General features: G+C 42.9%; 3 protein-coding genes across 7 annotated transcripts in view; 2 read left to right on the top strand and 1 right to left on the bottom strand.

Annotated features, from left to right (window-relative positions):
- The first annotated feature begins 21102 nt into the window (after positions 1–21102).
- On the top strand, positions 21103–24342 carry LOC114252401 (uncharacterized). The gene has a single exon (XM_089732533.1). It carries the CDS (start codon positions 21103–21105, stop codon positions 24340–24342), a length of 3240 nt encoding a protein of 1079 aa, XP_089588659.1.
- Positions 24343–46771: 22429 nt separating this feature from the next.
- Hsc70-5 (Heat shock protein 70 cognate 5) lies at positions 46772–51001 on the bottom strand. The gene is made up of 2 exons (XM_089732532.1): positions 50873–51001; positions 46772–47713 (listed from the first exon to the last, which is right to left on the bottom strand). Exons 1-2 carry the CDS (start codon positions 50951–50953, stop codon positions 46772–46774), a joined length of 1023 nt encoding a protein of 340 aa, XP_089588658.1. The 5' UTR covers positions 50954–51001.
- A 20225-nt stretch (positions 51002–71226) lies between these two features.
- Positions 71227–72089, top strand: part of kug (FAT atypical cadherin kugelei) — a 73066-nt gene continuing 72203 nt past the window's right edge. For all 5 annotated transcript variants that reach the window (XM_089732638.1, XM_089732640.1, XM_089732636.1 and 2 more), the window contains exon 1: positions 71227–71585. The gene's annotated coding sequence lies outside the window, so the exon portion shown is untranslated. The remainder of the gene's footprint in view (positions 71586–72089) is intronic.

Below are 72089 nucleotides of genomic sequence, written 5' to 3'. Positions count from 1 at the left end.
TTTCTCTCGTTACGTTCCTTTCACTCACGTATCCTAAAAGACACTGATTAATTCAACCAATGTTCAACCATCCTTCCCCAACTACTGAATTTCGTAGTCAATTCGAAAATACTCGAAAACGCACGAATCGAATAACTGCAACAGGTTGCGACTCACAAATGACCCATTAATGTAGCCGGTGACAAGTTCACGACAGGCCAGTAGTTGGGGCCATCCCCATTGTGACAAACGATTTATTGCACGTGTCTGTCACTGATTTTATCACAATTATGTCCTACTTTTATTGGCTATTTTTGATATAAATAAGAACAACCATGGTTCGTTCATTTTGTGTATATTTCCTATCAACTTTGGAGCTACCTCAGACTACATAACAGAACGTGAATTATCTTGGAATATCGGACATCTCCATAATCATCACATTGATACACATATTCAGTCGCGGTACCCACACTTGGTGGGCATTGCAATAACTAACATTATTCCCTGTGTTTTCCACTAGAACTTTATTCCAATATTGCCCAACTTTAATTTCGTGCAAGATGGGGAGAAAATCTTATAAACGGTGAGCGTTTTGAGGCGGAGAGTAAGTTTTATGGGTCAGGTCAGTGTGCCGAAGCACTTCAAAACTGCACAGCACAATCACAATAAGTGAGTCTCGAGTTATTTTCGGTTTGCACTGCTTACAATTTTGGACTTTTTTATTTCTATTCGGCTAAATTTAAGCGAATAAAAGGTACCCATATTTCTGTGATCGAGCTAGTAAAGTTTGTCCGCGCTGTGAGTGCTCCAAGATCCGCAAATCCTACGTACGACTTCCAGCGAACTCGACTGAGAGTTTCTGCTTCACGCTCGATTCGTGGAGCACAGACTTTACGAGTCCGTTCGTTTACGTCTGTATAAACGAGCGCACTCGACTTGAGTGCTGCGAATAATACAGTAAGCCTGAAAATACTGCGCATTGAACCAACATTTTCAGAATTTACTTGTGGTCATTTCGTAAAAATCCAGGTGCGTGCTGGAAGTCGAGGGAGCAGCCGCGCGTGCATCATCAATCCTTCACCGCGGAGAGCGCTGGGAATTTATTAATACTCCGAGGCCGTGCTCTGAATAATTTACCTACTTCCTTATCTTCGCGGATAAAGGGAATGGGCGTTATCTTTACGCAACAACGTAATTGCTTTTTTGCGCTTTTCAAGATTATCTCATTCTATTTTGCATCACATTTGCTGCGATACTTGTAAATGTAAATTTGTAATATTAGCAAGTAGCACAGTCGAGCCTCTGTCCGCGGCGTTGGACTTAGTTCACAGCTCGCTTAAATAAGGCAAGGTCATATCGCTTACGAATATTGATTTGGCATTCTGAACTTTCTGACTGAATACGTATAGTCCAACAAACATCAAAATTTTATTCTTCGGTAAGGATACCGTGATCATGCAGGTGGTTCCCCCAGGATGAGTGATCATGCAGGTGGTTCCCCCAGGATGAGTGATCATGCAGGTGGTTCCCCCAGGATGAGTGATCATGCAGGTGGTTCCCCCAGGATGAGTGATCATGCAGGTGGTTCCCCCAGGATGAGGCTGCTCCATTGCGTTGCGGAGTGGTTGACCCTTGCGATTATTCTTATTTTTTATAAGTTTCACTTCTACCTTGTGTGACTTGCACACACACACTTTTTTTTTCGTGTATGGGGCTGAACCTCCTTCGAGATATCCGTGCCTAGGGAGCACGTGGGCTATGTGGAACTTGACGGTCAGCAGATGTTGAGAGCAGACCGCGGCCCAAGCATATTTTTAGGGCCCTACCGCACCAAACGACCCAACGTCCGATTTCCGCCCGGGGTCAGAACCCGGTTTCAGTAGGGGATTCCCGCAGGCAACACTACAACCACACTCGCGGGGCCACCTCGAGGACGTCCGACCAGTTTGCTATTCCACTATACGTCCGGCGACCGGGGAGTGTTCTAATGTGGGGTTTGCCCCAAGGCCCGTTCCGTGCCCCCGTAAGGAGGTACAATGACCCCTCTTGTCTTGTGTGGAGGAATATCTGTCGAAACGTCTAAAGATACGGGCATAAGTCAAAGACTAAAACATAACAGTACACAATCACCAGGAAATCAAATCCTCATTATTTTCAATCCAAACAACAACATAATGAGGTTAAACATAACGTAGAAAATCTCATTACTTATCAAATTATAAAAGTTTGGCGCCGAAATTGGCTTGAGCATTTCTGAATTCTCAGAAAAGCCTCTAGGCTGAAGTATCTTTGATGCCCTCCCACGTGTCTCCCCATCACTCCACCACATAAAATATGAGGCAACAGAGAAAACAATCCTTCGCAAATTATCTCGAATTTCTGTGAACTCAAATCCATATTATGGTTCTGAAAGATGAAATTTGTTTAATGTTCATCTTGGCTCTGTTTTCTTACAAAACCATCTGCAGCGCCGACTGACAGTGAACCTACATTTCGTTTGTGTAGATATTTCTTCCCTTTATTTCTGTAGGAACAATCAAACGATATTTTAAAATCTTCTGATGTATCGAATAGTGCCGGTTCATTTCGTATTCCACCTTTTGTCTGCGACAGTGTTACTTCGTATTGTGTTTTCGATCTCTCACTGTCATTATATTAAAGCTGAGCTGGTTGTGGCCAGTACACTGAACACAATCGTTCGGTTTAACAATTTTAAAGTCCGTTTCCTCCATGCACTCAAACACTTTTGGGATTCCAATAATTTTGAAATCCTGCCATCACTTAGATATTGGACCGCATGTTTTTTTTTTAATTGCCGTTGATATACCTCATTGGATAGGATCGCTACTTGGTACGTGAGTAATAAATAAGACTACTGGTGGGTTTTAAGATGATGTATTAGTGTATTAGTGTATGTAGACACGATAAAGGACCGTCCCTAGGTTGATGCACAATAGCCTTGTTCGTTATAAATTAGAGTATGGCTCCGTCGCTTGAAATAGCCATTATATTATTTATACAAAGCGACTGGAGAGAGTCTGACGTTTTTAATCATATTTTACATCGCGGTCATCGCTTCAACTTACCGGATTCGTTAACACGTCAAAATGTCAACGTTGACTATTGACCGATCAGATATCTTTAATTAATATATATTGAATCTCTTGTATGTCCTCACCGAGCTCTCGTATAAATGTAGTCGCATCACCGCGCAATCTAATCAAATCTTAAACTATCCACGGCTCAAACGAATTGTGATTACATTTGTTCAGAGGCTGTTTAAGGACCGTGGGCCTATACGAAGCCCTCCCATATACATGGTCAATTTTTTATCACTTAAATAATATAGCAAAACGATTTATAGATTTTCTAAGAATATTTATATTGTGTGTTGTACCTGTAAGCATGGGCTTACTATAGATACTGCACAGGACATTGTACTGTGTGTACCCAGATAAAATACTAATTAGCATAACTAGTTTTCATCCCCTTGGTAAACATTAAGAAAAAACACATTTCTAATGAATTTTTCAACATCTCAAACACTCTAATTTGAATATTGATATAGTCGGTGGAATTGGTTAAGTTTGTTTACTACACTGCATAAATCTAACCAATAACCCAATACCCACACATTCACGACAGTACCATTCAATAACAACACATCACGACGATTGTGTATTGTGTCAGCTAGTGTTTACGATTATATCAATAGTAGTCAATAGTAGTTACGAGATCGGAGCCGACTAATATTTGCACATAAAATTAATGTCCGCCCTACATCAGACAGTTATTGTTCGTGAAGTGAAGTTGGCCGCCATATGATTAGATTCGTAAAGTGACAATGATTTGAAGGTGAAGTGGACTACAACAAAATTGTTATTAGGCGGATTCCAAAGGCACACCACCATGATAAAAGCTGAATAACCAATATGCAGTGTGGACACTGAATATTGGATGGATAGGTGTTCAAGAGGAACCGATTTATCATGATTTATGCGAGATCACCGACGCGTACCTACCTACTACAAGGAGAGAAATATTCAATTGTGCAGAGCTGCACTGGGGTGAGAGTGGGGTGCATTCGAAGAGACCTACATGCATCATTAGGTGGACACGGGTTGAAGAAAAAGTGTTGGGGTGTGTTGGAAGACTTTGGCTCTAAGTACAACTACCCCGCCTGTTTGTGCCCCTAAATAGTTATACATGCGGCGCTGACTTTCTAGCCACCGTCTCACGGTGGGGAGTGGCATCCCATAAAATTCGTGGGCCCATCATTACTAATAAATGAAAACAGTAGTTAAACTATCGGAAGTGGCGCTGTGGGACACTGGAGTAGTGGGATAGGTCAAAGCTAAAACTTCGAATTTACATTGAAGTTCAGGATTTGTAGTAACGCCGAATAGAGAATATCGCTGAAGCTATACTATCAGTGGCTCTTGATGACTCATGGAACTAAGGTAATAAATACACACTCGTAATCGTAGTCCTAGTGGAATAAATTTCACATTATTGTATTGTTTGTAGAATTAAAAATAATTACCTGTTGACAGTTTCGGTAGGAGGCGGCTTGGCTCTGCCCCTGGCATTACTAACATTCATGAGCGCCGGTAACCACTCACCATCAGATGGGCTGCTTACTCGTCTGCCTACAGGGAAAAAAAGACTAAACTTAACTGTAACTGTACTGAGACTTTAGAACTTATATCTCAAGGTGGGTGGCGCATTTACGTTGTAGATGTCTATGGGCTCCAGTAACCGTTTAACACCAGGTGGGCTGTGAGCTGGTCCACCCATCTAAGTAATAAAAAAATAAAAAAACCTAACTCAGCAGTTTAGCTGACCTCGCCGATGGTGGTGCTTGCTGATTGTTTAGGTTCGATGATATTGATTATTTTCGATAAAATTGTGTATAGATGTGATCTAAAATATATATCTTACATGTTTACAAGTTCACAGAGTATTTGTTCACTCTGAAAACGACAGAAACAATATAATAAGATACAATAAAGAATGGGACTTCATCACTGGTCAAGTCACATTGAGTGAATGCCACCTTATTCACTATGTGCTATCGCTACATGATCCCTGGCTACCACCTAATATCGTATGAGCAGAGGATTCGTTTGCTCATCTACAGCAACAAAAACTCTTCTTGGGAATACATTATAGACTGGTTAATTTGAATGTGGATTGTTAAATGTAAAAACTTAAAAATAACCAGGCAACAATTTCCATATAAAATAGACATAGATTAAAGCTCTCGCAGTAAGAGAAGCCCATGGTACCAGCCAAAGTGACCGGCCCCCTCTACTTGGCTCTAAGTAGATCAAACTAAAAATAATTGTAAACTTAAATACAAATCAGATTGGAGAACAACTGCGATCGTTAATGAATTCACAACTCTAATAGCGACGTACAAAGTTCTTAATTCAATAAAATTAAATACAGCAGAGTGTCGTTAGGGACACAGATGTCCGAAACTCAAAATGTTTCCTTTGACGAAAATTTCCCTCTGTGTCGCTCCGGCGCGGCGCGGGAGATTGGCATTTAAAGTAATTTTAAGTTGAGAACGATCAAACATTGTTGTTCGCTGATCGGAAACGAAGGGGCCGCGAAACGTCTTACTTGTGAAAGCTCAACACAATCATATCGCGTGCCCTCGTCCCACTTCATTTATACGTTTGAGCAGTTGACATCGCGATCTTTTTAGATTTTCACATTAGGTATTTAAATATAAGTATTATGCAGCTTTTGAAGTCGACTATTTGTAATCATCCCTTAGTACCGATATCCTCACCTACTTTCGTACCTGAACGCCGAATCAGCGTGGCTTCAAGTACGTCAGAGCTACGTTGATATATGTGGTCCCTGATCATTGCTTAACTCTCGTGGCGTGTGAATAAATCAGTCAATCTTAGTAAAATTAATATTTTTCTTGATCTCTTTTGTAGTTAACATCTGAAATCTTCACTTGTACAGGCAGGAGTAGACTTTTTTAATGGGCAGGGGGCCGAACCGCATACGCGGTGTCCGCATCAAGGGGGCGTGTGGGTTTTGACGGTCTGCAGATTAACGCGGGCGCATAGATATTTTAAGGCTCTAGTCACCAAACGACTCCCCTTGCATTCTCTTACCCGACGTCCAATCTCCTTTCGGCGTCAGAACTAAGGCAGAGTAGGGGGATTCCCATAAACAACACTACGACCATGCTCGTAGTGCCACCGCTAGGATCCCGACTATTGGGTCGTCGAGGCGATAGTCGTCCACTCTACGTCGGTCGTCTCAGTACGGCAGCCGGTGAGGCCGCCCAGGCGGTGCCTCTGATATCCCGAAATACTCCGCTGGAACATGACCAGCCTGCCGAGTAGAACTGTCATGCAGCTCGACAAAGTAGGCAGGAGGAGACCTGCGCTTTGTATGCTTTTGTGCATGTGTGTCGTGTCAGTCGTGTCGCTTCCCAGCGAGATCGGTGGGACACAAACAGCAGGAATATTCTGTAATATACGACTCTATCGCCTTAATTACATTTTAAGTACACGCTTCGGTATTCGCTAAGCCGTCAACACAATGCTTAGGGAGCGCGTCTCCGGGCGCGTGACGCAGACATTACATGTGTAGACCGCACCGTGAGCAGTGACGCAGTTCAGGGATTCATTTAAATTCATGAAGACTTTACCAAAGCAATTAGTACGAAGACAATGGTCGGATGAGGGGAAAGCGTTGTTGTGCTTCGCCGGAAAAATATATGTAAGTCATTAAGTAGAACAACAGTTAAGAGGCAGATAGAAATGGGATAATTTTTAGCAAAAGAAAATCATTTTCAACATTTGCACTCTCCAATGAGTCACTCGTGTCGGGGGTCAGCGCTGGAGGAATAACACGATCCGGGCCACTACCGCACGCTTCATTCTTTTTTTTTTTTTTTATGATTGAAACTTTACTGGTGGCCCGAAGGCCTTTCCAGTTTCACCAGGACAGGTGGGCGAGCAAAGGCTCAGCCAAGAGGGGTGGGATTTGCTAACAACTGCCCGAGCGCCTCCGAAGGAGACCTAACAACTCAAGAGCAATTGTTTCGCGAATGAATCTACTACCGGATCGGAATCGCGACCCGCTGAGAAGATCCGGCGAGAAACTCAGCGGGCTGATGCATGGGTTAGGTTGCACGTCGACCTCTTTGTCGAGTTCGACGAGTACGGTTACCGGGGTCCCTAAGCCTGCCCCTAGTATTAGAGCTGAAGGCATCTAATGCAAAGGTTATTGGATCTGATGGATCCGTAAGGACGTGTCTAGGGCGTCGACGGTGACTGGCTCCTGCATGATCAGGATTCGGGGAGTAGTCAGCGGCGGCAACGATAAGGCGATTATCATGACGCATAGCCTTATCGAAGTATCGTTCCGACGCTGACTTCATGTATTTCCGAATTGATTCGAGGCCCAGGTCGTCGTGTAGGTCAACGTTCCTCACGAACCACGGAGCCCCGACAGCTAACCTGCAAAAGCGGGATTGTAGGGATTGGAGGGTGTCTATGTGTGTGCGGGCCGCGTGAGCGAACACCACACTCGCGTAAGACATGACGGGCCTTATGCAAGTTTTGTAAAGTGTCACCTTGTTCCGAAGGGACATTTTACTCCGCTTACAGATCATGGGGTAGAGTCTACCGAGAATAAACGCGGCACGGTCACGGACTGATTTTATATGCGGTTGGAATGTCATCGATGCATCCAGGGTAACGCCCAGGTACTTGACCTTCCTGGCCCAGGGTATGGGTTGTCTAAAGAGAGTAATCGGGGGTGTGAGATTCCTCCTCCTAATCCGGGAGGAAATCCGTGTGGAGCTTCCCCTCTGAAATAGCACCGCAGTACTTTTCGCTGGGTTGATGTCTATGCGCCATTTTCGGAACCACTGTCCTAGGGCTAGGGCTGCGCTCTGAAGCTTCTTCGCGATTAGGGACTTATTTCTACTAGAATAGTAAACAGTCGTGTCGTCGGCGAATAAAGCTAAATGGGTCGGCGGCGACCGGGGAATATCGTTGACGAATAAGCTAAATAGGAGGGGTGAGAGGACAGAGCCTTGCGGGACTCCAGCTGTGAGAGGTCGTGGGGAGGAGCGGGTTCCCTCGACTCGATATCGAAAAGAGCGGTTCGACAAGAAGTCCCGTATGATGAGCACGAGACTATCCGGCACGCCCATGTTGAATAGTTTGAAAATCAAACCATTGTGCCAGACTTTGTCGAACGCTTTTGCGACGTCGAAGAAGAGAGCTCCCGTGTATAACGGTTTTGGTCGATTAAGCCCCACAAGAATGTGCTCCGTGAGGCGGTGCACCTGTTGAACGCATGAGTGATTTGTACGGAATCCGAATTGTTCATCGATGAGAATGCCCTTGGATGAGACGAAGTCTCTGAGGCGTTTGTAGAGCAGACGCTCATACAGTTTGCCTAGAGACATGAGGAGGCTAATCGGGCGGTAGCTCGTCGGATGATTTTTTGGTTTACCGGGTTTATGTATGCCGATAACGTCCGCTTCTTTCCACACCGCGGGAAAGATACAGTTCGCCATAGCGGCATTGAAAATAGATGCCAACATCACGATGAGTTGGACGGGTAGAAGTTTAATAACGCGGTTAGATATACCGTCGGAACCGGGAGCCTTGCGAGGACGTAGGTCTTTGATCAAGTCTTTAACTTCTATCGGGGTGACGGGTGGTAACGCATCCGATGGTGGCAAGGAGGCTCTGCGTTCTACCTCACTGTCTACTAATTCTACATGAACAGGGTCCACGGATTGAGTGCTGGGCGTGCACTGGGTTTGCAATGTATCGGCCAGCAGCTCTGCTTTTTCGTCATCATCGAACGCCGCGAGTCGGCCTGAGGGGCCTACGAGGGGGGGCATAGTTACTACCGTATCCGATTTGAGAGTACGAGCTAAGCGGTAGTAAGACCTTTGGGAGGGCGCGAGTCCTTCTAAGAAATCAGACCATCTGGCATCTCGGACTTCGGCGATGCGAGACTTTACGTCGCGTTGTAGGGCACGCATTCGAATACGATTTTCCGCGGTAGGATACCTGTCGTAGGCGCGTATCGAGGCGTTCTTAGCTCTAAGGAGTTCCCTAATATCGTCGGACAATTTGAAGCGGTGAAGGAAGTCCTCCGCTACAACTTGTTTCGATGACCTATCTAATGTCGAGGTGATGTGTGACGTTAAGATGTCTATGGCTTCAGCGGTATCCTGAGGAGACGGGATAGAGTCCGGGTTAAACGGGAGCGATGGTGGATCAGATTCAGCCAGGCTGATGCCCAGCGTGTGCCAATCCACCACAGTCCTCGTGACGGGAACGGAATCGGGAGCGCGACCGAGCTTCATAACGACGGGACGGTGGTCTGAATCTAACTCTGAAACTACTTCGATCGAGTGTAAGCGCAGAGTTACGTTTTTTAATAACGCTATGTCGAGTATATCCGGGCGATGCGCGATGTTTAGCGGGTAGTGAGTCGGGATTAGCGGAGCGACGATATCGAAGGCGAGATCATCGACTAACGCGTCAAGCCGCCTGCCATTCGGGGTTGTGGTGTGTGAGTTCCACCTGATGTGTTTACAATTTAGGTCGCCCGCCAGAATGACAGAGCTCCCCATACCGAGCAGCGCCTCGATATCACTGCTTAGAACGATCTTATCCGGTGGAAGATAAACGGACGCGATAACGATCGGCGCGTGTCCCGTCAGTGAGATTCGGCACACTGATGCTTCGATATTAGCGAGCGCGGGAGGATCGAGCGGGACGCAATGCAGGGCTCTTCTATAGTAAATGACGGTACCACCACCACGGGCAGAGAGCCTGTCGTTCCTGACCATGTTGTAGTTCGCGATTTTAGGGTCACGGCGCGCGGGCTTAAGTAGGGTCTCCTGCACTAAAAAGATATCAATTTGATGGTCACGCAAAAAGTCAGAAACCTGATCACGTTGATTTGCGAGACCGTAAGCGTTAAAAAATCCTATCGTTACGGATAGGGGCTTTATTCTACTTATATACGCCATTGATTACCGGCGGAGTGAGGGGAGGACGTACGTATTTAATGACGCGTATACGTCGGCGTATTCTTGCACAACGGCGATAAAGTGTTGTGCAGTGGAGGCAGCGCGAATGGCGTCGCCCAAAGCGTTAACGCGCTCAAAGTTGATCGACTGAAAGAAGTCGATCGCTAAAGCGAGATTTTCGGACGCGGTCGGAGGGCAAGTCGCGGGAGAGGGACGAGTCGCGGGGGCGGGACGAATCGCGGAGGAGGGAGTTGTAGCCGTGTTCGTGTACGGCAGCGGTTTTGCCCAGGCCGAGACACTGGGCACCGCCGCCGGAACGAACGCTGGCTTAGCCTGCGACGCAGAGGGTGCCGAGGCTTTGATGTCTGGGCCCGAAGCTCGGAGGCGGTTTTGGCGGGCGACGCGGCGATTTATTTTAGGGGCTCGGGGGCAACCACGGTAATTCGCGGGGTGACCCTGTGTTCGACACAGGACGCAGCTAGGCGGTTCCGTCGCGGTTTTTTGGTCGCGAGCGCAGAGGGCCGTGGCGTGATCGCCCAAACACTTAACACATCGGGGGCGCGCGTGACAGTTACGGGAAGAGTGCCCGTACAATTGACAGTTATGGCACTGGCTAGGAGTGCCTTTTTTATGGGGGGCTTCGATGGCGATACCGGAGAGCCTACAGACGGTCTGTGTGTTGAAGATTTTCTTACCCTCGGGGGTAGGCTGGAGGGTGACTAGAACCATATTATATGGCTCCCTACCGCGACCGGTGTGCATACGGTGCACAGAATTCACCGGAAAGCCCTGTTCTAACAGATCGGCCTTGACGAGCTCTACATCTAACTCTTTAGGGATTCCGCGTATTACAACGCGGAGTTCGCGCTCCTCCTGGAGCGTATAAGTATGGAAACTTATACGTTCCTTACGGAGGTAAGAAGAGAGGGCCCTATGGTCGTCAGGTGTTTGAACCTTAATTTGAATGCCGTTCGCGAGGTTACGGGCATTCGTGAAATTTATATTTTTGGCCTTAAGGGCCAGGCAAACTCGATCCCAAGCTGCCTTCTCCTGAAGGATAACCGGGGGAGGGGTCTGGGTTTTATTTTGTGCCACCGGACGCGGCGACGGAGTGGCACGGGCTGGGGGCGCAACGGGAGTCTGAGGGCGGGGGCGCGACGCGTTCACGGCTTTGCTAATTTTAGCGGCCGCGGGAGCTCGAGACTCCGCGGCACGCTTCTTACCCTTCTGTACCAGGGTGAATCCATCCGTCGATGAGGCGGGGGCGAGGTTGACCTCCATGTCCGAGTCAGAGTCGGAGCACGAGGAGGCGGGTGCAGGCGACCTACGAGCAAGTGTAGGTGTTTTAGAGGGCGCGACGGAGGCCGCGGATGATCGCTCAGCTGAAACGATGGTCACGGCGGACGACGCAGCAGCTTTTCTCGCCAGTATAGGCGACACGGGAGCGGCAGGCACGACAGAGGCTGCGGTGCTCAATGCAGAAGCTCTGCACGCAGGTACAGGCGACGCAGGAGCAGCGAGCGCGGCGGAGTCCTCGAGAGGGCTCGCAGTGTGGTTGGCCTTGAAGGCCAGAAACTCTGAGGCGAGCTGTGGGTGGCGAAGTCGGAGGAATTCCGCGAATACAGCGTCCATGATCGCTGAGTACCCAGGTGGGGCGGCCCCGGGTCTTGAAACACTCGCCTTGCGGCGAGGCCCCAACTTCTCGGACCTGAGCGGTTCTATTGAACACAGGTGGCAATGCGGCGCGATTACTACAGGACAAAGAAAAAGCACAACAAAACAGAAATTACAAAAAGAAACAAAACAAATAAATACTTGCAGGAAAACACTTTGTCGGTAAATGTTCCACGAACACAAAAATAACTAAAACAAAACAAATAAAAGCTTCCAGGAAACACACTTGGTCGGCAGATGTATCACGAACACAGGCCGCGCGAACAATGGCCGGGCTAACAAAAGCCGGGCGAACAAAGACCGGGCGATCGAGTGGACGATGAGCACGTCCGCACGTGACGGGTGCCTCTATCGGAATGACGCTTCATTCACTGTGCTCTGCGGACGCCCGCCGCGGACCTGCACGCTACTGTACAGTGCTATAGAGCTCACGTGCTTACCACCACGTCCTTACGGATCCATCAGATCCAATAACCTTTGCATTAGACGCCTTCAGCTCTAACACTAGGAGCAGGCTTAGGGACCTCGGTAACCGTACTCGTCGAACTCGACAAAGAGTTCGCCGTGCAACCTAACCCAAGAATCAGATCGCTGAGTTTCTCGCTGGATCTTCTCAGCGGGTCGCGATTCCGATCCGATAGTAGATTCATTCGCGAAGCAGCTACTCTTGAGCTGTTAGGTCTCCTTCGGAGGCGCTCGGGTAGCTGTTAGCAAATCCCACCCCTCCTGGCTGAGCTTTTGCTCGCCCACCTGTCCTGGTGAAACTGGAAAGGCCTCCGGGCCACCAGCAATCATTCAATCATAAAAAAAAAAGCTCACGTGCTACTACGCACATTTGATTTCAAAACGTGACATTATGTAACAGGAATACAATCCACGATATACTGGTGGTAGGACCTCTTGTGAGTCCGCACGGGTACCACCACCCCGCCTATTTCTACCGTGAAGCAGTAATGCGTTTTGGTTTGAAAGGTGGGGCAGCCGTTGTAATTAATATATATTGAGATCTTAGAACTTATATCCAAGGTGGGTGGCGCATATGGGCTCCAGTAACCACTTAGCACCAGGTGGGCTGTGAGCTCGTCCACCCAATGTTGATTAAATGTAGAACTCATGAGAAGGTACAAAATAAGGAGGAAATAGCAAACCAAGGTACGTACGTAATTATAATTTCCCGTTGTTGTCGGATGTTGTCGGATCATTGACTCGCTCGCAGCAGAGCAAGCATCAGATGGGATGCGCGCCGGCCGCACCTGTGTTACGTCATCGTAAGCTCAGATCAAAGTGATTGCATAAATCATTAAAGCGCTGCCGCCTGTTCGATTCTCGAAATAATCTCGTGAGTTCCGTTTCTTTACGATTTGTAAACTGTGAGTCTGCTTTGATAATTTTGTGAATTTGTACTCAATCATTACCATAATATATGAACAGTTATCTTTTAACAATATTAGTCACTGGCTTAGAAAATTGAATCGCTACCAAATTCTCTTAGGTTGAGCCCGCGAGCTCATCTACCCTCTTACCAGTGAATAGGGAGCGACAAAAAATGAATTTATTATAGTCTCTGTAGTAAGTCTTATTTTCTGGAATATTTGATATCATTATATACATACTTAACACCTAATCACGAGCAACTTCCACGTTAAAGAAGAGCATCGTGTAATGAAAATCAATCTCGCGCAATTTATAAATGTTCACTATTACATGTAAATAGTGCATTATGAGGCCGCAGTGGTAGATACCACAATTCTACTAATTTCTGCTGCGAAGCAATAATACGTTCCAATTAGAAAGGTCCCCACACACAGCACAGTTCGCAGCTACAAGCAGACAGCTGAACTAAAATATTTTGCGACAAATTAATTCCTCGCAAAACAATAAAATGTAATTTAATCTGAATGCATTAATATTGATTGGGGAAAAATGAATTTTGAATAGATTTTCATAGTAATTTATTAGCTCTGGCGCTGGTCGACAAAATGCAAATGATCAATGGAGGTTTTCTGGTGCTCTATCGTTTAGTGTAGTACCGGAGTCAGGAGCCGCCCTCGGCCTTGCGACACGTGTCCACTCGATGTCCACATCAGCTCCCAGTTAATAACGGTGAAACTATGCATGAGCTGCCTGTCGTGTTGAAAAAAGCAGCGCGCCCGGCAGTTCCGCGGTCGACTTCATTGTCTGCTGTTTCCGCTTCATTCGCTTTTATTTTGTTCTTCATTGAACGGAAAAAGAAGATCGCTGAACAGTAAATTTCATCTTGAATCAAAGTATTTAGTTTAATTCATCAGATTTCAATTTCAGATTACTTCCTTGATGACGTCACAACTCGACAATTTAGGCACTTTTATGAATATTAAGTTTCAGGCAAGAATTGAAATCTACATAATATTATTTGAATGTAAAATCAATCCTAATTTGAATACTGAACTTGTTCACGGAACGTTACAACGTTACAAGCGGATACCGTTCAATTTGTATAATGTTCTGATTGAAATAACAGTTTGGGTGAAGTTTCCTTAACGGTGTCCTTATCAACAGAAGATTTATTAAATTACGCTGTTTTCATTGCGCTCATGAGCAAGCAGCATATATATACTGCCGCCTCAGCCTCGCTGTAAGCGGCTCGTCCCACGTCACCGAATGCTTCAAGTGAGCTAGACGCGATGTTACGCTCCGTCATTATCGGAAACCCGCAGGATTACTGTTGTTTGCTTTAGACAGGCAGACGAGTCCACGACCTACCTGATGTGAAATAATGAACGGAGCTCACATTGAACACTACGATCTGACTGACGCTCGTGGTCAACTCGTACCCTTCACGCATCATGTGGTTATGAAGTGTTCTAACTACATACATGTGTCAGCCCTTGTTTAATTTCGAAAATACAGGTAGTAGGAATACTTCAATCATAAAAAAAAGTAATTACGTATCTTCTTGCTTCTTTTTACCAATCTATTCCGTAAGTTGTCTCCGGGCGTTTTTACTCGTACGCTTTAGCCACGACTCGCTTACTCTTACTGTGCAGGATTCACGATTCAGTGAACGTATCCAATTTTGAGCAATTTTGATTAAATTGAGACAAATAACGAAAAAAGTTCCACTAAATCAACATGTAATTGTGAGGTCACGCTCGCCCGGTCCGAGCAATGAGAGTCGTTGACAAATTCGACTTGGATTGTTACGAAATTAGATCAGCCCCTCCCCGCTCCCGCGCAGAACCGGGTAGTCACCCTCGCCGCTTCCCCGGACAGTGGCAGCGTGTGCATTGACGGTAACAATAAAATGAAAATTACATGTAATTAATTTGTATGGAATGTGATACATTATAGATACTAAGCCAGTACTTAGTGATTTAGGGCATACACTCAGTCTTAACATAAATCAGTATCCGTTGAGAAATCTAATGAGCTATGTACAACTATTATATTGTCCCTATAGGCATATTAGCACACGGCCCTCCTGATGGTGAGTGGTTACCGTCGTCCGTGGACGCCAGCAATGCCAGGGGCAGAGGAAAGCCGCTGCCTACCGTTAAGTACTCTGCAGTAAGCGAGGCGATAAAAACGCGTTAGTGCAGGTGTCAGCTCAGGGGTGCACTTTTTCAGAAGCAGTGCAGGGATATAACCTGGCCCACTCGACTTATGGACGTCCAGGAGTCGGGGCTACCACCTGACTGCACACTGTGTGAAGCAGATCTCCGGCAGAGAGCTATCACACCGGGGGATGTTCGATGGTGTGGCACCCCTGTCGTCCATAGTGTTCGAGTTCGAGGCGAAGAGTTTAACCAGAAGGTCAGTCTTCTCTTTCGCACTAAGGACCAAACTATCATCGGACTTGCGCAGTGGTGGGAAGCTAAACGTGCAAACATTTCTCAAACGGTCGCTGCAGCTCCAACTTACTCGTACGTCCCCTCTTGTACCAAAAACATCTCACGACTAATTGCGACGCCACCTTTTCTATTATGAACATTTTAAGACCAAATCGGTCTACCCGCTCTTAGTGATTAAACAAATAGCATTTGATGTTATACTTATACCTATACTAGCGACCCGCCCTCGCTTCGCTTCGGAAACATTGAAACACACAAAAAGCAAAAAATAAAAATAAAAAAAAAAATTAAAAAAGTAGCCTATGTTCATCAGGGACAATGTCGGCTTCTAATGGAAAAAGAATTTTTCAAATCGGTCCAGTAGTTTCGGAGCCTATTCGAAACAAACAAACAAACAAATCTTTCCTCTTTATAATATTAGTATAGATATAGATCACAATAATATAATAGAGGTGATATAACAAGGCTCCAGAATGAAATTCCCTCAGCGAACATTCCCGGTACTCGAACGGGCGTTCATCAATTACCCTCCTTCTTCAAGCGACGAAGCCCTCGAGAGTGGGCAGGGCTTGGCTGTGCCCTTGACGTCGCTGAAGTCCATGAGACGGTGACCACTAACCATCATGTGGGCCGTATGTTCACTTGCATTCTAAAGCAATAAATAAAAGCTTTGTACAAAGAGCCCCTAGGATAAAAAGAAAAAAATATATAAAATATTTTATTACTTTTAGCCTTATCTTTCATTTCACGAGTCATGGGCATAATACGTTTAATCTACCGTCCAATATTTTCAATTTATTATTCCTTCACTTTACCTGAATCGTCCGTGACCATGACAACTGTAAAGATATTGATAAGTAACTGATAATAATTAAAATGAAAAACAAAAAACGCGAAACTAAACCCCGTAAATTGTTGCAATTGCGTTATTTTATTAAGAAAATTCTAAGATGTGTAATCTTATCCCATACATAACAAATTCCAAATATAGGACTAACTTATCTAGTTCATATTACATTGCAAAACTTTTTGTGACCCAAACTATAGAACGCATTTACGTATGTTTTCCTCGTTATTGTTGTGCGTATTGTTGTGCTTGTTATTCAATAAAGCAAATAATCAAATCCTCAACACGACATAATGTTCGAAGGCGCGGGCCGACAGTCGCCGTAAGCTCGTTTCGTTTCAGCGCTTACACTCCCATAAAACAATAAACGTTAGCGAGCGCGACAGAGCCCGCAATGGATCATTTGCATTTAATGGCGGGCTCAATACGCCGGGAATCCAACCATTTAAGTGCGTATTAACTTTCCCCTTAAAAAGAGGTATTTGTCATATCTAGAGGCGCCGACTCAGAGCAGACTCGCAGCAAACTCCCCGCCGACTCTCGACGGACTCTTGGCGGACTTGCGTTTCAGATGACGAATTTTATAACGAAATAAACATAATAAGCTACAGTTGATTGTTACACTAACGACCTTTTTTCAATTTCATTTTCAGAGAGTCGTGCCCATGTGATGTTTTAAAAAATTAAACCAATATTATATTAACTTTACCAGAGATCGGTTAAAGTGTAGAGTAAGCCTGGTACTAGTACGGATTGGCCATGAAGTCTATACAGTAGTATTGTCGTTTTTATCAATGTCTTATGTGACATTCTCGGGGCATACGTGACCCACAGTCTGTACTCTCTTGATGTGGCAATGACATGGGCGCGCTTACTGCAGCAGCTCGCTCCCCCGGTACTGAGTGTACGGAGAGTACAGTGAGGCGACGAGAAGTACGCTGGTCTCCAGCACAATGGAGCAGGCGCAGTGCGTCATCGTGGTAGTAATATAACGCGTCGCCTGGCACCGCGTCACGCAGGTGAGCCACGTCTCTCGCGCGCTCTCGGTTTAGCAACTGCCCTAAAACTGTATGTTTACATTTCACACTGGGCACGTTTTTTTATGTTTGAGAGATTAATGGTGGCCCGTTCCAGTTTCACGAGGACAGGTGGGCGAGCAAGGACTCAGCCAGGATGGGTGGGGTTTGCTAACAGCTACCCGAGCGCCTCCAAAGGAGACTTGATGCATCTCAAGAGTAGCTGTTTCGCAAATGAATGTACTGACAGATCGGAATCGCGACCCGCTGAGAAGATCCGGCGAGAACTCTGCGGGCTGATGTTTAGATTAGGTTGCATGTCGAACACGAGTTCGACGACTACGGCTACCGGGGTCCTACTACGTACTACTACTACTACCTACGGGTTAGAGTTAAAGGCGTCTACTGCAAGGGGAACTGGGCACGTCTAAAGTGTGCTTGTGCACCTAGCTGAGCTGTGGACGCGGCTCGTGCTCGTCGTCGGCCGCACGCTCCTGACGACCTCTTTCTTGCGTGTTTAGCGACCTGTTTTCTTGCAGTACAATATATGCCACTAGCAACATCAGACGAACATACAGATAAAAAAAAATACAGTACGAGGGAGAAAGTGATTTAATATTATTCTTCATTACTTCTTACACAAAATATTATATATAAAACTTTTTTAACGTAAACGTATAAGAACACATACCTGGTCGCGGAAAGATCAAAAAACCATGCGACATTTAGTTAGTGTCAGTAAATGTGTCAGCGAGTGATGTGAGTGCAGTATCCGCGACGCAGGCCCGGTGAATTGATTTAGCTCGGTGCACTCCGTCTTGTGCCAACTGTTTCCGAGAATATCCAAAAATTCAATCCCTTTCACAACCGACTATTAAATTATTTTTGGGTTTCCGTTTTTTTTGTCGTCCATAAAATTGTAATTACGTTTGTATTCCAGATTTAAGTAAATACATTTGAATAAGCCAGCCATGTCGTTGCGGGGGGTCTCTATTGCCTCTACGTCGGCTCAGACGTGTGTCGCGTGCGGGTAGTTCTAATTGGTCCTTTTTTAATGAGAGTAGACATAAAACCTCTCGCATGGCCACTTATAAAAAAGAAACATAAGAAGCAAAAGTCAAAAATAAAAAAGAAGACTATCGCCGACCGCACCGCACGCGCTGTACACGCACACGCCGCTTATTTATTCGCATAAATATTTTCATGGACTCATATTAATCTCTATTATACGAATTCTTACTGACGACCATATAAGTCGTTGCGCGAGTGATATACAAGTTTTATAGACAATAATTTAGAAGAGTGCCGTGTCAAGTCGCCGCCATTACGCGTCGTCCAGCAGTGGCGTCGAATTCTGCAGCCTGGAAGAAGCTAGCGACGGGTTGGCAGGTACGTCTACTCCTCATAGCCTAGCCTCGGCCTTCTCCTCTTTTGTGCATCTTTAGCGATACTCGCCCCCGCAAAACTTCCTTCAAAAATATTGAACCAGCGCACCGCCGTGGTGGAAAATTTGTAAAGAGTTTTTCCCATTATTATTGGTCCTTCGTCCCCGGATTACATTTTAATCATCGCTGATCACCGCTTGTTACGCGAATAAACACGCTTTATTATATATTTTGATATTTTATTCGCACCGCATTTCATCATATTTAATTTTTTTTGACAGGTCATTGACCTTTACTTACGCAATCCGCAACAATGTCTTCGGCTGAACAAAAATTGACAATTCTAGAATGTCAACGACAAGTCTATTTCGAACACATACAACGTATTTACGATTTATCTCGCAGTAATTTAAATGATCCTGAAACATTAGAAAACTTTCTTTGTTCGGTAGAAACAATCGATGAGACACGCATTAATTTCCAACAATGTCTCAAGGACATAAATCAATTAATATTAAAAATCGACACAGATTCTAAGCCAGACTTCAATAAGTGGCTCGCTTTTGAAGATTTATATTGTCGTATCAAACGTAAACGTTCGCAGTTAGAATCAAAACCCACCATGTCTGTCAAAAGAAATGACGACTGTTGGCAAGGTGTTAAATTAGCTCGCATTGAAATTCCCGAATTCGATGGGAACCCTAAAGATTGGCCGTTATTTTTCGCAACTTTTAAAAACGCTGTACATTTGAACTCATCTCTTTCTCTCACTGAAAAAATGTTTTATCTCGCTAGTAAATTAAAAAACAAAGCTAAAAATGTTTATGCCGGTTTCATTCCATGCGCTGAAAATTACGAAACTATTTATAAAGCGCTCGTGTCAAAATATGAAGACAAAAGGAACCTAGCAGGTACTTATCTGAATCAAATATTTTCTTTAAAACCGATTTCATCAGTCACTGCTGAAAATTTAGAAAATCTTGTCGATCAATTTTCAAACTCATACCTCGCTCTTAATAATTTACAAATACCTAACTTATGTGACTTCGTCATGTCCTACACTTTATTACACCGCTTAGATACAGAAACCGCACGTCTTTTTGAGATGAATAATTGTGATAAAGACATACCTACTTATCAGGATTTAATTTCATTTGTTCGTGATCGTATAAAAGTTTTAAATCGGACAGGTAATAACAACCTGAACAGCGTAAGTACATCGAAGCCTAAGCAAAACAACGCAAATAAAAATAGCTCACGATCATTCGTCGTAAACAACACTGCATGTCAGTTGTGCAATGACTCTAATCATAACCACCTATATTCTTGCCCGAAATTTAAATCGCTTACCCCACGCGAACGTTATGATTATATTAAAAAGATACGTGCTTGTATCAACTGTCTAAGTTTACAACATAACACAAATACTTGTAAATCTGAGAATAGATGCGCTAATTGTAAAAAGTTACATCATACGACTCTTTGCTTCGCTGAGAAAGCATCACCTGTTGCATTGCCGCCGGTGCAGCCGCCTCAGTACTTACACCGCCACACTGATAACAATACGCATAGTCCAGTAGTCATTGGTCAGAAATCTACCGCGTCTTCAAGTTCGATTTCTAACAAGCCTGTTGATAATAACGCTCCATTTTGTAGTATGAGTGCTAACTCAAATAACACGCGAAAAACTAACAATGTTTTACTTGGCACCGTTCTTGCTGATGTGAAAAGAAGTGACGGAACTCTTGCTCAAATTAGAATTTTGATTGATAATGGATCGCAAAACCATTTTGTTACCCGCCAAGCTTGTAAACATTTAGGCCTTCGTATCTTCCACGACAATTCCGAACGATCCGTAAATGGAATAGGAACTAGCTCTCAAACTATAATCGGAACTACCGATGTAACGTTACTGTCTAGGTACGATGCAAACTTTTGTTTACGCATAAACCCACTCGTTCTTAAAAATATTTCGAGTAACTTGCCGAGTTGTGAATTTGACATTTCGTCTCTTAATTACATATGTAATAATAATATACAGCTCGCGGACCCGCACTTTAATAAACCCGCTGAAATAGACATTCTGCTTGGCGCCGAAGTATTCATGCAGATCCTAAGACCTACAAAGTTGTTAGGTCCGCCTGGAAAACCTGATTTATTGGAAACCGCATTTGGATACATACTCTTAGGGTCGATCGCTTCGCTCCCTTGTCATAATAATACCGCGCCTTGTGATAACGATCACGCCTTTTTATCGTCGAGTAACGACTCGATCGAAACTTTAATCTCAAAGTTCTGGGAGTTGGAGTCAGTTCCGACTAAAACACACATGTCTAAAGCCGAACAGGAATGTGAGGATTTTTATGATTTAAATACATACCGCGATAACACAACTGGACGTTACGTCACCGCTTTGCCTTTCTTGAGGTCGCCTACCGCTCTGGGCGATTCTCTTACAACCGCACGTCGCTGTCTGTCGTCACTCGAACGCAGATTTCAGACAAATACCGCTTTAAAAACTGAATACGATGCCGCGATGAGAGACTATCTCGAACGGAACATCATTTCACCCGCACCCGCTCTTACTGATACGAATTATTACGTCATCCCTCACCACGGTATAAGCCGAGAAGACAAACCGCTCCGCATTGTACTGAACGCAACTGCACGATGCATAGATACAAACGTTTCATTGAACGATTGTTTACATTCCGGTCCTAATTTGCAAGCAGACCTAACCGCGATTATTTTAAAATTCAGACTATTTCCGATTGCTTTAACCGCCGACATCAAACAAATGTTTTTGGCTATAGGCATTCGTGAGGAAGACTGCCGCTTTTTGAATATACTATACAAATTTGACGAAGATGATACCGCGAAAATGTATCATTTTAATCGCGTTTGTTTTGGTCTACGGTGCTCGCCGTACCTTGCTATGAAGACAGTTAAGCGTCTCGCCCGCGATGAAACTGATTTCCCGATCGCTTCGGAAATCGCCAGTGATCATCTTTATATGGATGATCTAGGAGTTTCGGTAGATACGCCCGAGAATGGAATTCAGTTGGCTCATGATTTAATCGAACTATTCAAACGTGGTGGTTTCGACTTAGTTAAATTCGTTAGCAACTCGCCCGAGGTGTTAAAATCGATTCCGCAAGCCAACCGCTTATCTTCAAAAATTGAATTCGACAAGGAGGATAATATGAAGCTCCTAGGTCTAATTTGGTCACCGATCGAGGATGAATTTTCAATCGCTATTAAATTCAACCCGCAAGCAAAATGTACAAAGCGCCTTATGCTTTCCACAATCGCTAAACTGTGGGACATAAACGGATTTTGTGCCCCTGTCATTTTACACGCAAAATTGTTAATAAAAGCTCTCTGGGTAGCTCAGATTGATTGGGATGCAGAGCCCCCAAGCGACATCTGTGCTGCATGGAAACGCTTTCTTAGTGAACTCCCCGCTCTGCAAGACTTTAAAATACCTCGCTTCGTAGGCATCGTGCCCGAGTCCCGTGTCATACTACTGGGATTTGCGGACGCTTCTGAAAAAGCGATGGGTGCTTCTGTGTATATTTGTGTACAACCGGCTTCCGGACCAAATGAAGTCAATTTAATTGGTGCCAAGAGCAAGGTCGCCCCGCTCAAGGTTGTTACCTTAGCCCGCTTAGAGCTTTGTGCTGTAGTATTATTATCGAAGCTGTTTCGATTTGTTATCGATACTGTTTCTCCCCGCTGTCATGTAGACGAAATTTTCGCGTTTACTGATTCGACAGTGGCCCTCCATTGGGTACACTCGTCTCCGCATCGCTTCGATACTTTCGTTGCGAACCGCATCGCACAAATACAGAACAACCTTGACCCCAAGTACTTCTACCATTGTGAAGGTACACAGAATCCTAGCGACTGCTTGAGTCGTGGTCTCACACCCGCTCAATTATTGAATCACCCGCTGTGGCTCCATGGCCCCACATGGGCTCGTGATGACGTCCACACATGGCCCATCAACCGCTTCACGTTTGATCCCGCACAAGATGCAAAGATATTAGAGCTCAAAAAACAATCGAATGTCTTCATCACTACAGATGAGACCGAACCCTTTCTCTGTACGCTGGCCAAGCGCGTCTCTTCTTGGTCTAAGCTACTCCGCATTGTGGTATATATATATCGTTTCTTGGGTAAGCTCCCTCGCTCGGACCGAATGCAACTTGCACATCTACAGTTTGCTGAGACTGCTGTCGTAAAAGCGCTTCAACAGCATTACTTTCAAAACGACATCGATGCGCTCTCCAAGGGTCATCGAGTTTCGAGGTCTTTGCTTCCACTTTCTCCGTTTTTGAAAAACGACATTCTCCGCGTTGGAGGCCGCTTAAAAAACTCCTCGCTTGAGTTTGACAGTAAGCATCCGATCTTGCTTCCCAAAAAGGATCACATTGTCAAGCTGATTATTGATTATCATCACTGCAAATACCTACACGCTGGTCCGAACTTACTGTTATCACTTCTCAGACAAAAATTTTGGATCATTTCCGGTCGCAGTACCGTAAAACAACGCTTTCGTCTTTGTAACAGATGTTTCAAAGCTGCCCCCCGCACAGAGACGCCTTATATGGCTGATCTGCCCGCTTGTCGAGTCAACGAAACCGTCAAACCCTTTCTTTGGAGTGGCGTTGATTACGCTGGACCGCAGGAAATTTTAATTAGTCGTTACCGTGGTGCGCGCAAGGTCCGCTGCTACTATGCGCTCTTCACATGCATGGTTACAAGAAGCGTGCATGTTGAAATTGCGACAGATTTATCGACCGATTCCTTTCTTCGCGCTTTTCGTCGTTTTATATCACGTCGAGGCAAAATTAATTCGCTACTTTCCGATAACGGAACGAATTTCATAGGCGCCAAAGCCAAGCTCGATGAATTGAGCGAGTTTCTCAGGTCTAAAGCCTTCTGTAAAGCCTTTGAGCAGGAAACTCTCTATCAAGGCGTCAATTGGTCGCTGAACGTACCTACAGCTAGTCACATGGGTGGTAGCTGGGAGAGTATGATTCGAGTTTTCAAAATGCATCTACGCCGCACTATAGGAGACGTTCTTCTCACCTATGAGGAGTTGCTCACCGTCGTTACCCAGGTCGAAATGATTTTAAATAGTCGTCCGTTAATTGCACAATTAAATTCTCATCCCGGAGAACCGGAACCTTTAACGCCTTCGCATTTTTTAACTCTCGGACCGCTAGACTCCTTTCATTCTGATCCGCGTTTAGATTCGGTAGATTTAGTTTGCAATAAACGACTTGTCGATGACATTGTTCAGAGATTCTGGAATCGCTGGAGGCGTGAGTACCTAAACACGCTTCAAGCGCGCGCTAAATGGAACACTAAATCTAATCCGGTGACTAAAGGTACTGATGTCCTTCTTAAAACAGAAAACTCACCGCCTTTACAATGGCCAATGGGCATAATTGAAGAAATAATGCCTGCCTCGGACGGGGTCGTTAGAGTAGTCAGAGTGCGCACACAAAACGGCACCTATCTTCGACCTGTAGTAAAACTTTGTGTTTTACCTTCCCAATAACCTATTTTCTCATTTTTATTTTTAATTTATTTTTATTTCATTCTTTTTACTTAATACTTCATATCCTGCACTCATTAAATACCATTTATACTTATTACTTGTACTTATTATGTACCACCGCACTACCCTGATTCCACCCGCTCTCTAGTTCACCCATAATCGCTACATTTATGTACTTCTCTCTCATTGTTTAGGAGCTACATCTCCTAAAGGCCGGGGGGATGGTTCTTTTTTAATGAGAGTAGACATAAAACCTCTCGCATGGCCACTTATAAAAAAGAAACATAAGAAGCAAAAGTCAAAAATAAAAAAGAAGACTATCGCCGACCGCACCGCACGCGCTGTACACGCACACGCCGCTTATTTATTCGCATAAATATTTTCATGGACTCATATTAATCTCTATTATACGAATTCTTACTGACGACCATATAAGTCGTTGCGCGAGTGATATACAAGTTTTATAGACAATAATTTAGAAGAGTGCCGTGTCAAGTCGCCGCCATTACGCGTCGTCCAGCAGTGGCGTCGAATTCTGCAGCCTGGAAGAAGCTAGCGACGGGTTGGCAGGTACGTCTACTCCTCATAGCCTAGCCTCGGCCTTCTCCTCTTTTGTGCATCTTTAGCGATACTCGCCCCCGCAAAACTTCCTTCAAAAATATTGAACCAGCGCACCGCCGTGGTGGAAAATTTGTAAAGAGTTTTTCCCACTACTAATCATACCATCGATTATGAACAGATCAGTTTTGACCTCTAGGACCTTAGATATTAAGATTAATAAAACAAATGCACATACGAGTGTGTGAAATCTCATAGAAACAATACCAAACTTATATTAAGTATAGCTTGGAAATCTGATCTGATCTTATGACTCTGATTAAGTATACATTCACCATCTGAGCGTTAGCAGGGTGTCATCACCTTCTACGGAACGATGCTCTGAAGGCCGTATCGTTGAATGGTAGCGTTCAAGGCCACGCGTGTGCAAGTGACCTGATTAAAAGCGGTTACCATTGTAAACCAGGACGCTGCCAATACCAGCAGCAGAGCTGCTCTTCTTCAATGTCATTTGAATAAATACAACAAAGAGCAGTAAAGAATAAACCTCGTTTGAAGATTTTGAAATGAGAGGCGGCACAGATCTCCAGGAGCGGCTCAGTGGATAGCACTCCTCGGCTCGAATGGATCCAGTAGAACAGATATTTTTTTCATAAACGAATTAACTCCTTCCATAGCGTCTACCAATATTCAACATTGCGCAGCTTTGTTCACTTAAACGGTAACGAAGCTTCTAAGGGCTTGCACAAAAGATGGATTCAAGTATTGTGTAAATATCTCGACTTGTATGTAACAAGGACACGTATCAAGAATGTGGAACAAAGCACGTCGTATGTTAGAGATTTATTATGACCTTGGTTCAGCGGAGTCATCGTCTGTGAGACGAATAATGTATGAACCTATCCGGTCTGCTTCGTGCTCTGATCCGGGGCTTGTGTCGCGGTTACACGGAAGCCCAACTTCGATGCGCCGCTTGTTCTAGGATAAATTTCCATAAATTACAAAAACATAAATTACTTCAACCGTGAGCACTCAGAACATATTTGCCTCACAAACATATTACAACTAATAGTGTTTCCCCACGTGGCCGCGGTTTGAAAATGAAAAGTTACTTAAGTTGCCTACAACGGCTGCCCACCCTTCGAACCGAAACGCATTACTGCATCACGGCGGAAATAGGCGGGGTGGTGGTACCTACCCTTGCGGACTCCCAAGAAGTCCTACCACCAGTGATTTTAATTTTGTTTCATTCATTTCATTAAGTTTATTTCTATTAATCAAAATATGCACCCATGGTATCGATGCATCTCTGCCAGCGTAGGTAATCATTCAACACCCTTCTTGAAGAGGTCAGGTGTGCGGAAGCCAACGAACGCTCCAAAGGTATTTTGTACTGCCTGTCGGGTATTGAATTTTTTCCTTCCAAGAAAATTTTCAAACTTTACAAAGAGTGATGTTTATCAAGGCAAGGTCTGGTAGCTGACGCAAAACTTCCACTCCTAGCTCTTGTACCTTAGAGGGCGTCTGATGTGACGCGTGAGGTCGAGCGTTGTCGTGTAGGAGCAGCAGGGACGAGCGTTGAACTAAGGCTGACCGGAGATCCGCGAGTTTCTTCATCACTGTGTCCAGTTGTTCACAGTACCCATTCACAGTAAGGTTAGTGCCATCTGGTAAGAAGCTGTGATAAATTATATCGACGCTATTTTTGTTTGGGTCATTGCCTTGGTGCTGAGCCAGGGTCGAACCAACACGATGGCCGCTTACGATTATCAAATATAATCAATTTATTATCGAAAATGACAATGCGGTTTAAAATCTCTTCGATTCTGTATCTGTTAAGCATCGCAAGGCATACCTCACCGCGTTCTTCGCGCGACGATCATTCAGTTGGTGCGGCGCCCACTTATAAGCCCTTTAACCTTTTCAATTTGACGCAAATGGACAAATCTTGTTTTGATGCTACACAGGTTCGTATCGTCAGCTTCCACTATTACCTTTGTAGCGTCGATGTCGACTTTAGTTGTCGGGCGACCACGGGGTTCATTTTTAGATGAAAATTTCCATATCGGGAGCGTTCAAACCAATAATAATTCGTGCGTTAGTTTACAGTGTTCACTCCGCACACACTAAGTACACGTCATTATTGTAATGAGCCGTTTGTGCGACATTTCTACCGCGACCGAACTATTATTCTATAACTACTCGTATTTTCATCGTGTCCATATTGATAAAAAACGCTGAAATTTGAAACAGAATATTTAAAATAAAAATAAAATTCACTTGAATTATTGGTATCGGTATCGTATCGGTAACCGGTAACCGTATATACATGACGTTTCAAATGGCCGGTATTGTAAAACGGCACCTTCATAGATGAAGACGTATTATTTGCAGAGTACATATTTTATTCCACAACTAGTCAGGAGCCCCAGCTTCGCGCGGCTATGTGTGTGAAGTAACCGTTTTACAGCTTGCACCGGATGTACACGTCATATTATTATATAGGTAGGTATATTTACTCCTTACGCTATCTACGTTAAACGTATACCGACCACAACAAACGTGAACGTATCTTCTAGTTCGATACTCAAGTGATACACATACCAATACGTATTGCGACTTTCAAATTACTTAGAAGAGATATTTCTTTTATATTATTGTAAGATTATTGTACACTCTTACTAATGTAACGGACGGAACTTTCGTAACATTTCGTTTGCTAGATATCACGAATATGTTTAGATCTAATTTATAGCCCAAGAGCCCGCGACAGCCAGACCTTCGTTATTTTATAAAAGCTGAAAGTTTCTCTGTGTATGTCTCCAGCACAGGTAAGAACGACCCCCGACTGTAGAGTTCCGATTGTGGTTACTTGGGCAGGTAACAGGCAGTAAAGGTATATAAAATAATACCTTAAATTCGTTAAAGTATAAAGTTATTTTTTTTTATTAATTACTCCAGAATATCTTTAGAAATCACGATATCTATTGCCGGACACTTTTTACAGTTGCTACCCCCTGCCGGACACCCCTAAACTTTAATAAATTTTAATTATACTTTCGTTATACTATAAAAGCTGAATTTTATATATGTTACTTAGGGACTTATAAAAATATGTTACCCCAATAGCCAGACAGTTTTACTGGTTCTTACATCTTGCCGGACACATTGAGAGCCCGCTGTGCGAGCGCGAGGTAGCAACTGTTCATGCGGGTCTGAGTGAGATAGAGTGCTTAGTCTATTGTGATCTTTTAAGATATCCAATAAAAAATAATTTTATTACGTTCATAGCAATGTTATAGAAAGTAAAAAATGTTATTTTAATATTATAAAGTACAAACAAAATATTATTACATGTCAAAGAAAAATATTTAATCGTTCTTATAATTTTCCTCATTGTCGTCGATAATTTCGTTATCTTCATCGTCGCTACTACAGTTACTCTAGTCTATTGTAACCAATATCCAATACCTTATCCATCAGTTTCTGAAAAAAATTAAGAAAAAGTATACAATTTGAATAATTAAAAAATTATGTGCAATAATTTGTCATAATCATTACATACCTGATTGAGTTTTGAGCGAATCTCCAACATAACTTGGTATTTGTCATCTTTCAATACCCTGCCATTATTATCCGGGTTGATATGAGGTTGGATTTTTTAGATGAGCACTATTCCAAATTTTATATATATAATTTGATCGCAAAAATTGCTGCAATAGCTCGCTTTTACAAGTTGGTAGATTGCTAACGTAAAAAATTCGCAATTTCTTTCGGTCAAAAGCTTCGTTTACATCAGAGACTGTATACGAGTCGATGAATATTTGAAGTCGAGCAGCATCAACATCAATTACATTACGGACATTGTAAGCATTGCATATAAATCTCTGAATGATATTATAGATGTTTTGTTGTTGATCTAAATTTTCAATTGATTCGCTGTTACGGAAATTCTTGAAAGCTTCCTGGTACTTTGGATATTTTTTTAATGTTTTATATGGTTTTAATTTTCCTTTCCTGAAGAATGCACGATAAATCCCAGAAATGACAGCTGATGTGCAGTAAAAGATCACAATAGACTAAGCACTCTGTCTCACTCACACCCGCATGAACAGTTGCTACCTCGCGCTCGCACAGCGGGCTCTCAATGTGTCCGGCAAGATGTAAGAACCATTAAAACTGTCTGGCTATTGGGGTAACATATTTTTATAAGTCCCTAAGTAACATATATAAAATTCAACTTTTATAGTATAACGAAAGTATAATTAAAATTTATTAAAGTTTAGGGGTGTCCGGCAGGGGTTAGCAACTGTAAAAAGTGTCCGGCAATAGATATCGTGATTTCTAAAGATATTCTGGAGTAATTAATAAAAACCTTGGCGTTACTTTTAACTCTTTCTTAAGCTGGAATGAGCAGGTTAACAATGTTAGCAGTAAAGTTAACTTTGCATTCCATTCACTCAAATGTCTCCAATATTTTTTGCCTTTGGAAACTAAAATTTCTCTTGCCCATAGTCTCATTTTACCCATTTTGGACTACGCTGATGCTTGCTACTTGGATGCCACTGAGGAGCTTCTCAATAAGCTTGAGCGTTTGCAAAATTTGTGCATCCGTTTTATTTTTGGTCTCAAAAAATATGATCATATTTCTGAATTTCGCAAAAAGCTCAAGTGGCTCCCAGTCCGTTTCCGCAGAAATACTAGAATGTTGTGCTTCCTATTTAATATCCTACATAATCCTAACTACCCACAATATTTACGTGATCGCTTTACCTATGCCCGTCCCTCCATTGCTCCTTGTAGAACCCACATTAAAACTCTCCTCAATTGCCCTGTTCATAAAACACATGCTTACGCAAAATCGTTTTCTGTACAAGCAGTTATACTTTGGAATTCCCTCCCCCCAAGCATACGAGCGTGCAAAACCATAGCAGCATTCAAGAAATCTGTTAAGGAACATTATTTATCCTTACCATCTTAAATAAATTATATATATTTGTATAATGTATTATAATATAAAGTAAGTATATGTGTGTATGTTATATATATGTATATGTGTGTGTGTGTGTGTGTGTGTATTTGTATGTATATATATTGTTTTGTATCTTGTAATATGTATATATAATTATATGTAATGTTTACTGTATGCACTAGGTTTGTGTTCCTAATTCTTCTTTCCTTCTGCGGGCCTACTGGAAGAGATTTCAGCATGAAATAAGTAGTGCCCTTGTACTCTGTATCCTTATTGACGTTTCTTTTCTAACAGCTGTGTGTACAAATATATTAAATAAATAAAATATTAATTAAATAAAAATAACTTTATACTTTAACGAATTTAAGGTACTATTTTATATACCTTTACTGCCTGTTACCTGCCCAAGTAACCACAATCGGAACTCTATAGTCGGGGGTCGTTCTTACCTGTGCTGGAGACATACACAGAGAAACTTTCAGCTTTTATAAAATAACGAAGGTCTGGCTGTCGCGGGCTCTTGCTCTATTAGATTTAGAGGAACATATCGTGTATTTTAGTAATTAAATTTTGGCTAATCTTAGAAAGTAATTGAAGTTTCGTTGGTGTGCGCGTTATCGTGCGAGGCGGCGCGGCGGCGCGGCGGCTAGGCGCGTATTGTGAATAAGATGTGTAACGTTTGCTTACTTCGGTTTGTTATCCGCGGTCCCAAAATCGCAATACTCACAGAGGAACATGCCGCATGCCGCATGCCGCCGCTAACTCTTCAATAAACTTAGCGAACTAAATATAATAATCTTGTTGCTTTGAGTTTTAATCAAAAACAATATTAAACATATTTCGTAATGTTTTGCAAAATTTCGAAACAGGATTCATTTGAAAACTCCGGTTACCGGTGTCATCGAACCCGTCGCTTGCGAACAAGTGTTTGGAGAGTAAATTAACCCACAAACACAGTCCACTGAGTTTCTCGCCGGATTTTCTCAGCTGGTCGCGATCCGGTGTTAGATTATGCGAAGCACTGCTCCTACTAGGGGCAGGGGCTATGACACTCGGTAACGCTGGCATAGCCCTCTAAGGCTACCAACATAGGTAGAAAAAAGGCTGAAAACATTTTAACCGCTCATCAACACATGCTCATATGTCTTCAGTCATAAGACAAAGTAAACTATTAGTGTGGCTGTCTCCACCCACACGATGACACGACGCCGCACGAAGTCGTTGCTATTTCGACGAACAAACCGAAACCAAATTACTTCTACAATCGAATGTGACTTTTCAATTGGCGGAGTTAAACGGTAAACATCAGAACAAACACGCCACACTGTATGTATGATGTACGTGGTTCTATTGTACCTAGACGCTTCATTGTGAGAGGTTTTCATTTGTATAGATGAGTTAATGAGGCCCAACTGGTGTTAAGTGGCTATCGGATCTCATAGACATCACAATGTCAATGCTGCCACCGACCTTGAAAGTCGGGATTTCGCGTTTGGTCTCTGGAACTCTACACTGTACTCCAATAAGTTGAAAGCACCCTTAATCACAAAGAATGCGTCCATTACATCACGACGACATACAATTTGCATGATCTCATACCAACCGAAGCACGCGGCGCATGTCAAATAACGACTAACCAACTACATGCTGTGTGTGCGTGTGTGTGTGAGTGTGTGCGTGCGGCGCCTGACACGGTGAGGGAGGGGATAATGTAACGTGTGACAAAATGTAACCAGCACTGCATAGTCACTGACAGTAACACGCGGAGGGGATTTTTTTTTTTTTCTTTCTTTTTATTGATGCACAAAACAAATTACATCCAAAGAAATTATAAGTTTAAATGTTTAACATAACAATCTGGATTGCAATTCAAAACAGGTGCATACAAATTTTTTTTACAACTGAACAGATGCCTAAATACGATGTATACTTACTCACATACGCTCACACTCACACACACACACACACAGCCGCACGCACACACACTCACACACATATGTAAGTGACTATCTGATTAAATTAGATCTAATGTATTATTAATTGGACAATATTAATTATTTGAGAATATGTTTAACTAATTTACAATATTTATAAAAATTACTTTCAAATATATCAAGATCAGTGTTGTCACTTGCCAACTCATTATAATGTCGTGCCATTCTAACAATGGGATTAAAGTATGAGATGTTATTTTTGTGAACTTCAAGTGTAAAAAGATTAGTGCAATGTGATCTACGCGCAGTATATCTGGTATTAAAAGATATTTGCGAAATTAAATCACTTGAATTTATTATATAATGTATGATTTTGTACAAATAGACTAAGTCAAAGCATTTACGACGAAGAGATAAAGATTCAATTTTGAATTGGGTTAGTCTATATTCATAATTAAGATTATTTCGACCTGGTTCCAAACGGTAAGCTAATATCCTAAGACATTTTTTCTGCACTCTTTCAATATCATCTATATGAACTTTATAATACGGAGACCATATTGGTGTAGCATATTCCAAGAGACTTCTCACAAGTGAAAAAAATAAGTATAATACCGAATGAGGATTCTTGAAGTCTTTGCTTGATCTGAGAACGAAACCTAAAAGTTGATTAGCTTTAGAAGTTATATATTGATAATGTGAACGGAATGAAAGTTTCTCATCAAAGATAATACCTAAATCTTTAGCGACAACGGACTTATTTAAAGTTAATTATTTTAATTTACCTTTTATTTAAGACACTATTGTTCAAAAAATAATTACTAATGATTCTATTTCGTTTATTTGTAAATGAAATAACAAAAAATTTGCTACTATTTAAAAACATATGATTAGAATTACACCATTTAACTAATGTATCTAAGTCTTGCTGCAAAAGGGAGCAGTCAGCTGGACTTGAAATATTGTGAAATATTTTTAAGTCATCCGCATATAATAAATGATTACAAACTAAATATTCAGTTAAGTCGTTTACAAATATATTAAAAAGCAAGGGTCCGAGATTAGAGCCCTGCGGTACGCCCGATGTTACTGTGACAGGAGACGAGAGAAAGCCCTTCAAGGCCACCAACTGACTTCTCTTGTTGAGGTAAGAAGAGATCCAACGAAATAAGTTACCGTGTATGCCGTACGAGACTAGTTTATGAAGTAGAATACGATGATTGACTTTATCGAAAGCCTTGGAAAAGTCTGTATAGACAGAATCAGTCTGGCCTCCAGCAGCAAAAGATTTACAAAGAAAATCCTTATATACTAATAAGTTGCTTAAAGTAGACTTGTTTTTTAAGAACCCGTGCTGCTTTTCAGAGATTAGAGGTTTAAAATGATTATAAAGATACATGTAAACTGAAGATTCAAAAATTTTGGCAAAACATGATAATATGCTTATAGGTCTATAATTCTCACATCTCGATTTATCACCACTTTTATGAATGGGTATGATATATGCGGTTTTCCATAGATTAGGGAAAACACCACTAGCAAGGGATTTGTTAAAAAGTTTACATAAAGGAGAAACTAACTCATTTCTACAACTCCTAACAAAGTAGGGGGGTATTCGATCAGGTCCAGCACCCTTACTAATATTAAGTAGCTTAACTTTGAGAAAAACCTCGCCCTCATCAAGTACAATAGAAGATAATGCATTACTTATGCGATCCTTAAAGTACATGTGCTCATCGAAAGTATAAGAAAAGTTGGCAGTTGTGTCTTTCTCATAAACAGAGCTAAAATATTGTGAGAAAAGCTCACTTATTCTCAATCCGCTAGTTGCAATCGTTTAACCTTATCTCAGACTAAACGGTAACTTAGCGAAAAGTTCTAGTATGTGGTGTAGCCAATGAGGTGTATAGAGTGCTGCGGGTATCACCAGTAATCTCAGCATACTGATAGCTTCAGCTCAAAGGGTCTTAGGCGCATTACAGGGCTCAAATGAGCGTACTCAACCACCCAGTCGTCCCACCAACAACCAGCTAATTGAAATCGTCTTGGCCTAAAGGATAAGATGTCCGGTGCATTCGTATCTAGTGATGCATGAGTGTTCGAGTCCCGCAGGCGGGTGCCAATTTTTCTAATGAAATACGTACGTAACAAATGTTCACGATTGACTTCCACGGTGAAAGAATAACTTCGTGTAATAAAAATCAAACCCGCAAAATTATAATTTGCATAATTACTGGTTGTAGGACCTCTTGTGAGTCCGCACAGGTAGGTGCCACCACCCCGCCTTTTTCTGTAGTGAAGCAGTAATGCGTTCCGATTTGAAGGGTGGGTAGTCGTTGTAACTATACCTCTGAGACCTTAGAACGTATATCTCAAGGTGGGTGGCGCATTTACGTTGTAGACGTCTATGGGCTCCCGTAATTCACTGAGTGACCTGCAAGCCAACTGACTCCGCAGGCACAAAATTATAACAATATACTGTTAAATTCGTATAAACGGTTGAAGAACAATCATCAACTGTCTACATCGTGCCTTACAATATATTGGTTACAACGTAGCGCGAAATTTGATAACCTAGAAAGACCAATACTGGCAAATTTCAAAAAAAACTACCTAAAATATTGTTCAGAACATAGTCTATGGAGGAGATATAGTCTATTATCCTGGGCAAAATAGTTCACTAAATGAAAAAAGCTTCAGAATGAATCGATCCTTTCCGCTCCGAGCATAGCGTGACGATATAACGAACACGTTGTCAGGCGAAGGCGAGGTGCGCTGGCTCCGTCACGCGACGTGTCGAACCCGCGCTTCTCAAAACTCTCCTCCAACTTTTAATTGCGAAATTGATTCCAAATTTCCTTCTGAGAAGTTGTGCCGCGTGATTGACGCGTTTGAAACTACCCCGACTTCCATGAAGAGAACCTTTATTCATGTACATTTACTAATTTGGAGAGTTGTTCTCCAAATTTGTAGTTGGAGAGTTGTATTTTTAGTCGACCATTACAATATTCCTTAACTGTCCTCGAGTGAGTTAATAATGATGAAAATTTGATCAAGCTTGACTTTATTTATTAGGTAGTAAGCAAAATATGACTCTTATGTAGGTAAATAAAATAAGGAGTTTCAAATATCTAACCACGAGTCTAAACAAGAGTCTAACCTCGAACTATTTATTTATTTATTTATTTATTTATTTATTAAGTTGCACCAACAAAGTGATCATCAATACAAAACATTGACAAATTGACAAAAGTTCATGGCAGATGTCACCTCAATTATAGGTGCAATCGACAGTGCATTAACATCAAAAATAAAAAAAATATACAGCTAAGATTTGAATACATTTCATTCATTGCTTATGATTAATTTAATTGGGAGATGATCCGCGACAAATTTTTCCTGTAAGTAGTGAGACAATCAGAAAAAACATCTATTTCACTTAAAATAAGTTCAGCGCAATCGGACAACTCCGAAGGAACATTGACTTTGTTAATAAAAATTATCAAAATTAAATTATCAAAATATGCGCGAATCATGCACAGATCCAGGCCATTGCACAACAATATCATATATTTCCATTTGCGGTCCACATACTATTTGGATATTGATAGAAAACCAGCCTTGAGGAACGTTCAAGGTACGTCGCGACGTATCTTGACTTGACAGTTCGCTTACTTCACTCCGGTTAGGAAATTTTCCAAGGACGTTTGAGTGGAGTTTATTTTTACGACTAAGCATACCAAAACGCGCGTTGGAGGTTGAGTCGAGTCGAGTTAAGCTCGTGTAAACGACTAAAGATACGGGTGTCTGTGTGTAATGAGTCTGAGCATGAGTGAGTGTAAGAGGGTGTGTGGGTGTAATCAAAAATATTAAAAGTTATTTAATAAAATTTCAGTGTCCTTGTAGTTCAAATTAAGCAACCAATTAAATATAGAAGTTCTGCATTTCTTGTTGTTCAGGGGATATATTATATTAAGGTGTTTATTAATTTTATTATAAAGAGTGGGACCTAAGTAGCAAAAGAACCTATGGATAAATTGAGTTTTAAGTGGGATGATTCTACAGACATTATGATTGCGCACCTCTGAACCAAATTACAGTACCCACTGTTCATACGGTAGAACGGACCAAATATTAGGTAAGTATAGTTAGTTAGAAACCACAGTCTGGTCATCAATATAATTTTAATCATAACATCCAATTATATTACAATGTTTATTTTGAGCCTCTCATTATCGTAGGAAAATTCTTGGTACCTATTTACTTTTTTTCACGCCAATTTTTACTAAATATTTTTTAATATAATATGCATACAGCGAGTATGGTAATGCCGAAAACCGAATAAAAAGATGAATAGTATTACGCAAAGTACATACATACAATGTACGTTTTACCTATACACATTGTATGTATGGGGAATGATATTGCAAATGCAATATTTCAAACCTCAAATCCAATTTGATTTGATCAGAATCCTAGCTTTTCCTCTACTGATTTTAACCCACTTGTGATATATTTTAGAGAGTATTTGAACGTGATCATTTGGAGTAGGATTAAAATCAATACTAATGACAACTGCCAAATTCATGAAGCATCCTCTCAGCGCTCGGCCCCAATACATATTATTATTAATTATTATTTTGTGAATACTAAGCAACTATATTCATTATTAGTAAAATGCACATTTCAGAATTGCGAAATAGCATGCACATTCACTGGCATGTCGAATTCCACCAGGTCATGTTCTTCAAAGGTGTCTACATATTATGGTAACAATCAAGCTCTACGATGAATGAATGACGTCACGTATTTATTTTTATTATCTGTTCAGGCAGACATCATGATTAGATCATACATAATATTTAATAATACTATTTGTGAGTTATCACCGTTGCTCATGGAAGTCAGCGATGACAGCGAAGTCACTGTCTACTATAATAAAAATAAATTATTGGAAACAAATACTCAATAATAACGGACTGGTGATAGTTCCAACGCGTTTGCATGCATTGCATTTTAGTTTGAAGGGTGTCCCATTAAACGACGTCGATTTGCATTAAGAATACTCGTAATAACTGATGTCTTAAACTGTAGATGTGCTGCAACCCGCCCGGCGACTCAACGCTCAAGGACATGATCTTGCAGTGTCCGTCCACCGACTCGTAGCATGTGGCGGAACAGTCACGTCACGACTGGACCCGAGAGATATACTTGCTAGTCGAATCTTCAGATAGCTGCTTCTTGTCCTGACATGCTTCATAGCGTATACTCTATCCGTCTCTATCGCCGACTGATAAGCCTCGGATAAGTACTCATGAACCCTGAAAAGATTGAATTTGCCTAACAAAAATTTAGGAAATAATATTCCCTAATTTAATGATGTATTCCGAATCTTTTATTACATACCGTTAAGAATTATTGTCCCACGCTATCGTCAAAGTTTTGGTTCATTGTTAACTTCACAGTGTCGATATTAAAATTTTCTAAAATACCTGAAACTTCAGAATGATCGAGCACGCCATACAACTAGGTAATATAAGTTACGTTTTCCTACCGCATGTCTCACATAACATAAAATAATAAATAGAATACTCTACAGCTGGAGTGATGAAAGTGACTCGCCGTTGTGATGTTGTAATGTGAGAGCACAGCGGTCGACCAGCTCGGCGACGGCGTGCGGCAGGAAGCCCTTCAAGGGAACGAGGGTCCTCGGCGAACGTTTGCAAAGATCATGTACACACAGACGGTGCAGCTACTTCGCTTTATTCATTTATTTAGCTAAGCCCACAAACATCAACACACCCGCGCCGCGCTCGAACCCTCCTACCGAGATTACCTTGTCCTTCTCCTGAGGCAGCATCATTCCTGAAGATCGCGTCTAGTTTGGTGACTGTTCTCTTATCACTTTTAACATTCTACCATCATTCTTTACCTAAAAAATGAAGAAGAGATATCGCTGACAGTTCTTCGTTAGTGAAGCATTCGGTTCGGTGTAAATAAATAAAGCTTGTGGGAACGTTTGGTAGGTACGGGTGACGAAGAAACAGGTTCGTACATTCGTTCAGATATAAAACTAAATAATTTAAGCAATATTCATAAATTTAATTCTTCATGATCATTGCTGTTCTTTTTTAAATCATTTCAAAGGTTTCAAGCGCTCTGCATGTGCACCCTCTGCGCACGTGCTCGTCCACAGATTTAAGCCGTGCGCTATCATGTTACTATTTACTCCGACACGACGCGCGACGCCGCGACGTACTATTCATTCAGCCGGCTTATCCTCGACTGAGCTCGAGGCGCGACCTTTCGCACGCGCCCATTAATCATCTCTCGCCCTCTCATGCTTGTCTCAATCTCTGATCAGCCTCATATTTTCCGGCTTCGAGATACACTTTATCGTGAGACGGAAATGCTTGTTTACGTTCATGTTTATAAAATAATTTCGTGAGTTGAAAATGTTTTCAGTAATATTTAAATTCCCCTAACGGATATAATGTCGTTTGTTAAAGGTGACACGTCGAACGAGTTCATTCTAAAGCTGACGACAACTGACGTACTCTATACTCTCTATATTCTCTATATTGGTATACGAAGGCGTTTGAGGTGCGAGTCCTTTTGTATAAAGAGTGACGTCACACGAGTTACTCGGGCGACGAAATCATGCTCGAACATTGTACTAATTGTGATCTATTATACATCGCGAGTACTTGTCTCAGGGTTGTATTAGTTTGGCGTCAGCTCACGGACATGAACGTACTAATATATATATACATATGTGTATGTAGTTGCTTCCAATCAACCGTATGTTTGTGATGACATCGCGCACGCACCGTCCGCGCCTCTCGACATCGTCCGCGCTTGCCTTACCCTTGTTGTTCTTTTCGTCAATTTAACATTAGCCACGTTTGTCGACCATTTTTTCACTTTCGAACTCTACTTTTACAGTTATAATTGATAATATTTAATTTCTTCCAATATCAATTTCTCATATTCTTATATTACTAATAGCTTCCTATAACTATCGACAATGAAAAAGAGTAAATATGAGAAGTAACTACTTGCGTTACTATAAATGTGACTGTTCTACTGTCGTTATATAACTTTTAAGTTTAATCGCGATACTGATAGCGATGGCAGGGCCGGCCGTCACCGGACCTCATGAACACCACCGGCCGCCGATCTCGTTCAATTGTAATCATTCCATTCCATCAAACAAATAAGAACCTATTTAAAACGCAATACACTTATTTCTTTCCGCATCCAAACAGCGGGGGCTATGGCAACGACTCCTACCGGGAGTCGAACCCGTATCCCGTGATACAATATTCAAGGTAACTCGACCAACGAGATGAGGCGAGAGAGATGTTTTCAATGTTTTTATTTATTTGGCAGTATCCAAACAAAACAAGGTATTGATTTATGTAAAACCAACACTAAAATAAAGTAAAAGCACCGGGATATAGCGGCAAGTCCCATCAGTGTTCTAAGCTGACGACCGACACTAGTTAGGTGGCATTTCTGATTCATATTAAACTATATCCCAATAGCATAGGAACTGTAATAGCTTACCACTAAAGTTGGCTGAAGTGGGTCAGGTGTCGGAGTCGGACTGCAGGCTGCATCAGGATAGATGGATGACCTTAAACAGCTTTTTAATCTGCGGAGCCGACGCCGCGCCGGTCCAGCGATGCAGCGGTGCAGCGGTGCAGCGATGCATTGATGCATCGATCTTTCTTCAACTAGTTAAATAAATAGTTACGAGTATTAATTGATAGAATAGAGTTTTAATTGATGTGAAACTGTGTACTCGTCTCTATAAATGTTTTGTAGCACTTGTTAAGGATCGATTCCATAGAGACTTCATAATTGAAGAAGAATTAGTAATTTATATTTACAATGTTTTAATATTTTATTATTATATTTATTTACATTTATTTATTTATTATAACAAAACAGAAATTTTACTTTCATTCATTATAATATTTGAGTTGATTGTTAATATCCGTAATTTTTATCTATAACAATCTTGAATCTGTGAGATTTTGAACAGTGTTCATATTTCTCGGGCGACGTAAATGGTAACCAATCGTATACCGACCCGCGCCCTCAACAAAATATATTATTATCTTTATTCATAAAGGTTCTTTATTCACTTACAGTTCGCAAATTGTGTTCAATTCGTTTAGATGTATTTTCATTATCTTCAGAACATTCAGTTACATTCATAATTAGTTTAATTAAAAGTTTAAGTACATTACAACATTAAGTTGAGTTAAAATGTCTTTGTAATCATTAAGTTACAGCTCGGCGCGTGCGGGGTAGAGGTTCGTAGTTTCTGCTGCGGTCACTGGGCTCTCAGTTTTATCAAAGTGATTTTAGAAGTTTTAGATGCAACAATTAAAAAAGCCGAAACAATAAAAATGTATCAATTTGAACCGAAACGCTTAGCGTGCGCCCGACACACACCGCCTGCACTTTTATATTGCCTTTTACGAGTACAGCGCAATGAAATCAGTGAAACTTGCCACGTTTCCAACAATAATAAAACTGGAGTACAAACATTGTATGCGTCCGTACTCACGAGATCATTAACATATTTTTCGTTCATTATTAATTAAAAACTTCATTAATTACAATTCGTCAAAATTAGTGGCTTATTTCTACCAAACACCGAGTCTTTTTGATTCGTTTACAATATTGATACAATGAAACCGAATTAGCGAATAAACTGCCGCGTCAAGTCAACAATTGCTTACCAAAGCCGTGCGCTCCATGTGGAAAAATTGCCTATAATAGTGACATTTAGCGGTACAATATGCAGTACATTTGAAATCGTCCTTATTGACTTTAATCTAAAATACATTTATCGGTACTAGTTTGAAATGAGTTCACTGGTGCCCTCGTTAAATCACGATAACTCAACAACAAGAACAGATGAGGCGGCCTCATATCTATAATAGGTTCGTCTGTGTTTTTGACATTCCCATCATACTAGAAGCTCTTCATTTCTTGTTGGGACGTTTTGTTAGGCTATTTATTACTACTCATTTCGAATAGTCTGGATATGTTGTATCTGGTATATTGATCTGTTGTACATATAAGTACAATAAGCTTTCGTCAAGAGACGGCCAGGAGTGATATCACAAGTACTGTGTCAGGCTACAGATCAGAATAATAGATGGTATGAGAGCGTGCACTTCGCGACTCCAAGATGAGTCCGTGGGCTGACAATTGCATGTACGTGGGTACAATTTAGTAAGATTGCACTGTTCGAACGAGTGAGCTTGTTTGCAAACGTCACTTTCTATCGGAACTCACATAGCGCTTGGCGACATTCAGCACAAACCCAAATGAACACTGGGCGGCGTGAGTACAATGTGTAGAATCTGTCGAGGACAAGTCTCCTCTGCAAAAGTCCACGTCTAGGTCACCACTATGCAAGCATAATTTATCTGTGCTGTTTCTCACAAAATAAGACTATGTAATATGAGTTACATTTGTTTGCTGCTTGTGTTATGATTATTGTGAATAGCTCGCTTTGAATATTGTGCGTTTTACACAGTGTACCCCGACGATGCCTCCAGACAGACCAATTTTATAAGAGACGGATTTGAATATTTGCTCAGGAACAAATCAAAGCGTGTGTTCGGTGTACCGTGGAATGCGAATCAAACAAAATTTTAAATTGCTATTCTGAAGACGAGGAAGTTCAGTGTTTTTTGAGCTGTTTGATATTGAACGTTCACAGCTCGATCCCTCTGAGTGGCACGAACAAAGAATGTTCTTCTCTTATTAATTATAGAGAACATCACTGCTTACCTATAATTATCAATTTAATTCACTAACGATTACTATGTGTTAAATAACATTAGGAGAAAGTAGAAAATTCGTAAAAATTAACATTCTCTTTGAATTTTTGAATTGAGTACAGAATTGTCTTCCTTTAAAAGACACTCGTAACTGGGGCGCATCAGCCGCGACTCGTGGCGGCTCCATCAATTGAATGTATCCGTAAATAATTTACACCAGAAAGGCATAGCTTACATTAGGACACCCAATTAATGATATAATGTTTATTCTTAGATATTGATCAAACCAATCAATATTTTATTAATTGACATCACCGTCTACGTAAATCTTGAAGGCCTTCAATCTTGTCTACGGCTCACGAAAACTTTGAAAAATACAAAATAGCCCACCACAATGATTCAATTCTAGTGAACAAACGCAGAGCGGGGGCGCGGTCGTTTCCTCCGAGACCGACCACTAGGGCTCTCTCGTCTGTTTCCTGTATGTACATAAGTGTCGATGGCTGGCTCAAAATCCTGTTACTTCACTAATGTAACTGTTATTTTCAAAGAGCTATTCTAGTAGAAATCCTAGCACACTTTTCAAGTACTGTAATTAGCAATAAGCGCTCCATAGCAACTCCACTTTGGAATGTTAGCGGATCAAAATCCAAATTTAAACATGTGTTCACTCAAATAAGTCATTTCAAACTTTATCGCGGATCCGGTATACAGTTGCATCACTGAGAAGCATCACCAAAAAGCTATGGACTTGCTCTTTCCGAAATATTGATGTGCTCATCGCAACAGAGAAAGTACATAATATCGTTAATTACCTAACTACCGCCCCACCTCACTAGAGATTGTATCGCACGATGTCGATGAACACGACAAAAGTGAATAGAACGAAAAAGCGCAAACTGATAAAAACTGAAGTCGTCGTGGCCTAAAGGATAAGACGTCCGATGTATTCATATCAAGCGATGCGATTGCGCCAGTGTTCAAATCCAGAATAGGCAGGTGCCAATTTTTCTCCGCGCCCTGACCCTCGAAATAGTGGCGCGCTGTGATGTCCGTAGCCCGTGATCGCCTTCAGGGCTATCCGTGGATAACGCACCATCTGCTTGGAGGCGCGTTCGTGCTCACCGGGAACGCGTGGCGCAGTGATCTCCGTTCTAGGAGGGAACGACACCTTGCGTCTTTACAAATCTTTAATTACCTGCGTTTCAATAGTAGCACAGGATGTTTGCAAGCACATGCTATATTGAGTACGGACTACGATGTCTATGTTTATAAGCGGCGGTAGCGAATCACTATGCTTGTTTCATTTTAGGAATAATGGATTACTGGTAGCTCGGATCCCTTTCCAGTTTCACCAGGATAGGTGGGCGAGCAAAGACACAGGAATTGTGACCCGCTGAGAAAATCCGGCGAGAAACTCAGCGGACTGATATTAGAATAGCCTTATCAAAGTACGAATCACTATACATTTACTTTACAGCGCTCACTATGCATTGAATAGTACTCAGTTAGTAAACCAAAGCACTAGGAACAGCTGCTGCTATGTATACATATTACGTCGTAAAATCCCAGTATGAACACGTACCCAGTAATGGCAATAACTGAATGAGCCACATAACAGTCAGCAGCTGTTTGCAGCGAGAGGCGTGGACACAGATGTCGCCGAAGCTGGATAATCGCCCGCAAACACGGCTCCACTGCACGAACTAACCAGACCAGCTTTTAGAGACCGAGTCCAGGGGCTCAAGGCACGCTATCTACAATTTTAGATAATTTAAAACACATTCTCCGTTTTCTCATTCATCTGAGGGAAGGGTGGGCTCAATATCGTAGTGTGCCGTGAGGTTTTTGGGACGCCTCCAGATTAAACGACTTCCGTCATGATCGAACATTCAATTGAAATCACCGCAAAAGTATTTCATCTGCATGCCGGTGATTTCAAAATCAATAATGTATTTACGAATAGTTCAATTACTCGTTCTATGACTCGTATGAATTAAGACAATTGCTTCGTTGCGTTGGGGCGACGCGCGCTCGCTCGATCCTTCGCTCGTTTCCAATAACTCCGAGTCTCAAACGAGTACCAATTTATTACAAGTACAATGCACTTCACATTTCAATGTTCAACTTTGTTTGAGTAATGTTTTCAGATAAATATCTAACATATCCCATGAAGCGAAGTGCTGAATAATACTGAATGATTCAAACATCGGATCACCGGCTCACGCGTATTAATGTGTGTGCATAAATCAAACACGACTTTAGTGATCAACTTACAAGTTAAATTTAGAATTGGTTTATGTCCTTATCGCACTCGTTCAGATTTTCGAATGCGCGAATAGGATAGAAATGTAAGTTTGGTGGAGTCTCAGTCTATGGATGTGGTCCCTGAGCTGGGTGCATCAGCCGAATTATAAATACAATCTGTTGATCTATTGAGAACGTTCACCTCGACGTTTTACTACGGTGTTCCTTGTTGTACGAACATCTTGTAGAATTACATTATATTTGTTTTACGATTATTTTACAGTCTAGACGTGAATAAAATCGATTAATAGCGCGCGTTGGCCTCGAGCCAGCAGCTGTACCTGCCACTAGGTGTGCCACTATTTCATTCTGCAAATGGATTATGGATATAACTTTGATGACAACACCTTTATTGGATAAGAAAGTCTTATTACTCACAGTAGTATCTGGCAAATGACAGTAAGATGGAAATCGATTTAAAAATATATATATTTTACATACGTTTCTCTTCGCAATATCGCAACCACACCGAAAGGACACATCGTGGTCGCGATAGGTGTACATTATAACCACATTAATACAGTAGGTCGTGCGCAGTCTCGAACCTACGACCTCATAGGGGGCGGACGTCATAGCGCTCGAGTGCCCAGTGCGAAAGTTTAGTGATCATTAGCTTCAACTCAGATCTACGCGTGCTCTGTAATCCTTAACGATCAGTAAGCGCCCCTCGATAGTGTATATAAGGTATACGATGATATCTTACATTAACAGAACAATAGAAGATCCTGATAGATAGATAGATCCTGTAAACGTCTAAATCGCGCTTAAGACAACTTCAAGATAAATTTCGGTGTAAGCTCCAAACACCAATATTGGTGATTCACTACATAGGCACATTCATTCTTGCGAGAATCTACGGATCTCGAATACGGTACGCACGCGACTCCGGTGCCAACCGAGTTGTCCTGTGATATTTTTTGGGTTCCGTAGCCAAGCGACATCCCTCAAACTTCCCTCGTTCTACACTATTCATATTCTAAACTATCCAACTAACCGACTCACAACAATTTTTCTCGGAAACTTATTGGCACTATATAAATAAAACATTTGAGTTTCTATTTTTTATTTTTTTATTGCTAAGATCGGTGGACGAGCTCACGTCCCTCTTGATGTTAAGTGATACCCGGAGCCTATAGAGATCAACCAAGTCAATGGCACCAAGTATCTTGAGAGATGAATTGGAAAACTCAATTTTTACACTACAACGGATGCCCCATCCTTTCAACCGAAATACCTCACTGCTTCACGGCTTGAAATAGGCAGAATGGTGGTACCTGCCCGTGCCAATGTTTTTAAATCATCATAAAAGTTTTGTAAGAATCGGCCCGCAAGTTGATGCCACTGCTCTGACTGCTTATGTCGCGAGACATGGGACTCGGCGATGGTCACGCTTACTTGTCTACCTATAGAGTCCAGCTGCTACTGAGCGTCAGGCGTGAGGCGTAGTGCGCGCTTGTCAGCCCCTCCGCGCTAATCAACGCCTACAGGTTATTTTTTTATATTCGCCCGTTTCAAGTCACAGTGAAAGTTTCAATGATCAATACACAAAAGTTTTTTTTTTTTCGTTATCTGCGGCCGCGGTGTTTTTGAACCATTGATTTTAGTCGCGGAGTCCTTGGGCCGACCTTGTGGCGTTCTAAATTATTGATGAATGAAGATAGTCGCCCGCTGCTGAATCTCACACGGCCTCTCTCTAATATACCGCGCTTACTTACAATTTATCTAATAATAACTAACTGATCCGGCAAACCTTATTTTGCCATATAAATTACTTCTAGGAAAGATAAATAACCTATATACCGACTGCAGCGCCATCTGCCAGGCTGATTTGTGAATCTTAGCCATCCAGGGTTCCAGCCAAATGCATACTAAAAAATCATTCAAATCGGTCCAGCCGTTTAGGAGGAGTTCAGTGACAAACACACGCACACAGGAAATATATATATATATATATACAGTCAAACCTGGATAAGCGAGAACTGGATAAGTGAGAAAACTCTATAAGTGAGAGTAATAGCCAGGACCCGTCATTTTAAGCTCCCAAAACCTCTAGTAGCGAGAAACAGAAACCTGTGTTAGAGAGAGTCATTTTTCCCTCATGGACCTCCGTAAGTGAGATTGCTACTTATCTATACCTCTATAAGCGAAAGTCGAGCTTTATTTATTTATATTATTTAGGAAGAACAAAGGATAAAAAAATTACCAATTTAACATCTGCTATTTTATGACTCATTCTTAACTTTCGTGGAACTTCCTACCATTGTTTTTGTATTTTTTCTCGTCAATATTGAACCTATTCTATTTCGTGGAACTAAATAACATTGTTATTTTATCGCATTCTTTTCGACTGGACACGTGTGCCTGTGTACCGTCCTGTTTGTCGGCCTTACTCAGTTTATCGTTAATCAATTGCGAAGGAAAGTTCTGTTCTGCATCATGTCAAAACGGAAAATTAAAGTACTGTCATTAAGTGATACACTTAAAATAGTGAATGCGTTTGAATCCGGAAAATCGCGAAATGAAATTCAGAGGGAGCATTAGCGAGAAACTCGGGTTAGTGAGAAACCTCTATAAGCGAGAATGAGATTGTGCTCCCTTGAACTCTCGCTTATCCAGGTTTGACTGTATATTGTGGGTGACTCACATGTATTTATTTATTTTATAATATTTTATTATAATTACACTACACAACAACACATACATATTTTATTTTATATCAACACATTCATTTATCACACAATCATACAAAACATTATTTACACTAAACAAAATAAAATTCACAAGCAAAGTCAGGCGATAACTGCAGTATAGCGGCGGCGATATATTTCGCTAGTAAATCGGTCGCATTTTTACCGATCCACCGCCACCAGTCGAAATCTGACTTGCGAGCGCGCATCCCGTATTATCTTTTCTGTTCTACGCCTTTTATAATTTTTGCTTTTTGTTTCGTGTACTGCTTGTGTTGCTTGGACTATCTGTTTCTTGTTACTTTCTCCTTCTTTCTTCTCTTGGCTCTGCGTCTGATCCGTCTGCTGCTGTTGCTGTTGTTGGCTTCCTTCGCGTTCAGCTGCCATCTTCTTGTAAGCCTGTTCAAACAGTTTAAGGCTGGCCTGCTGCAGCTGTCCGGTGGCTGTTCTAAGTTCTTCCGGCTCAATGGTGTCCTTTTTAGCGAGCAGCTCACGGAGTTTGTTCATCTCCTCGCGTAGTTTGTCACACTCGTCCTGCGGCAGCTGCGCCTTGTACTCGTCCATCTTGGTGTCGGTGTCGTGCAGCACGGCCTCGGCCTGGTTGGCCACCTCCACCCGCTCGCGCCGCGTCTTGTCGGCGGCGGCGAACTGCTCGGCGGCCTTCACCATGTTCTCGATCTCGTCCTTCGACAGCCCTCCCGACGACTGGATCACGATCTGTTGCTCCTTGCCGGTGCCCTTGTCCCGCGCGGACACGTGCACGATGCCGTTGGCGTCGATGTCGAAGGCGACCTCTATCTGCGGAACGCCGCGCGGCGCGGGCGGGATGCCCACCAGCGAGAACTGCCCCAGCAGCTTGTTGTCCGACGCCATCTCGCGCTCACCCTGGTGGACCTTGATCTCCACTTGCGTCTGCCCGTCGGCCGCGGTAGAGAACACTTGGCTCTTCTTAGTGGGTATGGTGGTGTTCCTTGTGATCAGCTTGGTGAAGACGCCTCCGAGGGTTTCGATGCCCAGTGACAGCGGAGTCACGTCGAGGAGAAGGATGTCAGTGACGTCACCCGCTAGAACTCCGCCCTGGACGGCGGCTCCCACCGCCACGGCCTTTTTTTTTTTTTTTTTTTTTTTATTGCCCTTGTAGGCAGACGAGCATACGGCCCACCTGATGGTGAGTGGTTACCGTTGCCCATGGACTTCAGCAATGCCAGGGGCAGAACCAAGCCGCTGCCTACCGCTTAATACTCTCCACAAGCCTCGTTTGAAGAAGGACATGTCATAGCGCTCGGGAAACACCGTGGACGGGAGCTCATTCCATAGCCGGATGGTACGTGGCAAAAAAGATCTCTGGAAACGCACTGTGGATGACCGCAGTGGCTCCAGGTAGTACGGATGAACTCTACTCCGGTGGCGGGCGGTGCGATGGTAAAAACGAGATGCCGGTATCATCTCGAACAATTCCTCAGAGCACTCCCCATGGAACATACGGTACAAAATACAGAGGGAACCGAAGTCCCTCCGCAGACCCAGAGGTTCCAAACGATCCGTGAGATTGGGATTATCGACAATCCGAACGGCCCTCCTCTGTATGGAGTCAAATGGAAGAAGCTGGTATTTGGGAGCCCCGGCCCAGAGATGGGAGCAGTACTCCACGCGAGGCCGGACTTGTGCTTTATAAAGCAGAAGCCTTTGTCCAGGCGTGAAGTACCGCTTCGCTCTGTTGAGGACTCCCAGCATTTTGGACGCCAACTTGGCTTTGCCTTCCAAATGACTCCGAAACTGGACATCGCTCGAAATGTCGACCCCAAGTATCCCAATACTCTCGGAAGGTTGCAGGGATACTCCTTGGAATTGTGGCGCCATGACAAAGGGGTCCTTCTTCGCAGTGAACGCGCAAACTTGTGTCTTTAACGGGTTGAATTGAACCAAGTTCAATTCACCCCATTTGGAGACTCGCCCCAGAGAGCTCTCCACTTCAGACACAAGTTTTGATCGTCTCTCTTGCACCACGCTTCGAGAGAGACTCTGATGGCCGATATATCGCGCATCCCCCGTGCTGTCATCCGCATAGCAATGCATGCCATCAATAGACAGCATGTCATTGATATACAGGATGAAAAGCGTGGGGGAGAGCACCGAACCTTGTGGAACGCCAGCGTTAATGGTCATGGTATCAGAACAGTCACCGTCTACAACGACCGTGATGCTCCGCCCATCCAAAAAGCTAGCGATCCACTTGCAGAGACCCTCGGGGATTCCGTAAGATGGTAGCTTCGACAGAAGTGCCCTATGCCAGACCCTGTCGAAGGCCTTCGCGATATCAAGGCTCACAGCAAGAGCCTCGCCCTTGCTCTCCAAGGCTTCAGCCCACCTGTGAGTAAGGTATACAAGAAGATCGCCAGCTGAGCGACCGTGACGGAAACCGTACTGTCGGTCACTGATCAGCTGGCGATCTTCAAGATACTTCAGGAGTTGTATATTTATAATTCGCTCCATCACCTTGGAAAGCAAGGAAGTTATCGCGATAGGCCTATAGCTCGATGGGTCCGACCGGTCACCCTTCTTGGGGATAGGGTGGACGTGGGCGTTCTTCCATGAAGACGGAACCCTGTTAGTGCAATAAGAGAGGCGATACAAACGCGTTAGCGCAGGCGTCAGCTCAGGGGCGCACCTTTTCAGAACCACAGCAGGAATGCCGTCCGGCCCACTCGACTTATGGACGTCCAGGAGTCGGAGTTCCCGCCTGACTGCACACTGTGTAAAGCATATCTCCGGCAGGGAACTATCACACCGGAGGATGTTCGGTGGTGTGGCACCCCCGTCGTCCACAGTCGAGTTCGAGGCGAAGAGTTTGACCAGAAGGTCAGCCTTCTCTTTCGCACTATGGGCCAGACTGTCATCGGACTTGCGTAGTGGTGGGAGACTAGACCTGCAGAAGTTACCTTCTGCAGCCTTAGCGAGCGACCAGAAAGCACGGCTCCCGGCGGGATAGCTCTTCAGTCGCTCGCCAATTCTGGCAACGTGCTCCGACTTCGCCCTGGCAATAGCCCTCTTATAGGACCTAGAAGCGGCGTTAAATTTCCGCCTTTCCTCAGAGGTATTAGGATCCTGGCGTCTCCTGGCATCATTCCATGCCGCGTATGCGGACCGCTTGAGGCGTGCAGCGTCCCGACTGGCATTGTTATACCAGGGTCCACTGCGACCCCCGACGGGCACCTTGGAAGAAGGAATGAACAGTTCCATCCCCCGAAGCACCACGTTTTTAAGTCGGTCCGCACAGACGTCAGGATCACCAGAGGAAAAGCAGAGCCGCCCCCATGGGTAGGATGCGTAAAATTCACGCATCCCATCCCAATCTGCTGACATATACCGCCAAACTCTTCGATACCCGGTCGTCATTCGACGACCAGGACGAGAGATCGGTACCGCAGCACGGATAAGGCAGTGATCAGACGATCCAAGTGGAGCGTCGACCACCACACTGTATCCGGCCGGATCGGTGGTCAGCAGAAGGTCCAACAGGGAGGGCTCGTGCCCCTCAATATCTGGGACACGGGTGGGCTGTGTCACCAGCTGGGAGAAGCCGTAGGCCAGGGCGAAATCGTAGGCAGCCCGACCCGGGAGGTCAGTGGTTCTGGACCCCAACCACTCTTGGTGGTGAGCGTTAAAGTCTCCAAGAACCACCACCTCCGCAGATGGGTACTGCTCAAGCACGCGGTTAGTCCCCTCTTGCACATGCTCTATCAGAGCTGAACCTGCATCACTGCTGTGGGACCTGTACAGGCATGCGTAGACTCGGGTACAACCCCCGTCATCTACGCGCAGCCACAAGATGGACAGGTCCCGTTGTTCGAGGCCTCGTAGACGGCGACAACAGACATCAGCCCGGACGAATACACACACCCCGGCTTTACGTAGGAAGTTGTGCTCCAATACGTAGCCGGGGTATTCAAGGTACGAAGTGTCATCCGGAGCAGATATCTGTGTCTCCGTCAGAAAAAGGAGGGCAGGCTGCGCCGTCTCAAGATGATGGTGTACGGCGTCGAGGTTACTATGTAGGCCCCTTACATTGCTGAAATCCACATTAAATGTGGAATGGGGCATCGCCGACAAAACCCTTTTCCTTTTTTAACTGTCATATTTATTTATTTTTTTGGAGAGTGGGATTGGGTGGGGTAGGAAGTTCGAGGCAAAATCATGACAATACCTGAATAAAGCGCGGAGCACAGTACGTGCTTGACCACGGGTTGCGTGAGAGAGAGAGGCCTCGTCAGGGTTCACGGCTCGAGACGGAGCCCTGCCGAATATTTCCTGTACTGTTTGTTGGACCTTAGGCATTCTCGTCATTCCACCAACGAGCAGAACTTCACCGATGTCCGATCGCTGCACTTCGGCACTGTGGGTGACTCACATGTATTTATTTATTTTATAATATTTTATTATAATTACACTACACAACAACACATACATATTTTATTTTATATCAACACATTCATTTATCACACAATCATACAAAACATTATTTACACTAAACAAAATAAAATTCACAAGCAAAGTCAGGCGATAACTGCAGTATAGCGGCGGCGATATATTTCGCTAGTAAATCGGTCGCATTTTTACCGATCCACCGCCACCAGTCGAAATCTGACTTGCGAGCGCGCATCCCGTATTATCTTTTCTGTTCTACGCCTTTTATAATTTTTGCTTTTTGTTTCGTGTACTGCTTGTGTTGCTTGGACTATCTGTTTCTTGTTACTTTCTCCTTCTTTCTTTATATTTGTGTTCGTCTTAAATAAAAACTTTCTTTGTGTACTTTTGTGTTTGCAAAGACATTATATTACAACCCAAGACGACTAAAATATATATACTTAGTCTGGCCATAAATACTGTTACAATAAAAAATATAAAAAATGCTATTGCAAATAACATTTATTACTTTTACAGTGTGTTAGTTTAATACAGGGTGGCCCATAAGTCCTTTGATATGAAAAAAAAATTATTAAAATAAAACTAATTACATTATGAATTAAATTTTTATTTACATAAAAAGCTTAAAAAACGGGAATTATTTTTTGAAAATAACATCTCCTAAATGTAATCCGTTGCGATCACGGCACTCTTGCAAACGACGTCTAAAATTGTCGATGACTGCGCGGCACGTCACTGCTGAAATGCTTGTCATTTCTCTGCGGATGTTTTCTTTAGGGCCTCAATTGACCGCGGGTTTGTGTCTTATACGTATGCCTTAAGGTAGCCCCACAAAAAAAAATCCATCGGGGTCAGATCTGGACTACGTGGAGGCCAGGAAATGTCTCCTCTCTTAGAGATAACTTTGCCAGGAAAAAGTTGACGGATAACGGGCATAGTAGTGTTAGAGGTGTGAGAAGTGGCCCCATCCTGTTGAAACCACGTCCTGGCATTAAAGCCTGAAAAGTTTTGCAATTCTGGTATGAAAAACTCTTCGATCATAGCCACATATCGCTCCGACGTAACAGTAACTGCGCGCCCTCTGCCATCCTCAAAGAAGTAAGGCCCTAGGATACCATGGGCTGACATAGCGGCCCAAACAGTCACTTTCGGACTATGTAAGGGCTTCTGATGCTTAAGTTTTGGATTGATGGGGCTCCAATAGCGGCAATTTTGTTTACTAACATGCCCGTTAAGATGGAAATGAGCCTCGTCAGAGAACATTATGTTATTGAAGGAAGTAAACCGATTCAACATTTCATTCGCATAATTTTGTCTTTGAATACCGTCAGTTTCCTTTAATTCTTGAACCAACTGAATTTTGTAAGGGTGCATATGTAAATCTTTCTTCAAAATCCGTTGTAACGATGTCCTGGATACGTTTAATGCTCTGGCGCGCTTACGAGTTGACTGTGTCGGATTTTCGCGAATAGACTGTGTCACTGTGTCTATGTTTTGTTCCGTACGTGACGTCCTTGGGCGACCCAACCGCGGTTTATCTAACGTCGAACCGGTCTCCTCGAACTTAGCAACCCAGTTCTTAATCGTTTGAAGAGTTGGAGTGTCGTCAAAGTTGTGTAAACCTTTGTGTTCTCGAAATTTACGCCGCGCAACGGTTGCCGAATTGTCGTTTGTATAAAACTCGCGCACACAAAACGCACGGTCCGCTCCGGTAAAACGCTCCATCGCGACTAAATTCCCAGAAACCGAAGTTACTCCCCCAGCTTCCCCTGCACCGCTCACGCGCGCCCTGTTCGTTTTATTCAAATTTTACTTTTCAAAGGACTTATGGGCCACCCTGTACATAAATATAAAACAATTTAAAGTATAAAAAGCTTATTCGAAGTGGTCTCCATTGGCTGCAATACAGTCCTTTAAACGTTGAGGCTAGTTATCAATTAAAATTAAAAATTATTAAAAAAAATTCACTGCCAATCGTATGGATTGATTTAGGGACTCCAAATTATCATGGCGTTTAGAGCAAGCCGTACTCTCTAAAACTGACCATAAATCATAATGCAGCGGATTAAGATCGGGACTAGACGACGGCCAGTCTTCAGCTCTGATGAAGTCCGAAACGTTCGTTTCCAACCAAGACTGCGTAGACCGAGCTTTATGACCTGGCGCCGAGTCTTGCTGGAAGGACCATTCTTGATTATAGAACATGGTGTTGTTAAGGGGCTTCACTACCTTCTTAGGAATGATATCTTGATACACTTGTGCCGATGTTTTGATACCTTTTTCACAAATGTATGGCTCAGTCACTCCTTCATAGCTAATACCCCACCAAACCATCACTGAAGTCGGATAGTGCCCACGTTGTACTCTGTCGACTAATTGGGAAGCTTCCTTAGAGCTCTGAGCATAAATACGGTCATTTTGTTTGTTAAAATGTTGCTCAATTGTAAAATAATTCTCATCCGTAAACAAAATTTTTCTATGACCTCCCTTTGCGTACCGCTTCAGTAGTTGTTCGATTTTACTACCCTATTCTCTTTTAAATTATCACTTATACCAGTACGTCTCTTATAGGCTGCAAGTCCTAAGTCATCTTTTAAAAAACGCGACATGGTTCTAGGTCTTCATTCATCGTCATCTCCCGAGATAAAATCTTTTGCTTTCGGACAGGATTTCTTCGAATTCTTTCCCTTCCTGCTTTGACCGCCTTTTTCGTACGAACACTAGGTGGACGGCCAGATCTTTTTCTGTCACAAACAGAGGAGGTCTCATTGCACCTATTAATAGCCCGGTACACAAACATTTTACTAATACCTAGCGTATGGAGAGTTTTAAAAATTGCATTTGGCTCCATACCTATTTTGTGTAATGCAATCACAGCGATTCTGTTCTCTTTATCACCCCACTCCATTTTAATATCGCTAAATATTGTACAATGTATTGGCGCCAAAATGAGAAAACTCAATAAGCAATCATATTAAAATGACAGATTCCAAATTCAAATGTAATATTTTGTTTATTTTTAATTGTAACAGGTTTTATGGCCAGATTAAGTATATAAAGATAGTCGCATTTTTTCAAGGTATTATATTCCTAGACTCACGGCACATCTGGTGTTAAGTGTGTGAGAGGCTTAATGGTGGAGGGAAGATCTTCCACCGAGCGGGTAATATTGCTCGGTAGACCGATGGTCCGAATGTTGTTGTTCGGAACTTGTATATATGCTAGCTTATCTTGAAAGATTCAGGTATCTATCAAATATCCTGGGTTCTGTGACGGCTACCCGCCACAAGTGATTACCGAGGTCAACACCTCCCGTCTTCAGACATGAGGCCGAAATCTTTATAGTTCTGTATCATGGCTATTTCTCTGTTCATATTAGAAATGACTTAAATAGTAGAACCTTAAGTAAGAAGTGGCGGCCGCGACGCAGAACGGCCCGCGAGACTAGCGCCCAGCGCAACATCTTACCTTAATTGTTACGTGTAATGCAATCCTACCTGTTTGGAGTAGTAGATCCAAGTCTGCAGTTCGCTGTAGCACGTAGGTGGGCAGGATCGACCGGTGAAACACTACCCTCTCACAGAAAATCAGCGTGAAGTGGGGGCCTCCTAGAGGCCACCGCGTTTCGACTGGTGAGTGAGAGTCCCGGCGCCCTTATCCCTCTACCTCGGGGCCCAAATAGCAACTGGCACTTTCATTATACTACACGTATCGCAACAGATTTTCTAGGGACTGTTGCGTTGCGTGTGGGAATGAGTATCAGTTGGCCCCTTCCTGTCTTTTTATTCCCTGTCCCACAATTCCTCACCCTCTGTGACCTTTCTCCTTCCCTTTCCTTCCCCACCCCTTATGCTATTTTTGATTTTTGTGATGGCGACGAGTGATACAAATAAAATACCCCAGGAGGGTACCAGTCTCTTAGAGACTGGAGAATCCCTCTCTGAGCGAGAGCGAGAGATGCTATCCTCTCGCTCTGGCTCAGGCTGCCCATCGTATTCTGGGGGGCACATCAAGCGTCGTTTATCACAGCTGCTGGGTGCAAACTGAGCCCAATAACGAGGAAGTCCCCCTCCACTTTAGCAATGGATTTTTCTAACATCAGGGGACTTCACTCGAACTTAAATGCCGTCCACCACCATCTCGAGACGGAGAGGCCAGATTTGCTTTTCCTGACGGAGACGCAGATTTCCTCCCCAACTGACACTTCATATCTAAAATACCCGGCCTATAGCTTGGAGCATATTTTTGTGCCACGCGCAGGCGTGTGTGTGTACGTCAGGGAGGGAATTTGTTACCGTAGGCTCAGCAGTCTTGAAGGCAGAGACCTGTCGACCCTTTGGGTGCGCGTCGATTGTGAGGATCACATTCGCGTCTACGCGTGCCTTTACAGGTCTCATAGCGGAAATTCGGAAATTGACCGGCTCTTCGAGCACCTGCAGGTGTCCACTGACAAAATACTTGAGCAGATTCCTACCGCAGAAATTGTGGTTTTGGGCGACTTTAATGCCCACCACTCTGACTGGCTTGGGTCAACACGTACTGACCATGCGGGAAGGTCTGCTCACGATTTTGCCATTGCCAATGGTCTGACGCAGATGGTACCTTCTCCCACACGTGTGCCGGATGTGGAAGACCATTCGCCTTCCTTATTGGACCTTCTGCTGACCTCTCGCCCCGAACCCATTCGGGTATGGGTCGATGCTCCTCTCGGGTCATCGGACCATTGCCTAGTTCGGAGCGTGGTGCCTCTCACCGTCTCGTCGCAACCACTTCCATCTGGTAGACGACGTGTTTGGCACTACAGGTCGGCAGACTGGGACGGGATGCGCTCTTTCTTTGCATCCTACCCATGGGGGCAGATTTGCTTCAAGTCAGAGGATCCTAGCACCTGCGCTGACTCGGTTGTCGGCGTCGTGCTGCAGGGCATGGAATTGTTTGTTCCTAGCTCAGCGGTACCCGTCGGTGGCAGGTCTCGGCCCTGGTTTGGTGGGTCCTGCCGTGACGCACATCGTCGCAAGCGGGAATGCTACCAGGCTTGGGCTAGGGCAAAGGCCGCTAAGGATGTAAACTCTGACTCACTCAAGAAGAAGTACAACTCTGCTTCCAGGTGCTTTAAGAGGCAAATTGCATTGGCAAAATCAAATTACGTTGGGAGAATTGGCGAGAGACTGGCACGCCTGCCATCTGGCTCTCGTGCGTTCTGGTCTCTCGCCAAGGCTGTCCAGGGTAATTTCTGTCGGTCGACGCTTCCACCTTTGCGCGGGGAGGATGGTTCATTGGCCTATTCCGCAAGGGAGAAAGCCGATCTTCTTGGCTCTATCTTTGCGGAAAACTCGACTCTTGACGACAGGGGGAACACTCCTCCTACCATCCCGAGGTGTGAAACCACAATGGCGGACATCCGCTTCACACAGTGTGCTGTGCGGAAAGCACTATTCTCCCTGGATGTCAACAAGTCGAGTGGGCCCGATGGAATATCTCCTATTGTGCTGAAGGTGTGTGCTCCAGAGCTGGCACCGGTTTTAACGCGCTTATTCAGACACTCTTATGTCCTCGGCGTTGTCCCACATTCATGGAAGACGGCTCTAGTACACCCGATCCCTAAAAAAGGCGACCGCTCAGATCCGTCCAACTACAGGCCTATCGCTATCACCTCCTTACTCTCCAAAATTATGGAATCCATAATCAACCGCCAGCTCATGGGCTACCTGGAAGAGCACCAGCTGATCAGCGACCGCCAATATGGCTTCCGCAAAGGCCGATCAGCTGGTGATCTTTTGGCTTTACTAACTCACCGTTGGGCGCAGGCGGTTGAGAGTAGGGGTGAGGCACTAGGCGTTAGTTTGGACATTGCGAAAGCCTTCGATCGGGTTTGGCATAAAGCCCTACTATCGAAGCTTCCTTCCTATGGGCTTCCTGAGAGACTTTGTAGGTGGATCGGCAGTTTCCTTGCGGAACGGAGAGTTAAAGTCGTCGTAGACGGCTCATGCTCGGACCCCCGGACCGTAAATGCTGGTGTTCCCCAAAGCTGCGTGTTATCCCCGACATTGTTCATTCTGCATATCAATGATTTATTGCATACCAGTGGCATTCATTGCTATGCGGATGACAGTACCGTGGATGCACTGTATTTCGGCCGCAGCAATATCTCTCGGGATCACGTCGATGAGTGTCGGAACAAACTTGTGTCTGAAATCGAATCATCCCTTATGAAGATTTCCGATTGGGGGGGACTAAATCTAGTCCAGTTTAACCCTTCTAAGACTCAAGTTTGCGCGTTTACCGCTAAAAAAGCCCCCTTTGTCGCATCGCCACTCTTCGGAAACACTCACCTTTGTGCCAAGCCGAACATGGGCATTCTGGGCGTAGACATTTCGAGTGTTGTCCGGTTTGGCGGTCATTTGGAGAGCAAGGCTAAAATGGCCTCCAAAAAACTCGGAGTACTCAACAGGGCCAAACAGTACTTCAAGCCGGCTCACCGCCTTAAGCTGTATAAGGCGCAGGTGAGGCCTCACATGGAGTATTGTTGCCACCTTTGGGCCGGTGCTCCGGGTTATCAGCTATCTCCATTTGACCGAATCCAACGTAGGGCATCTCGGATTGTCGACGATCCTGAACTTGCCGATCGGCTAGATCCTTTGGCACTGCGTAGGGATCTATCTTCCCTATGCATACTTTACAGAATCTACAATGGGGAGTGTTCCGAGGAGTTGTTCAATTTAATAGAAGCCGCTGATTTTCGCAACCGATCGTCTCGCCGGAACTATCATCCACACCATCTGGATGGTTGGCGTTCCACTACAATGCGTTTTAAAAACAGTTTTCTGCCACGCACAGTAAATCTCTGGAATTCGTTGCCATCAGCGGTCTTCCCCAACAACTGCGACATTGGGTTATTTAAGAAAAGAGCATATTCTTATCTGAAGGGTAGGCAACGCACTGGCGCAAACGCTGGTGACCGTGGGCGGCGGTGAATCACTTACCATCAGGTGACCCGTCTTGCTCGTTTGCCTCTTAGTTGTTATAAAAAAAAAAAAAAAAAAAAAAAAAAAAAAAAAAAAAAAAAAAAAAAAAAAAAAAAAAAAAAAAAAAAAAAAAAAAAAAAAAAAAAAAAAACTTATTCTCCGGCTACGTCACAAGCGGCACACGGCAAAACAAGAGTTCACGAGCCCTGACGAATGAAAATGTAAGACAATCTAGTCGCTGGACTCGACCACCGCCCCCAGCGCTCGGTTCTCAACAACACAATCAGTCTTACTTCAAAAGGAACTCGTTGCTTTTAGTAATAATGTGAACGCAAAGACACGATTCTGGTCATCGAAAAGTACTACAATTTGTGAATTATTTCCGGTGTTTACTCCCGGTGGCTTTGTCCTGAGCAACGCGTCTCTGAGCAGGACTCCGCTCGTCCGTTACGTTACATTACATTACATTACATTCAGACACAAACCGCGCAGTCATCAAATGGACTTTATCGTTTCATAAAGTATATTCAACGGAGCGTTTGGGAATCGAAATGTGATATAAATACCCCTATTGGATTCACTGCTATGGCAGGTGGGTGTGGTATGGTTACTGACAAAGCCGTTTACTAGATTTCACTTCTGTATTTAAGGTCCTTCGTACAGAACAGAAGGTTTTAGCGCTCAGTCGCCTTTAAATATTTCGATTCTATTATTACACGGCATCTAAAGCCCCTAAAAATATAATTTGATTAATTACTACACAATTGAGACAGACTCAAGTATCAAGGTGGGTGGTGGCATTCACGTTGTGAAGTCATGTTGTCTGTGGATTTCGATCACCACTTAAAACCAAGTGGGCCGTGAGCTCATTTAGTTCGACCGTGGACACAGCTAGTGCCATACCTACACAAAACAACACATGAACACCGTCACTCGTCGCGACTCGCGGGAGGCGAACACGTCCACGCACGTTGCGGTGTCGACGCGACGGCGCGCGTCACCCTTACCGTGCCTGCATCGACCCAGATTCTTATCTACTGCCGATACTACCATTGCTATTTACTAATCAATTCTCTATCTTAATATAATAAGTTGAAACTTGTTTTTGTTTGTATTAATGGATGATTAATACTAACTTACATTACAGAGTTCCTGGTATTTACTAGGCAACATTCACTATGATGTTTGAAAGACTTCTCCGTTTCAAATGATGCGTGTGGTAGTGCATTGCAAAACTTTAGCTTAAAGACAGGAGAGACTTTGATCCAATAGTATTATACAATTAACGCCGTGGTGAATACGAAACAAAATGAATGCCGTCAAATTAATTAATCTGAGTGTAAGTTGTAGACATTATTTTGAGTTCGCACATGTGAATATTATTTTACTGTTTTTAAGACAAACATGAATCCATTAACAACGTCTAGACAACACATTACTAAACATGCAATGCAGGAACCGCCACGTCAGCCGGCCGTCATGACAGATTGAGGGAATCTGTCCATCAACTACATACTCGTACCCACTTAAATATTTCATTTTGTAATAGGATTACGTACAATGAAAGCGTGTCGCCGGTTTACTTTTTTTTTTTTCTACCTAAGCTGATGGCCTTGAGAGGTCATTCCAGCGTAACCCTAACAAATAGGTGAGCTCACGGGGCTCAAACCTGATGTCGTTGCTAACACTAGCCCTAGCAAGAACAGTGTTTCGCAGAATCTACCACCGGATCGGTACTAAGAAGATCCGGCGAGAAACTCAGTGGGCTGTGTCTGAGGGTTAATTTACCCACCGAGCCCTTCGTCGCAAGCGACGCACAGTGGGTCGATACTGTGATTTTAGTGACTTAGGGACCAACTTTGTTTTTTTATATTTTTTTTTATGTAGATAGATAGAGCTCATTAATCTCAATAATAATTGTTTTGGGAAAAAATTACAAAAACTTTATAGTTTGGTCAGAAAAATGTGTTTTGTGATTTTTTTGTATGGAGCGGGTCACATTAAATTAAATTCCTGCTAAGTACCGCGAGGTCCCGCTTTGAAACTTTATTTTCCTTATACCTTGTCTAGTCTACTATCATTTGATGCTATGAACACGTGCATAAAGTTGCAACTCTGCCAAATAAATGGATCGAAAAAAATTAATAAATACATAGAATAAAAACCTTTATATTTTTTTTCGTAAGTGCTTTTAAGTTAAATTTGATATGGATTAGTAAGTAAAAGCACGTAATGATACCCATAATTACATAATACCTAACAACAATACATTTAGTAGGTCTCTAATTAAGCAATCTCTCTAATTATTAGGATAGTTAACATTATTTAATGAGGATAATTAGTTAAGCAGCCATTACTGGGTAGTAGAAAATATAGTAAACATTTGTTTGTCTCTGGAAGTATAAAGTGACCATGCTTATTATATACTAACTAGTGTTCGTTTATTCGTACTACTACTAACATCCCGTGATTGTCGTTGTGATCTTGCTGTTTCCGTTATAATTGATAATTTTGTTAACAATTTAGAATTAAGATTTTAAGAGAGCAACTACAGTCGCTGTCTGATAATAAAAAAACTCTTTCAATTCCTACAAAATCAAATAAACGTGACCGAAGAGAAAAATGTTGAGCTCCAAAAATTCTGTACGCAATTTTGTTCAAATATAAGTGCAATATAGAAACGAAGTAGTCGCATGTTAGCACAGTTTATAAGAAAAAAATGTGATTGGTTAGAATGTGCAATAAACTGGCCCGAAGGAATGATACCTGAAGCTATCAACACTGCACATGAAAGGCTCGAGATTTCTAATACTGAAGATGTTGAAAATGTACCACCCTCAAATGTACTACAGAAGCCTCGACATCTATTTTTGCACCTCGAAAACCTTTTGAAGAATTGGGATCCAGGCAAAAACGAAGACGCATTGAACAAATTGACCAATCGCTTTCGTTATCCCCGTATGAAATGACATCATCATTCATCATTCTTTCCTATTACCCTCTGCTGGGGTGTAGGGCTCGAATCAAATTTTTCCATTTATATCGGTCTTGGGCAGTCTGTTCTAACTCCTCCCACGTCATGCCCAAGACCCCTAGCTCCTGCTCCACCGAGCGACGCCAAGTTGTTCTGGGGCGGCCTCTCTTCCTTTTGCCAGACACTTTCCAGGTCAGTGCTCTCTTTGATAGGTGGGTATCGGGCTTTCTCAAAGTGTGACCAATCCAATGCCACTTCCGCGTAAGGATCTCCTTCTCCATTGGTGTCTGCTTAGTGATGAGATGCATGAGATGCGGATGAAATGAAAGCTACTACAATTGCTAGTTTGAGAAACACTAGAAATGAAGATGTAGGAGAAATAATGAACCACTTGTCAAATCACCCCGAAGATCTAGAAAAAGTTAAGGAGTATTTAATTACAAGTAAAGTGAAAAGTAGTACATATTCTCCCGATGAGGCAATATTAGTCTCACTTAAATTAAGTGGCAGTATATAAACCTAAGAGAAGCAGCAAGTGAAAATGGGTCTGATTTATACCCTTCTTAATATAAAATTAAGCAAGAAAAGACCAAATGTTATCCAGGGAAAGATGAGGTAATTATTACTGAAGAAGGAGCTGCTATTAAAATGTAAGCATTACTAAACTTGGCGCTATATAGGCTTTTAGATGTGATTACTTCGGATTTGGACTCTGCAAGAGAGCTACTGCTTATAAGCAAATAGACTTTGATAGAGCCCCAGGTCAAAGTAATTATAAACAAAAAACTGAAACAGAGTTTGATGATTCATCTATTTTCATGGTCAGTCTAGTTCCTATAAGGCTTCAGAAATTTGATGGAACAATTGTTTGGGAAAACGACCTACCCTCATCAACTTTTTATTGCCGTCCAATAATGTTTAAATTTACAAAAGAAACGCAGTCAACAGTGACAATTATAAAAGCTAGCATAACAGAAGAAATAGAAAATTAAACAAGTTGAAGTTAAGCATCAATTGCACATGATGATGATAGACGGCAAAATAACCTCATATTTGTCAGAAACATTTTCTGCTGTCTGTGATATTTGCAAAGCAAAACCGTCAGAGTTTTTTGGAGTGACTTGCTTATCAAAGAGAAAATAATGAAGAAATATTCCAGTATGGAATGCCATCTTTACATGCCTGGATAAGATGCATGGAGTGCTTACTTCATATCGGTAAATATAATTTTATTACTTCACAATTTTTTCATCGTGTGTAGTTTCCTGTGAGATAATTTTTTAAATGACACTTTTTTGTTTACGTCTTATCGTTTGGACTTCAAGAAATGGAGTTGCAAGGGGCGATGACAAAGAAAAAATAACAAACAAAAAAAGTGCTATACAGCAAGCGTTTAGAAAGGAATGCGGTTTACTTATAGATGTTGTCAAGCAAGGAGTAAGAACAATCAATGATGGCAATACTGCCAGAAGATTTTTCAGGGATGCAGAAGAAACAGCCCGCATAAAGGAATACGTAAAGATTTAATAGAGAGGTTTCACGTGATTCTTCAGACTGTTGCATCTGGAGAGCGCGTTTCCAATTTTTCCGAATTTTTTAGATACACTGCAGTATTGTATGTTATTTTATATCCCTGGTATTATATATGCCTTCCAGTATCCATAAATTGTAGGTACATGGCAGTGATATACAATAATAGCGAACTTTGGTGCCATTCGTATAGGTAAACTCTCGGAAGAGGCAGCGGAAGCTCACAATAAAGATTTTCGGAAATATACAGAGAGTTTTTATTCAAGAATGAGAAGTAGAACGTCGACTAATGAGAATATTTTACAAAATCTTCTTTCGTCTTCTGACCCGATGATGACTGATCGAAAGGTGAAACAAAATATATCATATTTAGAGAGATTGCATAATTAGAGACCTACTAAATGTATTGTTGTTAGGTATTATGTAATTACGGGTATCATTACGTGCTTTTACTTACTAATCCATATCAAATTTAACTTAAAAGCACTTACGAAAAAAAATATAAAGGTTTTTATTCTATGTATTTATTAATTTTTTTCGATCCTTTTATTTGGCAGAGTTGCAACTTTATGCACATGTTCATAGCATCAAATGATAGTAGACTAGACAAGGTATAAGGAAAATAAAGTTTCAAAGCGGGACCTCGCGGTACTTAGCAGGAATTTAATTTAATGTGACCCGCTCCATACAAAAAAATCACAAAACACATTTTTCTGACCAAACTATAAAGTTTTTGTAATTTTTGCCCAAAACAATTATTATTGAGATTAACGAGCTCTATCTATCTACATAAAAAAAATTATAAAAAAACAAAGTTGGTCCCTAAGTCACTAAAATCAAAGAATCGACCCACTGTGCGACGGGTTCGAGAAGAACGGTGACTGGTGCTTGAGGTACCTAAAAGCACCGCTAGTAGATCGGGAGGATCCGCAATGACGTGTTGTCGCCCGCAGTTGTCGAGCTGCAGAGCGCAGACTTGTTGGTGGTTGTCCCTCGGCCGTCGGCAGTCGTTCCACACGATTTACTCATTTATTCGATACATCGCTTAAAGAGCTTGTATCACTAACAGCTAGGAAACAAACAGCCGTAGGATAAATGGTTATACCATAGTCTATTTCTTGATTTTCTTGTCGGATAAATCTAGATTTACAAAAATTTGGTGCGGATGAAAAAAAAACTACTGTAAAATCTCAACTGCACTAAAATTGAGGTGTGATACGCTGATATTGATCCTCCTGCGATATCGTGTCTTGGCAAAAGTGGCCTGTTGACGGGGCAACTTGTTGTAGCTATACCATCACCGTGCTCATGTTCCCAAATATTCCTTATATTTACTATAGCAGTAGAATATATGTCATTCGCAACAAGCCATCTCATCACCTCTAATTCACTAAATATCAATTACGTAATCGTTGAAAGTATAAACGCGTACATATGGTTATGTGTTAATAACATTAATCCAAATATTTTTTTACATTACTGTAAATTACAACCACTATCAGTATGTACATAAATACAGGTAGGAAACCCGCACATGCGCTTAGAAAAGAACATGTCGTTTAGTATAACATAAAATATATGTTACCTATGAAAAGATTTTTATCGCAAGCACTATGTCGGTCCCTTAACAGTTTCGTTTAGAGCAGATAAACGCAGGCGATGAGCTTGTGTTCGTCGTCGAGCCAATCGCGCCCAAACAACTTGTGCAACCTCGCACTTAGGTACATAATACATACGTACATAATATGTAACAAATTAATTGACCTAGAAAATATAATAATTGTAGAGTACGTTAGATGCAAAAGGAGCTCTGAACCGTTGCTTGCGTTATTTTACTAGTGTCATTTCAAATAAAAGTTGAAAGGAAATTAATTATTAATTCTTCGTGCACCATTGCTCGTCTCTTCTTCCTCAACATACCGTGCTAAAGGAGGTATACCTTTACTGACAAATATAATGCGAATACAATGTATCACCTTCAATCCGCAACTATTCTGATTAGAACCAAGTTTCGTTGAACTTTCTCACTACTACCTTGACTTTTGTTTTAAGATTCTCATCCCAGTGCTAGCGAGAAGTTAGCGAGACTGTTTACATTCTTAGAAACGTATAATGTACGGTTCAGTGGAATAACAAACGTTCATACCTGATTACCTCGATCACCCAAACCAAAGCATTCGGACACAGCGAGGTTCGCGCTCCGTTAGCTCGGTACCTCTGTCTGCCTCGCCTTATCGTCGAGTGTTCCCGGCGAGGGACCTCCGACCGACGCTAATGAGACGCGCAATGCAACGCCCGCATCTCGCTAATCATATTTCCGCTCACCATACACGTGTTCGGTCCAAGCCACGAGGTACCTACCGCCTGGCGCCTACCTAACTACACTTCCAGACTCGTTTTTGTCGTACATACTCAAGTGCGTTTATGACTTCGGAAGATACAGGCGCAGTTTGTCTGTGGGCCTGGCGGTGACAATGTTCACGTGACGCTGACTATGTCTCGGTGCCTTTAGGCCCCTCAAGAACCAGTCACCGTCTTAAGCCACAGACACAGCCCATTGAGTTTCTCGCCTGGTCCGAGCCCCGTCCTTCCTCGGGGGAAGCGCCGTGATACCACAACGTTGGGAGCCGAAACTTATAAGAAATGCAGCACAGTACTACGAAAGATCTAAAACTTGTTCAGTGCAACGGCTAGCATTACCGCGGGGAGGGCGAGAATCGAAGCGGGCCAGCCCAGCAGACGGTGAGCTCAGGTTAGAGCTTTTGAGTTATTTTCGTCACTGAGATTGCACTCCTTAAATATAACTTCGAGCGCCCCCCTTCCTCGTTCCCGCCCCCGTGCCACACCCTGGTGCCCTTCGCCTGTCTTGTATTAAAGGTACCAGTAGAAGATACAGAAAGATCGTTTATAAAAAATGTACAATCATTGTTATAGCTTAATTTAGTTTTGAGGAAATGATTTTGATCTCTATACTCGTAGCATACATTATTAATACAGGGGAGTGGACGAGCTTTATATCGAGCTGTACTGGTCGTGTGTTTTGTTCGCAGACTGCTTGTCGACGTCGGCGTCGCGACGTCATGACGTACTCGTGGAGCAGACGCTGCACACTACACTCGTTACAACGAGCTGCAACTAGCTCGTGAACCCACTATTGTATTAATTTTTTTATTGCCCTTATAGGCACATACGGCCCACCTGATGGTAAGTGGTTACCGTCGCCCATGGACGTCTGCAATGCCAGGAACAGAGCCAAGCCGTTGCCTACTGCTTAATACTCTCCACAAGTCTCGTGTGAAGAAGGACATGTCCGTGGAGGGGAGCTCATTAAAAACTCGGATAGTACGTGGCATAAAAAGATCTTTGGAAATGTGCTGTGGATGAACGCATACGCTCCGGGTAATAAGCATGATGTCTACTTCGATGGCGAGTGGTGCGATGGTAAAAACGAGATGATGAATCATCTCACAAAATTCCTCAGAGCACTGCCCAGGGAACATGCGCTACAAACGGTACAAACCTACGATTCCCACATACCTACTGTAATTAAATGAATAAAATATATAATAATAGATGTCTGGTTAGGGGTGCACCTTTTCAGAACCACTACAGGGATGCGATCTGGCCCACTCGCCTTATGGACGTCCAGGAACTGGAGCTCCCGCCTAACTGCACACTAGGTGAAGCAGATTTCCGGCAGAGAGCTATCACACAGGGGCATGTTCAGTGATGTGACACGTCATCCATAGTCGAGTTCGAGGCGGAGAGTTTGACCAGAAGGACAGCCTTATCCTCGCCTTAAGATCAGCTTCCGGATGGATGGCTCTTCAGTTCCTCGCAAATTCTGGCAACGTGCTCCAGTTTCGCCTTGGCAATAGCCAAGCAACATTTTTAGCCTTTGGACCTGAAAGCGGCATTATATTTCCACCTTTCTTCTGAGACGTAAGGATCCCGATGTCTCCTGGCATTATTCCATGCCGCGTATACGGATAAAGTAGTGATCAGACGATCCAAGTGAAGCGTCGACAACCACACCGTATCCGGTTAGATCGGTAGTCAGACAGCAGACTTCGGTCCGGATGAATATGCACACCCCGGTTTTACGGAGGAAGTTGTGTTCCAAGACGTCACTGAGTTATTCGGGTACAAGCTCATCAGCCGGATCAAATATCTGCATTTCCGTCAAAAAAAGTAGAGCAGACTGTGCTGTCTCAAGGTGGTGGTATACGGCGTCAAGGTTGTTATGTAAGCTGCTAATACTGCTGAAATCCACGTTAAATGTGGATGGAATAGGAAACCGCCGATAAGTCCTTTTTCTTTTTTCTGACTTTCATATTTGCTGGTTTTTTTTGGAGAGAGAGATTGGGAGCGGTAGGATGTTCGAAGTGAGATTAAGGCAATACCTGAATAAAATGCGGAATACCCGGGTTCAGGTCCCCTACTAACCGAAGGGCAGTGGCGGATACCGTTTCAATGGGTTTCCCTACATCTCCGTCAAATAATCACGTTCAGCAAGCTCGCACATATGTCTGCCCCGCATTTTCAAGTATCACCAATATTCACTCCAAAGGAAGGGAAACATGGATTCACCAATTCACCCCAAACAAATAATTAATTTTTGAAACAATTAACCCTAAACAAGGAAGAGGAAAGGGAAATGATAGAACTGGCTCTCCAATCGATACGCCGGAACACAGCTAAGCTATTAGGTGGCGGACTCTAGCTGGAGGGTAGTCGCCAGCCAGTCGGACAGGTCCTACCACCGGTTACGTTTTCGCCTGCCGTTTAGCACCACTCAGGATTCACATATGTATATTGTATCGCGGGTTAAACTTACAGAAGCGGAAGGCACCAACCCCCAAACCTAGGTATGTAGGTAAAGATCTAATACGTACTGACAGGAGTGGTATATCTATATATTTATGAACTAAATATAGATGCTTACGTCGCCTTAAGAATTTTCTTCCCTTACAGATCCAGACGGTACTTATGCAGGCATCAAGATCCTCACGAGCATTAACGCATTAAGCTCCTAGCATTAACTGTGATGATGTGTGCTATTCTGTTCTAAATACAGATCACATATACGAATGCCCTCTACCTAATTATACATACATACATTATATAGCTTCTTCAATCTTCAAAGATTTCAATTTGGTAGAACCCGCTCACGGCTTCTGATTACTACTTTCAAAATTAGACAAGCATCTTCCCGGGACAAATCCATTTTTAAATTATTTAAGCTACCTCCCCCCCGAGCCCCCATCCGTCGCGCTTCTCACCCGCTCTCGCCTTGACTTGCGCTACAACACTTTTCGGGTTCCAAATATTTTCTGTAATCACGATTAATCATTTTGAATGAAAAGCATAGAGAAAAATGAATTCTATATTTATTTATATGAAGATCTAGACAAAAATTACCTGTCCTCAGAATCGGTAATTTTTAATAATAATAAATCAGATAGAGCTCTTAAAAGCGTAAAAAAGTTGATTCTTGAAAGATATGACGAGTAAAGACAGAATAATGACGACTGGTTCCATTATTTTTAATATTCATCTCCTAAATGAGTGACTGCCGGCCTGACCTGGAGCGATGTTTAGGAGCAAGCGCAAAGCAGGATGGAGTGGAAACAAGTTGTGAGGCCCCTATGTACCTACCAGCGGGGTACCCTAGGACTACAACAACAACAACAATAGAGGTGAGCGAAGATACAAAGTCTAGTAAGACGTCCGGGGCATTCGTGTCGAGCGATGCAGCGGTGTTCGAATCCCGCAGGCGGGTACCAATTTTTCTAATGAAATATTTACTTCACAAATGTTAACGATTGACTTCCACGGTGAAGGAATAACATAGTGTAATAAAAAACAAACCCGAAAAATTATAATTTGCGTAATTACTGGTGGTAGGACCTCTTGTGAGTTCGCATGGATAAGGTACCATCACCCTGCCTATTTCTGTCGTGAAGCAGTAATGCGTTTCTGTTTGTAGAGTGGGGCAGCCGTTGTAACTATTCTGAGACATTAGAACTTATCTCTTAAGGTGGATGGCGGCATTTACGTTGTAGATGTCTATGGGCTCCGTTAACCACTTAACACTAGGTGGGCTGTGAGCTCGACCATCCAAAGATGTAAAGAAAAATTACGTTTATTATTGAAAATAATTGCTTGCAGGACCTTCAATGAACGTCAAGAAAATTTTTTTGGCGGCGCCGCGGCGCCGCGGCCCTTTCCTTGCGTACAATCAAATTTAGCTATTGGCTGCGTAATGTTCCGAATTCAGAATTGAGGAAGTTTACATTTCACTTGAAAATCTTTATCTAATCTTTTTACCGGTAATCGTAATCGTGGCGTCGCCGCCCTGCGCTACGTGCTCTAATTGCACCTCGTCATTGCGTACCAACACCTGACATCGAGATCACGCCGTCACATATACACATTGTGGTTACAATCAGAATGTGTTATTATTACCTGTTCCGAAACCCCTGAGCATTGCCGTTTGTACGCCTGTGATAATTTGTTTTTATTGCTTGGATGGGTGGACGAGCTTACAGCCCACCTCGTGTTAAGTGGTTACTGGAGCCCATAGACATCTACAACGTAAATGGGCCACCCGCCTTGAGACATAAGTTCTAAAGTCTCAGGTATAGTTACAACGGCTGCCCCACCCTTCAAACCGAAACGCATTACTACTTCACGGGATATAAGCAGGGTGGTGGTACCTACCCGTGCGGACTCTCAAGAGGTCTTACCATCCTGTGATCAGTGTGAATGATTGCTGGTGACAAATTCCATTGTATAGGTATACTTATAATAGTTATGTAGAACATCCCGTCGATTCAAAATGTCTAGAAGACTCAAAAGTCCAGAGCCGATGACTCGCTATGGCATTTCCCGATGGTAGGCAGCGACCAGTGAAGCGGTGATGGAAATAATGAACGCCGCATTTCTCGCGCTGTATCTGGCTGTTCGGTTAGGACGTTCACCTTTAGATCCTTTAAGTGGACTCAACTTTAATCTGCACCAAGTAACCTTCTCCGAGCAGCACACGTGATATGAAAGCCCGCTCCTGACCAGACACAGACTTCTGCCTTTTCGAAACCTAAAAGGACAACATCGATCCGTCCTTTCACTGTGCGATCTCGCTGCCCGGATTTACTTTTTACAGATAAGTGTTTACAAAAACCGGTCGGCACTATCACCCCCGACCCGTGCGTGGCTCGCCCTTGAGTGAGCGTGGATCTAATCCGTCGCTGATACTGAGCACTGAGCGATCGATCTCATCGAATCAAGACATCCGTCCGATTTTGATTTGTGAGCGCGGCATCGAGTCGATACCGACACTCTGACACGGCCTCCGGTTCTTTTAATAACGCGTTATGAGCTCTCCAAGAATTTCAATTTCACGAAGCGTAGACAGTCGGCCGACTCTTATTAACAGCACGGGAATGTCGACCAACTGTCGCCGGCGTCACTGCCTTCTTTACTCATTGTTATACCGATACCAGACCCGTGCTTGTAGGAGTGTTGTCAAACGATTGTTTTATCATAATAGGGGATCTTTTAGACTGGAGGTTGTACAATACAGCACGAATGCTTACTCTATATTGTATGAAGACTGGTTTAACCTAAACAAATTACGAAATGATTATATTCACCTCCGCTAGGTACAGGATTGCTCATCTCGGAGACAAATCTCCCCGTCCACCTGTCCACCAAAAGCTAACTTGAAACATGAGGTCATAACCTCAATTTATAGATTTGAAGACGTGTGGAGAGTCCACAATGGTAGGTGGCACCACCCTGCCTATTTTTTCCGCGAAGCAATAATGTGTTTCAGTTTGTAGCCGCATTCAAGTGTCATGTTTATGGGCTCCTGTTATCATTTAAAACCAGATAGGCCCTAGCTAAATCACCCATCTTGGCAATAAAAAAAAAACACGTATGGCCTTCATTCGAGACTCCCTCATATGTAATTAATCTGGATCTAGGAGGAATCATGACTTGCTTTTGTTTTCGTTTTTTTTGGAGTAAATCACGCACCTTCATCTCGCTCTAACCTATTATTCTAATTAGCTTTGACTTAGTGTTGCTATTGTGAAAGGCACTTGTTCACGTGCCGATTGGATAACATTACAATGTACTAATATTGCACTGCATGTGTCGTGTCTTACTGAGAAAGTAGACAAGGCCACTGTCCAGAATTCAGTAACATAAGTCAATTCCCGAGTCGTGATGTCAATATTTTCTGATTATATTATCTTTGTCAAATACAATCGACTGTTTCGCTTAAAATTTTATATCATTCAACATGCAATTAAAAACGAATACGAGGCCGTTAGTCACGACACGTGTTTCGTCCGCGTGGCATACATTCATACTTCTGATCTTTGATTAATTAAAGCTTCTGATGCCATAAAAAGTAAAATGCCATGTCGATGATCGAATATTATTTGAAACGTGGAGCAAGCTTTACATTGCGTTTCAGAATAGCACTGTCACATACCGGTTACCGAATATCGAATGCAGCCTCAGTGATGCGAATAATTTGCCTTTCTCGTCTCACTGAGGAGCCCTTCAGCCTGCAGCTACATCTCCGCGCGCCGCGGCACGGCGACACACCAGGTTTATAGGGCGCGAGTGAAGAGCGAGAGCCGCGCGGCCCTCGCCTCGCGTGCACCCGCTCCCCTCCCGCGCTCACTGCCGCGCCGAACTCGCCAGTCAGCCGCCGGCAGCGCTACGAGAAGTTTGTTAGAGTACTGCAGTGCCGATCTTTTTCTTAAACATTCGCGCAATACCGGTCGTGTCGTGAGTGATCACAAAACTTCCTGAGTGAAACTAAGTGCAAATAAAAATAAAGTGCTTATGTTTTTGTTTCTGAGCTGTAAAATATACATCATAAACTTATAATATTAAGTGCATTGTTAAAAGCCGGTTCACCTCGTGGCGGCCGGTTCCAAGTGTGACGGTGTTCGTGTGCCTTCGACTCAGTGCTTTCTAAACGAACGACCAGCGCAGCGGCACACAGGGATAACGGTGCCTCAGTACGATCCCTAATTTATCTTTTGCAGATTCAGCCGCACAGGTGAGGAGGAAGTGCCTAACACAAATAAATTAGTGACTAACTCTGAACGTACTTACTTAATTCCTGCTCTTGATCCTAAAACTACGTATATTTAAACAAACTTCATGGCAAAGAACATAGTTAGAACAAGTGATAGACGGGTACAACATACTAGAGCTACTTTAAACAGTGCTTGCGAATTCATACATGTAGGTATATAACCGTTTTATTTATGAAGAAAGCAGCCGCCAGTCGGAATTAAACATTCTCGTGAAAAGGTCAAAGGCAAAATACAACAAATTATGAATAGAAGGCCTCAGTTTAAGGCCCAAGAAAATGGAATAGTTGATTATAAAACTGCGTCACAATGACACTGAACTTACAAAATATCTCTCACCATAACAAAAAAAGAGATTAAAATTGTTTCAATTATCCTGGGCAGCAGGAAAAGCATTTTGTAAAGAATTAAAACTTAGCTTAAAATCGTTTTACTCATGAAAGTTCCTAAAAAGTAAAAGTCCATAA

Source organism: Bombyx mandarina, chromosome 13, assembly GCF_030267445.1.
Source record: "Bombyx mandarina strain Sakado chromosome 13, ASM3026744v2".
Lineage (NCBI taxonomy): Eukaryota > Metazoa > Arthropoda > Insecta > Lepidoptera > Bombycidae > Bombyx > Bombyx mandarina.
This window is presented reverse-complemented; position numbering and strand designations above follow the sequence as displayed.

Coding starts and splice junctions, on each gene's coding strand:
- LOC114252401 (XM_089732533.1), top strand. CDS start 21,103: ATGTCTAAAGCCGAACAGGAATGTGAGGATTTTTATGATTTAAATACA.
- Hsc70-5 (XM_089732532.1), bottom strand. CDS start 50,953: ATGACGAGAATGCCTAAGGTCCAACAAACAGTACAGGAAATATTCGGC. Junction 47,714..50,872: donor GAGCCGTGAACCCTGACGAG/GCCTCTCTCTCT, acceptor AAAAAAAAAAAG/GCCGTGGCGGTGGGAGCCGC.